At 51.3% G+C, this 68839-nt stretch overlaps 3 protein-coding genes across 4 annotated transcripts; 2 read left to right on the top strand and 1 right to left on the bottom strand.

Moving 5' to 3' along the window:
* The first annotated feature begins 23085 nt into the window (after positions 1 to 23085).
* SCHIP1 (schwannomin interacting protein 1) lies at positions 23086 to 40965 on the top strand. 2 transcript variants are annotated; one of them, XM_058811987.1, is made up of 7 exons: positions 23086 to 23305; positions 33957 to 34075; positions 36126 to 36243; positions 36880 to 37077; positions 37659 to 37782; positions 38024 to 38117; positions 40160 to 40963. In XM_058811987.1, the coding sequence occupies exons 1-7, from the start codon at positions 23276 to 23278 to the stop codon at positions 40209 to 40211; spliced, it is 735 nt and encodes a 244-aa protein (XP_058667970.1). In that variant the 5' UTR covers positions 23086 to 23275; the 3' UTR covers positions 40212 to 40963. The 2 variants fall into 2 exon arrangements, with proteins under 2 accessions (XP_058667970.1, XP_058667969.1); XM_058811986.1 differs by lacking the exon at positions 23086 to 23305 and adding an exon at positions 29599 to 29811 and having other exon boundaries at positions 40160 to 40965.
* Positions 40966 to 50429: 9464 nt separating this feature from the next.
* Positions 50430 to 54206, top strand: IL12A (interleukin 12A). Its single transcript, XM_058811868.1, has 7 exons — positions 50430 to 50639; positions 50742 to 50825; positions 51863 to 51970; positions 52075 to 52116; positions 52242 to 52346; positions 53775 to 53842; positions 54092 to 54206. The coding sequence occupies exons 1-7, from the start codon at positions 50430 to 50432 to the stop codon at positions 54204 to 54206; spliced, it is 732 nt and encodes a 243-aa protein (XP_058667851.1).
* Positions 54207 to 55430: 1224 nt separating this feature from the next.
* CARD8 (caspase recruitment domain family member 8) lies at positions 55431 to 68629 on the bottom strand. Its single transcript, XM_058812468.1, has 15 exons — positions 68592 to 68629; positions 66685 to 66716; positions 65747 to 65812; positions 65212 to 65262; positions 63689 to 63736; positions 63554 to 63597; positions 63393 to 63442; positions 62149 to 62369; positions 60784 to 61034; positions 59554 to 59688; positions 59179 to 59317; positions 58075 to 58128; positions 57908 to 57991; positions 57126 to 57395; positions 55431 to 56332 (listed from the first exon to the last, which is right to left on the bottom strand). The coding sequence occupies exons 1-15, from the start codon at positions 68618 to 68620 to the stop codon at positions 56313 to 56315; spliced, it is 1494 nt and encodes a 497-aa protein (XP_058668451.1). The 5' UTR covers positions 68621 to 68629; the 3' UTR covers positions 55431 to 56312.
* Positions 68630 to 68839: the final 210 nt, after the last annotated feature.

Here is a 68839-nt window from a genome sequence, read left to right as displayed (position 1 = left end):
GGTTACAGCAGTGCCAAAATAGAAAAATTGAATAAATTTAAAGCTTGTGATAATCAGCAAACTGCCTTTGAAATCAACACCAGGAAAAGAATAAAAATCTGATTTTTGTGATGTATTTCTGCCTCAGAATCAGCCCAACAAACCTTGTTTGCATTAAACCTCCTTTGCACTGGATAAAAGAGCTGTGAACCAGATTCTTTCATCTCCAAGGGTTTGTGTTCACACCCTTGAAAATTCCCACAAATCCCAAGTTTTCCATGGTGTTGGAAAAGGGTTTGTGGAAGAGAGAAATGCCATTTGTGTTTGGAATAGCAAGGGCTGGCTCCTTCCTGTGAAGGTCGAGCAGAAATATGTTCCCTGGGTATAATTAGAGGTGGGGAGGGTTTACTATGAGGTTAAAAATGATTGGATCTGTCTGCAGTGGGGAAAAAGAAAAGGGAAACTTGGAAAAATCACGTGTGTGATGTGTTAAACCTTGTGAGAAAACAAATGTGTCTGAGGACAGGGCAGCAGGGAGGGATTTGCCAGGACGGACACCTTAAAGCATGACTTCAATGAGGGCTGAAGCAGCTTTATCCCACTAAAATGGGAAAATTTGGATTGGGAAGTGCCCACCACTCATTTCATGCCATTCCAGATGTCACACTGGGAAATTCAGGGAGAGGGAAGCGCTCTTGTCCTCCACCAAACATCATCAGTGCACCCAGGGTGATGAAGGGAGGAAACTCCCCCAGTGAAGATCCCATAAATCAAACTGTCCCCAGCCTGGGAGCAGCGAGGCAGCTCCTCCTTTGCTCAGCAAGAACTCCCCTGTGGGGCTGGTGGTGACGTGAAACAGCCCCAAATAAAGAATTGCACCAACAAACTGTGTCAAATGCCACCCCCTCCCAGCCCTGTGGTGGAACCTCTTCCCTGTGCAATTCATCTCCAGGATTTTGCTCCTTCCTGCCGTTTGCTGGGATTATTTTTAAACCCGCACTTTGCAGTTGCTGATTTTGTGGAGTCTCAGCCACCAGGCAGCCTGGGAGGGAAGCAGGGATCAGCTGGGAGCAGGGAGGGATTCAGCTGCTCCTGGGGGTCAGGAGGGAAAATTGGGATAATCCAGGCTGAGCACCTGGAGGAGACACCTCAAGGGAAAGGTTAATCCCAAATAAACCCTGTGATATTCCCTGTGTATCCCGGCCCCTTTATCCTCCAAACCCTGCCTGGGGGTTGGAGTAGTCTCCTACAGAAAAGCTGTAGGATTTGAAAGTCTCCTACAAAAAAGAGAGGGATTTCTACCAGGGCAGAGCAGGGGGGAATGGCTTCCCACTGCCACAGGCATTTGGGAAGGAATTCCTCCCTTTGGAAGGGGCTGGGATGGAGCTCCCAGAGCAGCTGTGGCTGCCCCTGGATCCCTGGCAGTGCCCAGGGCCAGGCTGGACAGGGCTGGGAGCACCTGGGACAGGGACAAGATGAGTTTGGAGCTCCTGTCGGTGAGTCTGTCTGTGATTCCCACCCTGCAGGGAGAGGAGGGGATGGGCCCAGGACGCTGAAAGCTCTCAGCCCCAGCCCTGCCCTGTTCCCGGTGTTTGTCCCATCTGATGGGGCTGATAGGGCGGTGTTTGGTACTCCCAGGATTGCCAGGATGCCCCTCCAGGCTCGCTGCTGCTGCCCAGGAGGGGATGAGGAGCCAGACCTGGCACAGGAGACCCCTCCTCACCTCCCCCTGCCCGGCCAGGTCCCCCAGAGGAGCAGCTCAGCAGTGCCAGGAGTTCAGGGCTGCAGATGTTCCCTTCTCCCTCTCATCCTTTTGGGATTCCCAACAATTCAGGCTGTGGGGACCCTCGAAGGGGGACTCCCATGAGCTGTGCCCACTCCCTGGGTATCTGTGCCGTGCCCACCTCGGGCCCTGGCATCACCTCCCACCCTGCACAATCTTTCATTTTAACCCCTCGTGGTGATCTTGGGGTAGAGTTAATTTTCTCCCAGTGCAGGGACAGGCCGGAATTAATTTTGGATTTGTGCTGGAGACAGAGTGGATAACTCAGAGATGTTTTAATTCTCGTGGGTGACCTCAAGGGTATTTCTCACACAAAATCCTGCCCCAAATCAGCTCCTAATGCAATGCAATGTTTCAATATTCCAATTAAGAGTTGCTGCTCTCCCCTGGCCCTGCATACCCAGAGGTTGGGACTGCAGGGACCAGAGGGCAGCTGGCTGCTGCCACATCTCCAGGCCCTGTGTGGAAGTTCCTGATCCATGGGATTGGTGCTCCCCATTTCAGCCACAGTGCCTTAAAAGGTCTCCTTGCTGTGGAGTTGGGAATGGGAACATTTGCGTGTTAAACTTGGCTTCGGTGACCCAGAATGCAGAAACTAGATTAGTTTTTTTTAGCAGAGTTATTTATAGGAGACTCTTAACGAGTTACTTTAAATTACTTTTAAAGAAGGAAAGCAAGGGAGAGGGTGGCAGCAGGGGTTGGTGGCGGGTCCCTGTGGTCCCTGGGGGCGTGGGAGGCAGGGAGGATGTCACTCTTTGTCACTGCTGTGACTCCCTGCAGTCACCCACACCCCCACACAGAGACAAGGCCACCTCCTCCCAAACCCAGCCACAAAATCATGGAATGGTTTGGGTTGGAACAGACCTTAAATCCCACCCAGTGCCACCCCAGCCACAGCAGGGACACCTCCCACTGTCCCAGGTGCTCCAGCCCCAGTGTCCAGCCTGGCCTTGGGCACTGCCAGGGATGGAGGGGCAGCCACAGCTGCTCTGGGAATCCCATCCCAGCCAGGAATTCCCAATTCCCAATGTCCCACCCATGGCTGCCCTCTGGCACTGGGAGCCATTCCCTGTGTGCTGTCCCTCCATCCCTGTCCCCAGTCCCTCTGCAGCTCTCCTGGAGCCCCTGCAGGCCCTGCCAGGGCTCTGAGCTCTCCTGGAGCTGCTCCTGTCCAGGTGAGCCCCCCCGGGTGTCCCAGCCTGGCTCCAGAGGGGCTCCAGCCCTGCAGCAGCTCCCTGCTCCCCTCTGGCCTCTCTCCAGCGGCTCCACACCCTCCTGCTGGAGTCCCCAGATGTTGGTGCTGTTCTGCAGGTGGGGTCTCACCTGAGCGGGGCAGAACCCCCCATCCTGTGCTGCCGACACTGGGATCAGCTTGGCACAGAGGGGGTTCGGGGCTGTCAGTGCCTGTGCCCGGGTCAGGCTGAGCTTTTCTTCCACCCCCATCCCCAAACCCCTTCCCTCCGGGCTGCTCTGATCCATTCTCTTACCAGCCTGGATTTATGCTTGGGATTGTCCCGACCCAACAACCGCGGGAACAAAGAGTAACATTTAAATATAAATCTCTTTTGTGTAACAAAACCCCAGTTACAATAGCTACTACCACAACATTAGCTAATATCCTGGTTATAATTTAAAAAAAAGAAAGCCAAACCGAGAACAATTGATCAGAACGCCAAGAGCAGGGGGTTTCTGCCCGTCGGAGCGGCGTTTCCCCGCCGCCAGCCGGCGTTTCCCGCAGCTCCCGAGCGGCGGAGCCGGAGCCCGGCCCCGCTCCGCCCCCGCCCGCTCCGCCCGGGGCCGCCCCGCGCCGGCGGCGGCTCCGGAGCGCGGGGGCGGCCCCGGGCCGGCGTTTCCCGTGCCCGGCGGGCAGCAGCGCTCCGGGCATCCCTGACGCGGCCGCGCTCCGCTTCTCTCCGGCAGGATTCCCGGGAGGATGGCATGGATTTAGGCAGCGACGCCGGCAGCAGCCGCTCCAGCTCGGAATCCAACTCCAGCAAAGCCACGCCGTGCTCGGAGGGCAAGTCCTCGCCGTCCCCCAGCAGCCTGGACCTGGCGGCGCTGGAGGACTCGGAGGAGGAAGAGGAGGAGGACGGGGGCTCGCCGCCGTCCCCGCCGCGCTGCCCGGCCGCCCATGGGCGCCGCTGCGGCCCCGCGGCCGCCGCTGCCCGGCGCTGCTGCCCCCGCCCGCGGCCCCCGCCCCGCTCGGACCCCGCGCAGCGGCGGCGCGGAGCGGCCGCGGGGCCCGGCGGGCGGCGGAGCGCGGGGCCGCGGCCCCCCCGGCACCCGCAGTGCCCCCGGGACCCGCAGCCCCCGGCCATGGACTGGGCAGCCCTGGAGCGGCACCTGGCCGGGCTGCAGTGCCGGGAGCAGGAGCGCAAGGCGCGGGCCGGCCCCGCCTCGGTGAGTGCGGAGCGCTCGGGGCGCGGATGGACGGTGGGGAGGGAATGTTGGGGATCCCGCCTGGAGGGATGCGCCGCGGCCGGGGGATCCTGCCGGAGGATGTGGAGCTGCTGGAGAGAGGCCGGAGGAGGCCATGGAGATGCTCCAGGGCTGGAGCCCCTCTGCTCTGGAGCCAGGCTGGCAGAGCTGGGGGTGCTCACCTGGAGAGCTCAGAGCCCCTGGCAGGGCCTGAAGGGGCTCCAGGAGAGCTGAAGAGGGACTGGGGACAAGGGATGGAGGGACAGGACACAGGGAATGGCTTTAAGCTGCAGGATGGTGGATTTAGATTGGATTTGGGGAAGGAATTATTCCCTGTGAGGGTGGGCAGGCCCTGGCACAGGTTCCCAGAGCAGCTGGGGCTGCCCCGTGATCCCTGGAAGTGCCCAAGGCCAGGTTGGACAGGGCTTGGAGTAACCTGGGACAGTGGAAAGTGTTCATGTCCATAGCAGGGAATGGGATGAGCTTTAAAGTCCCTTCCATCCCAAACCATTCCATGATTCTCCAACTTCCCCGGAGCATCCTTGGGCACTGGTGGGTCTGGTTCCCTGCAGCTCCAGGCGTGTGGCAGGGGCTGGTGTCCCTGGCAGGAGCCTGGTGCCACCACCAGGCTGTCTCAGAGCCGGGTTCCTTGGAGAGGCCAAGGAATATCAGCTGTTCCCAGCTGGGAGCGGTGCCAGGCTGGCGCTGGGTGCTCTCCTTTCCTGAGGGAAGGACCTTCCCAAGGCCCTGCTGCCAGCCACGATGAACCCCCGGGGCTGTTTCACAGAAACCCTGGTAAATCAGGGCCTGATCCCATCATTCAGGGTGATTTGGGAATTGCACAGAACTTCTGAGCTGCAGTGATGTGAGAGGAAGGAGCATCGCAGGCACCGGTGACACGGCAGGGCTGAGGCTCTTCCATAATGGATGAATTCCAAAGGAATCCACGGAACCTCCCTGGAAGCTCTGCAGTAGCTGTGGAAGCTGGAGGAGCTGTGTGCCTCCCCAGCCAGCCTGCCCCGTGGCCTTGCCTCTGGCACACATGAATTTTTTCCATGATTTTTTTGTTGTTTAAAAGGCGTTCCATGCCCTAACTTCCTGTGAAGTCACCTCGCTCGGGGAGGTGGGGATTTCCCCCTGAATCCTTGAATTACAACTAATTGGTGACAGATCTGGGTGGGTGCTGGGCAGGATGAGTAAGCTGAGGGATGAGTGGGACTGCTGCCATGCAGGGATGCTTTTTTCCAAAGCCTGAACACCGGAGCCTCAGTGCCTTGAGGAACTGACAGGTAACAGCTTTAATTGCAGTCATTTGTGCAGCAACTCAGCCTGGAAAAAAAACACCAGAAAGAAAAAAACCCGCCTCATTTTTGTGGTTTAGGAGCTGATTTCTCCAGCATTATCTGGTCAGCTCTGCTGGCACTGCTGGAAACTCTTTGCCTCCAGGCATGAGCTTAACCAGGTGAGCTGTCACCTAAGGAATTCTGCCCCTGTCAGGGTTTTCCTCCTCCATCCTCCCGTTCCCTCCTGCAGGCATGAGGCCCTGGAAGGAATTCAGGCCGCCTCACGCCCTGACTTGTCCTGTGCAGATCTGGGAGCTTTGCTGTGCACATCCAGGGCTGGAACAGGCTGGATGGACACCCAGAGGAGCCCAGAGCATCTCCCAGGGCTGGGACTGAGCCCCAGGTCTCTTCCCCGCCAGGAGCTGGAGTTTGCCACCCTGCAGATGTGACTTTCCCTGTGTTTGTGGCCCTGCAGAGACTTTGCTCAGCTCCCCAGCTGTCCTGGAGGCACCTTTGCTCCAGGATTCCCCTTCCCTCGGCTCCCAGGGCTGAGCAGGAGGAGGAGGAGGAGTTCCAGCTCTGCTCCTTCCCACTGGGATCAAAGGGAAGGGCTGGCCGGGAAGGGCTCTTTGATGTCCCCACGGCACCTCCTGTCCCTCCCTGGCCGTGCCTGTGCGCACCCGGCGTGTCCCACGAGCCGCATGTCCCCGGAGCCTCGCAGGCTGAGCCAGACCAAAGCGCAAATCCCTCTTTTATTTTTGTTTTCCCTGCCCTTGACATTTCCCCGCGGTTCAGTGTTTATGACAAAGCCTCGCCTTGCCCTGCTGGAAGCCGCAGTGTTTGTAAACAGGGGAATGGTGGAGAGGAGGCAGCCAGGGAGCAGGAGCAGGGAAATGCGGGATTGCTCTGAGTGCCGGCCGGAAACCCCCGGAAAGGGGATTCCAGTGGGACGGGGGATTGGGGTGCCTGTGGAAGCAGCTTGGACTACAAGTGCCTTTTAGGCCGGCTGCTCCCAGGAATCCAGAGAGATGTTTGATTGGGATGATTTTATTAAGATGATTTATTAAGATGATTAAAATTGAGGTTTTTCTGCTATCAGGACCTGGTTTTCTTGGGTGAAGGCAGGGCAGGGTCACCTGGGGGGACAGGAGTGACCCAGCAGGGGCAGGGGATGCTCCCTGGGGCTCTGCTGGGCCCTTGCAAGGCCACATTGACAGAGAAAAAAAAAATCCAAAATAAATAAATAAATAAATAAATATTTCATTAAATCTATATTTTATTAAATATATTTCATTAAATTTAGAATATAAATATTTATAAATTTATTTATTAAATACACCAATTTAACAATTCCAAAATAAATATATAAATAAAGCCTATAGAAATAGAAAACTATATTAATATATAGTTAAATATATTAGATATAATAACTTCAAAAATTAATTATATAAACGAAATTTTTTATATATTTATTCAATATATAAATATAATAAGTTCCAAAATTCAATATATAAATAAAACCAATATAAATATATAACTATACAAATATATATAAATAATAAAACTAAAATTATAAATGTGTAGTTTAAATAGAAGTATATAATACTATATAGTAGAAAACTGAAAGTTTCAAGTTTTAAAATATAGTAATATATATAGAAAGATAAAAATTTTAAGACAGAAACTAGCCTTTCTTAACCCCTTTCTTAAAGGGGCAGAAGAAACTGCCCCTTTCTTCACCTTCTTCTTCATAAGTTTAATTAATATTATGTAATAAAATAAAAAATCCACATTCCAAAACACTATTAAGTCAAAGATAAAAATAATTTAAACATAATTTCTTAATTAACCAATTTATCCTTAGAAAACCTTATAAAAACAAATACATCACCATTTCTTGTGTTGTTAAAATAGAATACTGTGAAACTCAGAACTAATAAAGCTGTAACATAAATAAAAACTAACAAACATCTGAGTCCAAACAAAAAATGCCATCTCACAATGCCAGCCTGACCGTGCTGAGGGACACGGACCAGGCTGGGCTGGCAGGAGAAGGAAATTCCCACCCTAAGGAAGCCCCCAATGGATCTGGGAGTTCCCCAGGCAGCAGGGTCTGGGCCGGGGTGCTGCAGCCGCACTCAGGGGAAGGATGAAGGGATGAGGGACCTTGGGTCCCTCCCTGGCTGCAGAGATGTGCCCTGGGGGCTGGAAAGGCCGCGGAGGGAATATCAGTGACAGCCATGCCATGGGCAGGGCTGTGCTTCAGCTTCCAGCTGGGGCGAGAGGCCAGGCTGTGGGCCACCTAAACAGCTCCCAGAAAACCTTACACCAGGCCTGCTCCCTCGGGCTGAGGCGCCTGAAAGCTCCTGCCAGGGATTTGGGAAGGGTTTGGCAGCTCCTGCTTGGCACGGCAGCCCCTCTGCTGAGAGGAGCAGAGGCCCAGGGGGTGGGATGGCCATGCATGGCTCCATCCTGGATATCCCAACAGCAAAGGACAGGCTGTTCTCGGGGGGCTGCTCCTTGTGGGCCAGGTGGGCAGGTGCTGTCCAGAAATGGAGAATATTCCTGTCCTTCTCCCCAAAAAAGGATTAAATGGCTGGTCTTGGAGCTGGATTGAGTGCATGATGTCCCTCCAACCCTGAGTGACTCTAGAGTTTTCTGGACTCCACCTAAGAGGAGAAACCCCTTTCCTGAAGGCCCTTGGAGCTCAGAAGGTTCACTATGGAGATGCTTGGCTCACCCAGCTGCAGGAAGCCACCCCCTCCCATTTTTTTCCATTTTTCCTCCTTTCCTGCACTCCTGGCTGCATCCAAAGTGGTACCAAGCGTGCCCTGGGATGATTTATGGCCCTGAGGAGCCGTGGAGGTGCCGGGGAAGCGGCGAGGCTCCGCTCGCTGTGTCTCTAATGGCTCGAATCAAATCCAAATCAGCCTTAATGGCTTTAATATTCCTCCCATTGCCTCTGCCAGGATAATTGCAATCAATAGGAGGGATTGGCTGGGAAGAATATCTGCAAATTCTGCAGTCAATTAGAGAAACAGTACCAGGAGGGGAGGTGGCTCAGACAGACCCGGCCGTGACAGGCTGGGCAGGGAGGGAGGGATGGAATTGCCCAAGGAATTGTGCTGCCCACAGGGCTTAGTGCAGGCAGTGCTGCTAAAAGCTCATCCCTGCAGCTTCCAGGACTTGTGCAGGAGCTTTCTGGATGGGGAAGGATGTGCTGGATTTTATATTTTCACCCCTGGAACATTCCAGCCTGTGCTGAGATTGATGGTGGTTATCCTGTGGTGGGGAATCCAAGGAATCCCACATCTGTCCAGACACTTGGACTCCTGCATCTCCAGTGCTTCAGGAAGTCACATTTGTGTCCTTCCATGGGCTGCTGGTCCTCCAGGCTGTGCTGAGCCTCTGCAGGTGGCCATGGTGCTCCTGCTTCAGTGCCCAGCTGCCCACAGAGCGACCCTGAAGGCAGCAGGGAGAACCCAGAGCCCTGAGCTCACCCTGGGGAGGGTGGAAAAGCCTCAGGTCTGCGTTTGAAAGCAGCTGGGAACCTCCTGGAAGTGTTCAAAACCTGTGGAAGTGGCACTTGAGGACATAGTTTAACAGTGAAGACGATGGTGGTGGATTCATTTTGGATTTGATGGTCTCAGAGGGCTTTTCCAATCTTAATGGTTCTGTGGAAGGACTTCGGGGTTAACCCAGGATATTCCAGAAGCTGCAGGATGGGATTTAGTATGGACCATGTGAATACCTCCTTCTTACCCGTGTCCCTCTGAAAATGTGAAACTAATTCAAAGCATGGACTAAAATCTTGAAATAATTTCATAATTGGCCATGGGCAGAAATCTGATTTTCATGGATCAGAGCAGCCAGAATGGAAGGAGAAATGTATGGACCAGCTTGGCACGAGGGAGGAGAGAAATGGAGCCAACAGGTGCTTGTTCAAGCCACATGGAAGGATTGGTGGAGCAGGATTTTCGGGAATGGGGCTGGGAGCCAGCCCAGACCTTTGGTGTAAAGCCCTGATCCACCTTGGAGCGCTGGCCCAGACACTCAGGGAGCAAATGCTGGCCTGGAGGTTCTCACTTAAAATGAGCCCTCACTGCTTGACTGAAGTGTGAGTTTTCCCTCCCCAGGGACGTGATGATGTCTGGGATGGGAGCAGGGATTAATGCCTGGAAGGAATTTCTCCAGCCAGGAGCTGTCAGTGTGGGAATTTCTGCCTGCAGGAAATTGCATTTCTGTCATTGCTCAGCCAGACCTTCCCTGTCCCCCTGGCTGCTCCTGTCCCTGCTGGATCTGACACCAAACTCCTCCTCAGGAGGCACCTGGGAAAGGGAACTCCATCATCAGGGAGCTTCTCCAGGGTAATTAATTTGCTGTGAGGCTTTCACGTGGAAAACAAACCCTCTGAGTGTGGACAGAGCTGTAATTGTGAGTTGTTCCAGTGCCCTGGGGTGGGATGAGCTGCAGGAATGCTCCATCCCTGCTGCTGGTGGCTCAGGAGAGCCCTGGACTTTGGCACTTGGCACCCAGCTCAAAGGTTGGCTGGGAGATCCCAAGGGAGCAGTGCCATTCCCTGGGGAAACATCCTGAGGTATTTTCCAGGTGGGAATTCCATAGATTGGAGGAATGAGCCTTTGCTGCTTCCCAAGTTGGGCCAGGCAAAACTCCCAGGATTAAAAATCCTGAGGAAAAACTCGATTACCTTCAGTGCTGCTGAGCCTTTCCTCAAAGGAGGAGCCAAGCACAGGAGGGAACAGCCTGTGGATCCTGCCTGGATGGATGATTCTCCTTTATCCCAGTGCTGCCATAATGTGAATTCCTCCAGGTGATGGAGCCCAGTCGGTTGGTGAGTGAATGTTTCCTGTGGGATGTGGAAAAGCTGGAAAAGTTGGATTTTTCTGGCACTAATTGTGGTGCAGGCAGCAGTAAATCTCCCTTTAATGTGATGCTAAGGGATCATTGTTGTGGCTACTGGCTCTGTAAAACCAGTAAAATTTATTGTAAATGAGTATTTTTGGTGTTTGGGAATCACAAGTAGGGAATCCAAAAGATTTCCAAGGAGAGGAGTGAGCATTTAAGCCAAGCAAAATTTGGAATATCTCAGAACAGTGTTTTTTTTTTTTTTTTAAATAGAGAGATTCTGGAGCCTGGCACCCCTCCCCTAATCCTTCCAATTCCCACTTGAACCCAAGTGTCTCAGGTTGGAATAGCAGCAGGCAGCAGGAATTTTGATTTCCCAGGATAATAATTATGTAGTTAGGCAAATATTCCTTGCTTATTAAGTGGGATAAATGCGAGGCAGGGGGGGTTGATTCTCACAACTGCCCTGTGCTGTGCAAAAGCTGTTATTTTCCCTGTGGATGGAGAGGATGGATGTGGGATGGGGTGTCAGGAACACCTGGAATTGGGGAAAATCCAGGTGTATGTGGAGGGAGAAATTGCTGGCAGAGGATATTTAAAAACCAGAGGAAAATGGGTTTATTCAGTGCAACCCCAACCATGCTGAAGATCTGCTGAGGAGCACTGGAAAACCAGGATTGTCCTGACCCCAAAATGCCAGGAACCTCAGGGATGTTCTAATGATTCTAAATAATTTAAATATTGCTTAAGTATTTAAAGATTTGTTTAAATATTCTAAATAATCTTCCAAATGTCCCCCACACCCTCACAGAGTTTGTTTGTGTGAGCAGCAGGATTGCCTCAGCAGTGATAAGAGCTGCAGGAATTGTGATTTATTTCCTTCTTCCTCTCTGCCTGCATTTAAGGTGGTTTGGATTTAACTGGTTGGAAAAGCAGGTGCAGCACTTGATTATTTTATCAAGTTTGTGTAGAAACGGTGAAGAAATTGCTCAAAGCACCATTACTTCTATTCCTAACAGCAAAGAACCAGGAAAATCAATATCAGTGACATAAATTTGTGCCCCCATCTCCCCAGGATGTGCTGCAGCCCAAAGGAGCTTTAAGGGAGATTTGGTGGGGAAAATGGACTTTTTGGAGGAGAAAACCTCTGGAAAGGACATATAAAATCCCAGTGTAATTCACCAAAGTTGGGTGTAATCCCCACTGGGGGGAAATGTGATTTCCCAGCTTCTCCCAATGTCTCACTGTAGGTATTAATTTAATTTTATAAAACGGAAGTGGTTTGAAATAATCCCATCATCTGCTCAGTTCAATGTTTTCCAAGGGTGATCCAGGAATTCCTGTGGGATTTTGGGCACAGCAGCACTGCTGAGGGGGCTGAGGAGAAGGAGAATTTGGTGTGTTCAGGCTCCTCAATAATCTCAAATAATTCCTGTTTTGTGTAGGAATTTCTTCAGTTAGAACTAAAAAGATTTAAAAATCTCTCTTCCAGCTCTGGCTCTGAAATCAATCCTGCTCCAGCAGAGCACCCATGGACTCAGTGGAAAATGATTTTCCCTCTTCCGATTATCCTTTCACACGAGGTGCTCCATAATCCCTCTTTCCCTGGAGGTTTTCCAGCTTTTCCAAGGCCTCGGATCATTTTGGGGCACCTCATCTTTCCCTGGGGAGCCGTTTGCGTCACCAGAGTGGGAGATTTTATTTATAGCCCCCATCTGGGAGTGCAGCTCAGTGATCTATAGATCTCCTTTAATGAGAAAATCACACCCAGGGCCCTTTATTCCTGCTGCTGCTCTGGAAATCCGAGAGGAAATAGGATTTCCAAGGAAAGAGAAGTGCCAGGCTGAGATTTAATCCCCTCTATGGTGAGGCAATGTTAAAAAATAAAAGAGAACTCTATTAGAGTGCTGGATTCTTTATGCACACAAAAGCTGCTGGTGTGTGTGGCCCCTGGGGAATCCAAATGCTTTTAGTGAGTTATTAAAAATTGAATCCAAACTTTTTATTCCGTGTAATTCCTATATTGGATTTATTAAAGAGGGATTTGGGGAAATAGCAGCATTCTGCAGCAGGGTCATCCTCTGCTCTGGCTGCTTGGCCTGGCAGGTGTTTGATCATCAGCTGCTCTTAGGAGCTCAGAAACAAAATAATTGTGGGAATCATTTTTCCATGTGGAATTCTCTGTGTTCTGCATTTGCATGAATGCATAATATCCAAGCTCTTAGCATTTTCCCTGGCTCATCTCAGCTGCTCTTCCCTTTCTTCTGCTGCTTTCTCATCCATTATTTCTGGGTTTAAAAGCAGAAAGGCAACTTTGAGCTGGGCCTTGGGAAGATCCAAGAGGCCTTTTCCTGAGAGGAACATTCCCAGCCTGGCTGCCCTGGGAGTAGCAGGGAGACATCCTGGTGGAAAAACTCCTCCAGAGCCTTCTCCAAGGGTCCATTTCTGGGAAGGGCAGAGTAGGTGAAAATCAGAGCATGCTCCTGAAAACCTTGGATACAGACTTGACCTCCTGTTCTCCTGGAATTCCCTGGAATCCATCCTCAAGTGGCCAAACTGGCTGATATTTCCATATATTAATATTATTTAAATGGCTCAAAATAGGTGCTCAGAGCTCAGCCAGCCCTTCTCCCTGCTCAGAGGCTGCAGCAATTGTGCCTATTCCCAGGAAATACCAGGCTGTCCATAAATCACAGGGATGAGGGCTTCCCACATTTTACACCTGTCCCCATGTGCCAGATTCCATGTAAATAAATATATTTTGCAAGATGAGCTTGGCAGTGCTGCTCCTGGGCTGTTCCCCATCCCATGCCTCTGGCATGGAGCAGAAATATCTGTTATTCCCAGGAAACTGTGCTGCTGTTTTGGGATAGCTCTGTTCTCCATTCCCAACCCCTCCTTCCTCGTTATCCCTGCATTTGATCCTCCGGGAATGCCTGGGATGTACAACTGGAACTGCTGCTGCTCAGGAGAGGGGATGGAGAGCTCCAGGAGGAATTCCAGGGGCTTCCACAGCTGGACAGGGGAATTCTGGGAGACTTTGGAAATTCTGGGAGCTTTTAGGAATGCTGGAGCTTTTTGGGAATTCTGGGAGACTTTGGGAGCTCTGGGAGACTTTGGGAATGCTGGAGGTTTTTGGGAATTCTGGAGGCCTTTGGGAGCTCTGGGGGTCTCTGGGAACTCTGGATGCTTTGGGGAATCCTGGAGGCTTTTGGGAATTCTGAGGGCCTTTGGGAATCCTGAAGGCCTTTGGGAGTTCTGGGTGACTTTGGGAACACTGGAGGCCTTCAGGAATCCTAGAGGCCTTCAGGAGCTCTGGGGCCCTCTGGGAACTCTGGTGCCTTTTGTGAATTCTGGAGGCTTTTGGGAATTCTGGAGCCCTCTGGGAGCTCTGGAGGCTCTTGGGAGCTCTGGGGCCCTTTGGGAATGCTGAGGCCCTCAGGAATCTCGGGGCCTTTGGGATCTCTGTCGCTGGCAGCCGGCGCTGCCCGGCAGGTCCCACACTCTGCTCAGGGCCCTGTGAGTGGCTCCGGTGCCCCCGGGTTTGTGCTGGCCCAAATCAAACCAAAACAAACAGGAGCAGTTCGAGGCCTGGGCCCAACCTCACAGCTTTCCCTGCCCTGATCCCCGAGGGAATCCCAGGGATGAGGGGTCGGCGAGGCAGCAGCTGCAGCTTTAGAAAAGGATTTTGGTTGTTACAGGAATGGACGTGGAGGGGAATCTGTAAGCATGTAGCTGGTGGGGAAATAACAGTTTCCTGAAAAATAAACTTTCCCTGGGGAAAGGCAGCAGGAGCATCCCTGTGCTGCTCTTCCCAGCATGGAGATGAGGATTCCTTGGAGAAGCTGAGCACTCCTGTGCTCCCAACACAGCAGGGAGGTTTAGCTTGACCCTCAGAGCTGAATTCCCAGTCTTCCCTCTGCCATTGCTGCCTCGGGTTTTAGCTTTTATATTTTTCAGATTCTGAAATAAGACTTCATAACCTAAAGCTGGAATGGGACAATGAACTGCAAGGTGCAAATGGAGCAGAGCTGATCCCAGGGACAGACCCCGGCAGCGCTCGTGCATTTTGGGGCCATTTTGGTTCATTTTGGGTGCAGCCCTGGCTGGGCTCTGGTGCTGCCCAAGGTGGATCCATGGAGGAGATGCTTTGGATAAATCCCTGCTTTATTCTGGAACTTTGTCCAGCTCTAGGGCAGCCTGCACAAGGGCAGCACCACCTCCTTTCCTCCCCATGCCTCAGGGATTGGGTGCCCCCATTCCCTTTCTCTGTTTTCTCCTGAAAATCCAATCGTGCCAGTGCTTCCAGACCAGGCTCAGCTCCAGCCCAGCCTGAGCCCCCCCTCCTTCCCAACCCCTCTGCTGTCCTGTGGCTCCATCCCAAGATAAAACTGCAGCTCGCACCTTGGTGCTCATCCCAGTGAATCCTCAGCCTTTCCTGGGAATTCCTGCCACCAGAAACTCCATGGCTCAACTCAAAGGCTCGATCTGATGGTGTCAATGGGAAAAAAAAAAAATCATAAATCCACAAAAAAATCCCAAATCCAACCTCTAACAAACCCTCCTGTGGCTGTCTGTAAAAACTGGCCCGATTCCAGCAGAGACCTTCAAATGAACCAGCCTGGATCTCCATCCTGGGGAAAGATTCCAGAAAAAGCTGCAGGCTGCTAGAGCAAGAAAGGAATGCCTGAGGTAGAACAGGAGGGGGAAAAAAAGGAGATTTAAGAGACTAGAGTTGTTTTCTTGCTCTTATATGGTGCTGCTGTGCCACCAGCAGCTCCCTCGCTCCATGACTAATGAGGCTCAGCTGGGATCCACCCTTGCTTATCCTGTTATTTTTAGCTTTTTCCAGCCTCCTGCTCGCTGTGCCTGCCCTGTCTTATTTGAATTACTGCGTCTGCACTCTCAGTGGTTGTCCAGAGCAGGCAGGAATGGGATTTCTCATCCCTGAGGGAATTGTTTTAGGAGCTGGCAGTGACACCCAGTGAGGAGGAATCACCTTTGTGAGCCAGGCAGCTCCAGACAAGAGGATTCATTTTTTCCCTTTCTCCCAGTGACCCTGGCGTTGGCAGACAAACTCCAAAAATCATCTTTACATCCACTTCTCAAAGGCTGGAATTGGAAAATTATCCTGAAGCAAGAGCAGCTCAGACAGCAGGGATTCCATGGAAATGCCACTGGGGTGGAGCAGGTACAGAAATCCCACATCCTCTCCTTAGCAACCATTAAGTTCCTGGTCTGGGGCCAAAAGCCATTTCTGGATGGAATCTGAAACCTCGGAATTGTGGCAAAATCCTGGAATTGCAGGCAGAGGGAACAGAGCTGATTTAAATCCAGGGGATTCATTAATTCGTTAATTAATCCTGGGTGTCCAGTGTGCTGCACCTGCATTTATCCAGCCACAAAGCCCAGGCTGGGTTTGCTCCATCCTTCCCCAAATCCCTGATCCCAGCAGGGTGTGTACCTCTCAGATTTGGGGACACTTCAGTGCATATTTTAAGGAGGCCCCTCCAAAAGAGTGGATTTCTGCCAAAAACTTTGGAGTTATGGGCATCAGCCTTCGGAGCTGAGGGAAAAATCCCCTTCTATTTTTGTCCTGACCATGACTCAGAGGAAGATTTGTCCCTGCAAAGTCACTCCTTTTTTGAGGAGGCATTTAAAGGCCGCTGCTGTCACCTGTTTGGCTCAGGATATTCCTATTTTTGGTGTTGGGCTCTGTTTAAAAAGACGTTTTTTCATTGCACACCCACTTTGTAGCGTGCTGTGTTTATTTTTTCATCCTGCAAATCCCAGTCCTGGGCTTTTGCCACCCCTTTTGCAATTAAAATTACAAATTAAAGCCATAAAGAAATGAGGCCTCTCAGCTGTTCCCACCAGGGAGCACAAAGGGAATAGAGAAGGATGGATGGGCTGGAAGTGATAGCAGTGGGATAATCCCATCCCCATTCCCAGATTTTGCCCTCTGGCTCAGTGCTTTATTTCTAATTAATGACCTGATTTTTGTTGTTGGCTGAGTGCAGGTGCAGCACACTGGACACTCCACACGCAGGAGTCATTAATTAATGAATCCCCTGGATTTAAATCGGCTTGGGCTTCCCTCAGCCTGCAGTTCCAGGGATTTTGCCACATTTCAAATGGCTTTGTATTCCATCCAGAAACATCCCCCAGAGCAGTGACTGAAGTGTTGAACAGGGGACATGGGATTTCTGTTTGTGCTCCCAATCCAGCAAGGTTTCCAAATAATTCCTGCTCTCCCACCCTGTCCCTCATCCTCAGGGGAAATCCCTTGTTGGGCCATTTTTCCCCTCTTGGAAAAACCCATTAATTCCTCTCCCTGCTGCTGTTTTAATGGGGCTGGAGGGGGCAATTTTGTAATTTTCAAATCTCTTTTCAAATATTGCAAACTTATATTGGAAAAATGAAAATGAACAAAATAAATGGGAGAAGAGGGATAGGGAAATTTGGCTGGACAAGCCTGGATGTGCTGCCCATGGATTTGAGCAGGGCTGATAAAAACTCCTAAATTTGTTATCAGAGATCAGATGCGGGTGTTACTTATGGGTCACTTTAATGATTTTGGTTCATTCTGGATCCATACCGCTGAAACTTTGGGAATGTTTTCCAGATGGGTTTGGGAGGGGATGGGTGCTGCCAGCATCCATCAGCCCAGCCCAGGCTGGAGCAGAAAATGGGATGTGGGCAGAGTTGGTTCCCTGGAGCTCCGTGCTGGGGGTGCATGACCCGGCTGGCAGTGCCAGGCTGCTCCTGGCAGAGGCTCAGGGAGGAGCTGGGCACAGCAGCTGCAGGCAGGGACACCCTGTGCTCCTCCAGCACTGGCAATTCTGTGGGGACACTGAGCTCTCCCTGCTCTGGGTAGGTGAGGTTTGCTTGGGGTTCAGCTCAGATCCCACCCAGCCCCATCCCTGTGTTTGCCCAGAGTGCCAGGTCTGGGTGTGCCAGCCCGAACTGGGCAAAATCGTTTGGAGCTGATGGGGTTTGCAACAAATCCTCTCCCAAACTGTGCTGCAGAGTGAGGAACTTGTGAATTTATTGATGCTCAGATAAAAGCTGATTTTTCCTGCTGGTGCTCTCCATAGATCCTGCTCACTGGGAATGCTGCATTTCCACGAGAACTGTTGATTCCTGACAATAGAAATAAATCAAACTGCAAGGAGGCAGCTGGAGCTTTTCTGTGCTGTCTCCCCACACTCCTGAAGTGCTGGAGATAAACTGATGGAGACAGGGAATGGTTTGGGTGGGATGGAATTTAAAGGTTATCCAGTCCCAATCCTTGCCATAGGGACAGCTGCAGCTATCCCAGGGTGTCCAGCCTGGCCTTGGTGTCAAGCCCTGCCCAGCCTGGCCTTGGACACTCCCAGGAATGATGAATCCTTGGGAAAATCCATCCCAGGGCCTCACAGGGAAGAATTTCTTCCCAGAATCCCATTTAACCTCTGGCACTGGGAGCCATTCCCTGTGTGCTGTCCCTCCATCCCTGTCCCCAGTCCCTCTGCAGCTCTCCTGGAGCCCCTGCAGGCCCTGCCAGGGCTCTGAGCTCTCCCTGGATCCTTCCCTTCTCTATTCCCAGCAGTGAATCCTTGGTGGGCTCAGACCTCATCATCAGAGCTCCATGAAATTCCCTTTTAAGCAGTTCTGATCCAGCTTTAGAAATTGTCCCGCTGAAAATGAAGCCTGTGTGGTGCCATTGAGCCTTCCTGGATGGCTTCCATGGAAAAATCTGCTTGTTTTCCATGTGTTTGGTGGATTTATATCACTGGAGAGTTATAAATACTTGGGTGGCTTAAATGAATCCCTGCAATTCCCTGTGAAGTGTTTGAATCAGGATGGGGAATTGCTATATCCTGCTGCTCAGGCTTTTAGGGAAGGGAAAATCCTGGTTGGGTTCTGTGTTTTTATCCCAAACCCATCTCTGGTGCTTCAGGTGGGGTTGTAAAGGTGCTGCTTGTAAAGGATCCAGAAAATTCCAGGGAAGTAAAGAAGGCTTGGGAAAGGGAAGGACATTGGGTCCTTAACCTGCAGGAGGTTGATTCCCACCTGGAGCAGAGTAACCCCCCAAAATGAGGGACAAGCCCTGGGCATCATCTTCCTCCAGTGCAAAAGGAATAGTGCAGAGCATTATCCATGGGTGTAATCCAAACAAATACTCCCCTTTCCAACAGATGTCGAGTATTAACTGATTAAAAATAATCGCTTTTTTCTTTATTTTTCTTGCTGGATTTAAACCCAGGGAAAGCTTAACTGGGCTTAAAGAGGAGCTAAATCCCTCACTCCCAGGAAATCATTGGCAAATAGAGCTGAAATCCCGGGATGCTGGGTGTAATTCCTGCTTCCATCCAAGCTGGCTGTGCTTGGGAAGCCTTTGGGAGCCAGCAGGAGCATCCAGAAGTGCTGGGGCCGGGCTGGGCTGGGTCCCTGCCTCTCCCTCTGAGGGATGCTTTCCCTCAGGATCATCATCCCAGAGCGTTCCACGGAGCTGCTGCAGGGCTGGAGTCCCTCTGGAGCTCTGGGAATGTTCCCCTGGAGAAGGGAAAGCTCCAGGAGAGCTCAGAGCCCTGGCAGGGCCTGCAGGGGCTCCAGGAGAGCTGCAGAGGGACTGGGGACAGGGATGGAGGGACAGCACCCAGGGAATGGCTCCACTGCCAGGGTTAGATGGGATAGCGGGAAGGAATTCTTCCCTGTGAGGCCCTGAAATGGATTTTCCCAAGGATGCCCCTGGATCCCTGGCAGTGCCCAAGGCCAGGCTGGAAGGGCTTGGAGCAGTCTGGGATAGGGGAAGGTTTCCCTGCCCATGGCAGGGGTGGGGCTGGATGAGCTTTAAATTCCTTCCAAACCATTCTCCAATCCTGCAATTCTCTGAAAACTGAGAATTAAACATTCCCAGCTCTTGAACTCCTCCCTGATTTTCACCTGCTGCACACTCTGGCAGCATATTTATTTTGGGATTTGAAAAAAAAAAATTAAAAATCACTTATTGAGCCTGGCTTTTGTATCAGCGGGGTGGGTTGGCCGACACCAGCCTGGAAAATAAACCTTCCCAGCTGATAAGGCCCCTCTGGGAATGCCTGTGGGCAGGAAAACATTCCTGGGGTGCCCAGCAGGAATTCCATGGCTGGGCTGCCTTGATGCTGCTTCTTCCCCTTCCCATTCCGAAGGTTTGTGGCTGGGGGGGATCAGAGCATGACACGAGTGTGTAAAAATAAATGTGGGGAATGCCAGAAACGCCGGGAAAAGCGCTGGATGTGACTTTGCTGTGAGTAATGGCCCGGCTCCTTCCCTCCCTCCCTCCTTCCCACGGCGCCCAGCACCGGGAATGGGAGGGATCGGTTCCCCGGCCGCCCTCATCCTTTGAAGGAGCGCATTCCCAGCGGGAATGGGGATGGGAGAGCCGAGAACCTCCCCGTGCTCCTCCCTGCGCCTGTTAATGATTGCCTTGGAGCTGGGGCAGACAGGGAAAGCAGAAAGCCTGGGAATTCCCTGGGACAAGGCTTGGGATGTGCCAGGGGGCTCCCATCAGCTTAAGAACAGAAAGAAAAAAATCCTAAAAATACAAGCACAGAAGCAGAAATTCTCTTTTCCCCCAGAACTGGGGATACCAGGTGTTTCCTCCTTCTGTAGAGGAAAATAATTTCTATTTTTCTAACATTTTTCTATAATTTCTGTATTTCTAATATTTCCTCTATAATTCCCTCCTTCTGTAGAGGAATAATTAAGGCAATTCCATTGTCTCAACACCAGAATTTGATGTCAGGTGAAGCTGAGGTTTCTTTTCAGAATCTGAGTGTCTGGTGAAGCTGAGGTTTCTTTTCAGAATCTGAGTGTCTGGTGAAGCTGAGGTTTCTTTTCAGAATTTGAGTGTCAGGTGAAGCTGAGGTTTCTTTTCAGAATTTGAGTGTCTGCTAAAGCTGAGGTTTCTTTTCAGAATCTGAGTGTCTGGTGAAGCTGAGGTTTCTTTCCCTGTGTGTCCCTGGACAGGGATGTGCTGCCAGTGCCATGGGATTGAATTCCCCCCTGTGGGCATGCAGGGATCAGGCCTGGCTCATTCCTGGTGCCCACCTCACCTCCAGGGCACGCCCTGCCCCAGCAGCACCTTCCCAATCCCCCTGGAGGGGTTTGGAGGGCAGGATTTCCCATGTCAGACCCTCTGGAGATGTTCTCCAGGGATTCCTGAGCCACACATTCCTAATCCAAAACTGGTTTGGGGAAAGCTTTGGGAAAACTCGTCTGGATCATCTCACAAGTGGTATCAGACACCTTAAACTGGGGTTCCTCGTTGAGAAATGCAAATTAGGGAGGGCAGGCAGCCCTGGGTTTCTTTCCCAGTGCAAAGGGGGGGGTGGGGGTCCCAGGAGCTGCCCACTGTGGAAGCAGCAGCAGCAGCAGCAGCCCGTGCTCATCCTCATCCCAGAGCTGACCCAGCTGGAAAGCTGCCAGGAGCCTTTCCCTCACATTAATCCCTCTCAGCTTTAATCATTACCTGCCTGCCCACCTCCCTCCTGCCTGCCTGCCCGGGACTGCAAACAGGGCTGGAGCAGAGGAGCAAATCCACATGTCAGGGGTAATTCCTGGCCTTTCCCACCCCCTACCTGGCCTTTCCCACCTCTGGAGCAAATCCAAAGGTCGAGGATAATCCCTGGTCTTTTCCACTCCCTACCTGGCCTTTTCCATCTCTGGAGCAAATCCAGAGGTTAGGGGTGATTCCTGGCCTTTCCCACCTCCTTCCTGGCCTTTCCCACCTCCTTCCTGGCCTTTTCCATCTCTGGAGGAAATCCAAAGGTTGAGGATAATCCCTGGCATTCCCACATCCTCCTGGCCTTTTCCACCTCTGGAGCAAATCTACAAGTCAGGAATAATTCCTGGCCTTTTCCACCTCCTTCCTTCCACCTTTTCCACCTGTGGAGCAAGTCCAGAGGTCGAGGACAATTCCTGGCCTTTTCCACCTCTGGAGCAAATCCAGAGGTTGAGGATAATTCCTGGCATTCCCACCTCTGTGTCCTGGGAGCAGGTCCCGCCTGGGAACAGGTGCCTCTGCTGCAGCAGGTGAACCTGGCTCTCTCTGGGATTATTTTTCCAAAAGGAGAAACTTTTGTTTCCTAAGGGATTCACTCCAGCCCTGGAATGGGGAGGTTGGCACCAAGCTTGGGGTCACCACTGGACCTTCCCCGTTCCCAGCAGTGAATCCTTGGTGGGCTCAGACCTCACCTCCTCGAAATTCCCTTTAAAGCGCTTCTGATCCAGCTTTGGGAATTGTCCCACTGAAAATGAAGCTGTGTGGTACCATTGAGGGGGGGGATTGGGAGTTTTCCTTGTGATGCAGAGAATAAATGGAATTTGAATTTATGTAATGCTTGGAGCCGCTTTTAGCTTGCCACAGATCCTTCTCCAAACAAAGCCAAGGTTATGCAGCAAATTGCAGAGTGGGGATGGTTTATTTGGATGAATTTTTATTTTGATGTCTGCATGAATGGGATTCTCTGCAGATCCAGGAAAAACCAAGGATGACTTCATGCTCTCTTAAAAATTCATGCAGAATATATTAATTTTTTCTTTTTAAATGAAGTGTCTTTAATTTTTTTTTAAGCTCTACTGCTGCAGGGGAGAGAGAGCACCAGGGAGGAGGGTCTGGGGGTTCTCTCCATGCGTGCCCCAGCTGCACAGGACTCCAGGGACTCTCCATCCATCCTCCCACAGCTGCTCCAGCCTGTCTGTGCTGGTGGGAAGCTGGGAGAGCTGGGGCAGGGTGATGATCCCACAAAGGCTTTTATTTTTTCTAGAGGCACATCTGGTGTGGGGGAATCAATTCTGAGCTGCCCTGAGCAAGTGTTCCTGGATTTAGTCATGTGAATCCCTGAACAGCTGGGCCTAGAGCAGGAGAAATCCTGTTTGGAAAGGAGGGAAGGAGGGCAGGATGGAATTTCTGCTGTTCCCTGCCTGGCTGGGAGTGCCTGGGGCATGGTGTGAGCCCAGCCTGTGACCCCACCATCGCTCTCTGGGTGTTCTAGTGCCCCTTGCATGAGCTGTGTCCAGACAAAAAAGGATCGAAAATTACATTTGGGGTGTCCTCACACTCCAGCCACAGCCAGGGCCAGACTCTTTAAATGAGGCTGTTGGGGTTGGGAAAGATCCCCAAGATCACTCAGTGCTCACTGAGCCACATTCCCGAGTGGGTCAGGTTCATTCCCAGCCACTCGTTTTCTGAACCTTTCCAGGGATGTGACTCCCTGGGCAGCTCCTTCCCGTGCTTGACCCACTCTTCAGTGCAGGAATGTTCCCGATGCCCAGCCTGGCCCTTTCCCCGCTTTCCCTGCCCCAATCCCGGCCGGGGCCAGGTGGGCGCTGGGGCCGAGCTCGGCTCCCTCCCTGCCGGCTGCAGGAGGTAAAAATAACCGGAATGTAGGGCACAGCCTCTCGCAGAACTCCCGGGCGGCATTTCCGCGGCAGCAGGCACAGGGAAGGTGTCTGCAGCTGCTGCTTCAGGCCCGGCTGCTTTGGGGTGCCCCGGGGCCGCGCTCCATCCCGGCCGGGCCGGTCCCGGGGGGCTCGGAGGGCTCGGGGGGCTCGGAGCTGCGGCTGCCGCGGCACCGCCGGGCCCGGGGGAGCCCCCCCCGTGTCCAGGGGGGCTTTGAGGACTTTTCCCCCTCGTGGAGAGGAGCAGCGGCCGCGCAGCCCCGCCCGGAGCCCGGCGCGGAGCGGGCGGAGGCGGCCCCGGCCCGGCCCCCCCGCGCTCCCGGGGCCGCCGTGCGCAGGCGGAGCAGCGCGGCCGCATCCATCTTCCCGGGCTGCCTCCTCCTGCTGCTGCTGCTGCTGCTGCTGCCGCCTGCTCCCCATCCTCCTCCTCCTCCCCAGCCTCCTCCTCCTCCTCCCCCGCCGGGGCCGCGGTGGCTGCGGGCGCTGCCGGCGGGGCGGCGGCGGCGGATGATGCACCGAGATGGTTCACCAGGAAAACTGCTCCTACCAGGTGAGGGGCGAGCGCGGCCTGGCCCCCAGCCCCGGGCAGCCCCGGGCAGCTCCGGCCATCCCCGGCTGGAGCCAACCCCGCTCGGTGCCGCCCCCGGGGCTGCGGCAGCGCGGGGCCGCCGCTTGGGGTTCGCACCGAGAACCGCGGGGTTCGCTCTGAACATCCCGGGGTTCGCACCCAGCATCCCGGGGTTCGCATCGAGCACCTTGGGGTTTGCATTGAGCATCTCGGGGTCCGCATTGAGCATCTCGGGGTTCGCTCCGAGCATCCTGGGGTTCGCACCGAGCATTTCAGGGTTCGCTCTGAGCATCGCGGGGTGCGCACTGAGCATCCTGGGGTTCGCACCCAGCACCCCCGGGTTCGCATTGAGCATCTCGGGATTCGCACCGAGCACCCCGGGGCTCGGCACGCAGAGCAGCCCCGGGGCTTTTGTGCTCTCCGTGTGATGTTGGGGGGCTCAGCGGGGCCGGGGATGCCCGCATCCCCCTGCCCGCAACCCAGTGCCTCCCTGCCGGGATAAAACCGCTCCTGGGAGGAGAGAGCCGCGGGATGGCAGTCCCGGAGCTGCCGCAGCGCAGGGATGTCTTTTTTAGAGCATTTCCTGCGCTTCCCACGTTGCTGCGAGCGCAGGATGGTGATTCACAGGCTGCGGGCTGCTCCTGGTTCCGCAGGAACCGGCGATGGCGATGATCGTGAGCAGGCAGCCCCCAGCCCCGGGGTCCCCGTGTTTGGGGGTTATTTCAGTGGGGAACCTCTGAGCTGGGCTGGGCTTGGGGCTCCGTTTCCCTCTGGAGAGAGGAGGCTGAGAGGATGGGTGCTGTGGGTGCACCTGCACGGGAGGCAGCTCTCTGGGAGCTCGATGGCTCAGTTAGGGGCTCGATGACACATTTAGGGGCTCGATGGTTGAATTAGGGGCTCGATGGCTCATTTAGGGGCTTGATGGCTCAGTTAGGGGCTCGATGGCTGAATTAGGGGCTCGATGGCACCGGCGGATTATCAAATGCACCAACACCTGTCCCTCCGGCACGGCGGTGCTGAGGAATGCCGTTGCCTCCGTGCAGTGTTTTGGAAAACCCCCATTCCCAAACATCCCCAGAGCCGGACCCTCAGCAAGCAGGGCCTTGCCCGGGCCAGCGCCCCTTCCTTGTTTTTCCTCCATTCCCGTGTTTCATTCCAACTTCAGGCCGTGTTTTCCAACAAAATATCTCAGATGCAAAATATCTCACCAAGGGAAAAGATAACGAAACAGAGAGGCGCTGAAATGATTTTTCACGGAATATTTTCAGTCTAGCAATTCTGGAAGTGAATTTCTATTTTTAACTTCTTTGGAAAAAATTATCCTGGGGTATTTTTCGTGGGTTTTTTTTCCCCAGCCTTTTGATTTCCCTGCACTCCGAGCCTGTTGCTCTGGACAGCCGGGATAAATGGTGCCATTGTTTGGGAGCAGCGGATGTTTTCCCAGCATACTCAGGAACGCACGGGTTAAAGGTTGGGCATTGTTTCCCGGCTGGGAGGGCTCCGGGGGGTGGGATGATGATGATGATGATGAAGATGGTGGTGATGATGATGCCGAGCTGCGGCACGGGCCTGGCCAAAATCCCTGGGTGTTACTGCGCCAGCGCTGCCGCCTTTCCCTGCTCCCATCCCCTGCTTGTTATGGATTGGTTCCTCTCCTCCAAACCCATAAATATTAGAGGGAAACCAGCCAGAAACCACCCTAATCCTAAGGAAAAAGAATCCCGGGAAACATCTTTTCAATGGAAGCGTGTTTCCAAACCTTCCCGGGGTGCTGCAGGGATTAAAAGCAACCCCAGCCCCCTCCCAGCCCCATTAACCCAAGGCCGAGCTTTAATCCTTTTGTGGACGGCAATCCCGGGCTTTGGGATCACAGCGGTGATGGGATTGCTTTGGGATCACAGCAGCGATGGGATTTCGTGGCTGCCCTGGGAGGGGGTGGCAGTGTTTGCTCTGCTCTGCTCCTTCCCCACACCCCTTTTCTTGGAGCTGTTAAAGAAACCAAAAATAAATCAAAGACAGGAACAAGTCAGCGCTTGGGAAAACTTGAAAATGGGTTTGTTTTGGAGAATTCCAGCAGAAAATCTCTGCCGTGCCCAGGTCATGGCTGGGCCACCAAATCCGTGGCAGGGAGGGAGCTGGGATGGGCAGGGGCTGAGGAAGAGGAGGATGTTCCTGAAATCCCTGATCCCCCAGAGCTGAGCTGTCAGTGCAGGTGGCCCCGGGCTCTCCTGGGGTTTGGATGTGGCTGTCAGGTGAATTCCTGGGATTTAGGGTGGCCCTTCCATGGCCTGGAGGCCCCAGCATCTGCCACCTTTTCCATGGATGCATCCTGGAATCAGGCTGGGGGCTGCCACTCTCTGTGCCATGGGTTTCTCTCTTAATTATGCTTCTTTTCTTATTTATTCCAGTTTATTTCCCTGTATCAAACATTTTATTTAGGGCTCCATAATTCCTCCTGCAGTCTGACTAGGAAAACCCTGGCTGAGTGATGTTTTGTGAGCTCCTGAGCCCACATGGAATAAAAATCCAGCGTGCAAATCCAGGCTTCAGCCCAGAAATAAAGGTTTTATTCTGCTGGGTGGCTCAGCTGGGCTTTACTGGCCCTCAGCCTCAGACAGGCCTTCAGTTTGCTGTGTAAATCTGTATTTTCAGCAGGGCCTGACAGCTCCAGGGAGCAGTGCTGGGCTCCTCAGCCTCCTCCTGCTTTAATCCACGTTTGTTACCGTTGCTGTACAAGTGGGTGATGTGTCTGAATCACGGATTGTTGAATTTCTGGTGAAAAGCAGAGAATGGAGGGGCACCCAGTGCTGTGCCTGAGGCTGGAGGCTCCCAGTTGCCCCTGGGAACAGGATTTGGCTCTGTGTTCTGGCACCAGGCAGGGCTGAGCTATCTGCTGGCACCGGGGCTCCAGAGATGGTTCCAGGCTCCACACGTGCGGGGAAAATTAAAAAGAGACCTGAGGAGAAAAGAGATTTTAGTGGCCTAGAGATCACCCCTGAGGTGGGGCAGTGGTGGGGCCTGGTGGGTTTTTCAGGGATGTGGGATGTGCCCAGGTGTTGGGATTGGCTTTATCTGGCTGGTTTTGAGAGGGATCTGTTGGCAAACTCTGTGCCAGGGAGGTGCTGGTGCCGCTTTGGATCAGGCTGGAAGCGCAGGGATGAACCAGGCAGGGCTGGATGCCCCCCACCCCTCCCAGGATCCCAGAGAACCCCGGAATTAACCCATAAAATTCACAAAATACTTGGAGGCTTCATGAGTTTTCTTTGGTTTGGTCTCAGGAGGGGTTTGGAGGCTGCAGAAATCAGGTGATAACATATTTTTCTTTAAAGTGAATGCAAATTCTGGTGGCAAAATGTAACTCCAAGGGACAGGCCTTGGGAAAACCTCAAATTCCATGAGAATCCAGTGTGGAGAAGCTGGAGAGCTGCTGGCCTGGCCCCATTCCATGGAGAGTGCTCCAGGCTGGCACAGCTGAGGAGGCTCTGTGGCACTGCCCCACGTCCCACAGCAGTGACAATGAAACAGAGCCTTTGTCAGGGAGCTCTGGGGCCTTGTTCAGACAGAGATCCCACAAATGGCTCTGCAAAGAGCTGGAAAAGCACGTGGGGTGTGCTGAAGCTCAGGGAAGCATCACCTCAGGGAGGGCTTGGGTCAGCTCATCCCTAAACTTTACAAATTCCCTGTGATGGGAAGGGACTGGTGGGAGAGGTTTAGTCCAACACTTGCAATAAAATCGAGGTTTTGTGGCATGGAATCACAGAATGACAGAATAATTTGGGTTGGAAGGGGCCTTAAAACCCATCCTGATGGGCAGGGACACCTCCCACTGTCCCAGGCTGCTCCAAGCCCCATCCAACCTGGCCTTGGGCACTTCCAGGGATCCAGGGGGCAGCCACAGCTGCTCTGGGAATTCATTCCAGTGCCTCCCCACCCTCCCAGGGGGGAATTCCTTCCCAATATCCCACCCATGCCTGCCCTCTGCCAGTTTAAAACCATTTCTCCTTGTCCTGTCCCATCCTCTTGTAAAGAATCTCTCCCTGATAGTTCTGGCACTTGACATTCCAAGATCCTGGAGCTGACCTCAGGATCATGAGTGCCCCATGCCCATGAATTTGGCACCTTGGAGAGCTTTCCTTGAACTCTGCTGGGAGTTCAGGGGTTCCTCTCCTCCCTTGGGATCCAGCAGTGTTTGGGAGCTGATCCCAGCAGGAATGGGGAATTCCTCTCCCTCTGGAGCCCACCCAGCCCCGAGGGGGATTTCACTGGCTCCAGCAATGCTTTCATGCTCAGGAAAGGGGAATTCTGCTGCCTTTTTGTCCTGGAGCCACGGGGCGTGTTCCGAGCACCCCACACTCGCTGTGCCCCTCCTGGCCTCACCCAAGGATGATTTTCACCCTTCCATGCCCATCCTGGCTTTCCTGGCAGTGCTGGCTCCGTGTGCTCCCATCCCAGGGACCCCCAGAGTCTGACCTGCTCCAGGTTTAGCTGCTCTGAGCTTCCCCTTACTGCTGGAAAAAGGAAATCAGGCTCTTCGCCTCCAGAGAGGGAGTGGGATCCCCATTCCTGGGGCACATGGAGCCTTTTTTGGGATGTTCCAACAGAGGGACAATGGTGGCCGTGGGTTCAGCCCATGGGGAAGGGGCTGAACACCAAAGGGTTTGGTCCTTGTGCTGAGAGAATCCCAAAACTCATTTCCCTTTTGATATCCCAGTTTGAATCGGCCTTTCCCAGCCCATCCTGAGGGAGCAGGTCCTGGCACTGAGGAGGGCCCAGATGTGCTCCCAGATGTGCTCCCAGCTGTGCTGCTCAGCCAGGTTTGGGGCTTCTCCCGAGCCCTGGAGCAGCTCCTGGTGCAGGGTTTGGGCTCAGCTCTGTGGGATCAGCCCAGGGAATGAGCAGGGCAGAGGGGAGGGAAAGCTGGGACGGGGGATAAAATACCCCAAACCCGCGGCTGGCGAGGCTGGAGTCTATTCATTCCTATTTCTATTTTTAGGGCTGTGTCACTTCCTGCCCTTCTGTGGCTTTGGGGTCACTTTGCAGGGGTGGGGAGGGGACACGGGGACATCCCCGATGGTGGGGACAGGGCACTGCAGGACGGGATTGTCACACACACCAGGAGGGGACTGTCACACACCAGGACAAATCCCAGCCCCAGCCCCTGCTCCCCAGCCTTCCCCTGGGGCTGTGCGTGATTTCTTTGTTTATTTGGGGTTTATCGTTCCTCAGCTGGGAGAGGAAGTGGATTTAGCAACAGCAGGAAAGGACACAATGAGTCAGCGGCAGAGGGAAACTGAAAATAAGGAAATGTCCGCAGAACGACTTTGTTTCATTTGGGAATTACACTTGCAAAGCACCATCCAGGGACTAGAATGGAATTAAACATTTATTATTGCTGGTTTTGCCCTGAAAATTTGGAGTAGATCCATGCTGGGATGCATCACTTGGATGTTGTTAGAGCTGAGAATTTACCTGGAATTTGCATTTGAGCTGGAATGATGTCAGCATGGCCTGGATATCTCATTAAACATCATAGGGCAATTAAAATTATTTATCAATAGTTGTGTTGCATCAAAAATCAGAACTTTTCTTGCTGCTGTGCCAGGTTTTGGGGAGAAATTGTGGGGCATAATTCCATCTTCCTAAGGATTCCTTTTGGGAATTCCTGCCCTGAGCGTGAGCTCTGCTCTCCAGAGCTGATCCAGACAAACCCTTCTGGCTGGGATGGGATCTCAGCAGGATTTGTGGGGCAGGGGGTCGGTGGTGCCCTTGGGAAGGATAGGAGAATGGAAGCTCCAGGTCTGTGGGCTCTGAGTCCCCCCAGGAGCCAATGGAATGGAATTTTGGGGATCCCCAGGCTCTCCACACCCACAGGATGGGGAGCAGAGTTAGGCTGGGTGCCTCTAATGCATAATTCCAATAAATGTAGGAATTTTTCCACCTGGAAGAGCCAATTTAGCCAGGGGAACAGCTCCGTGGGGTCCTTGCTGGTGGGTTTCACATGGAGTAACAATTCCAGCTGGTGGTTCCCGTTTGTGGGACGTGAATCCCTGTGGTGGATCCTGGGAATTCCCTGGGATAACTTCCCTGGGGAGAAGCCCCAGGAAGGAAGGAAGGAGGGAGGAAGCCCCTCGCTCCCGGCCCGGCAGCACGGCCAGCCCGGGGTTTGACATCAGACACCGGCATTTTTCCTGCCCTTGTGCAGCCGCTGGAGCTCGGGGTTATTTTTATCCGGCGCTGGCAGTGGCTGGAGGAGGACGCGGATTGCCAGCTCCTCTCCCGGGGCTCGCTGCCTTTATTTGGGAGCAGCCAGGTGCTGGGGGAGCGGAGCGGCGCGGGAAGAGCGCCCCGCGGGAGCGAGCCCCGTTCCCGGTGCGATGCGCGGCCGGGAGCGGCGCCGGGGCAGCGCCGGGAGCCGGGAGCGGGGCGATGCAATGGGTGACGTCATCAGGAAAGCATCCCCGCCGCCCGCCGGGGGCAGCTACAAAAAGGTAAAGGGACAAAAAGGGACAGAAAGGGACAGAAAGGAGCCTTTGTGTGCCGCCGTGCTGCGGGAATGCTGCCCGGGCCCGCCCAGCCCGGTGGGATTCGGGGGCTGGAGCAGGGAGAATCCCCGGGTTGTAAAGTGCTGGCACGGGCAAACATTCCTCCTTCCTTCTTTCCTTATCTCCTGGTGATAAAATAGCAGGGGAAGCTTCCAAAAGCATCCTCCTGCCTGGAAACCCCCGGGGGTTTAAGGCACATTGTCAAGTGTCACTTTGTTCTGACTTGGGTAAAAAGTTTTGACTTGGGTTTGCATTCACCCCGGGAAGGGAGAAGGAGATAAACCCACATTTTCTGTGATCTGTGTTGTTTGTAAATCCCAGAATAGCCCCCGTGCAGGGCAGAGATAAAGTGAGACGCTGCCTGTGGCTCTGGGGCTTTAAATATAGGCCTGGGCTGGGCTGGGAATGACAGAGCCTGGCAAAAATAGCCCTGGTGGCCTGGCCGAGTGTCCCAGTGCTCCTGTTGATGTCCCAGTGTCCCTGCTGGTGTCCCAGTGCTCCTGCTGGTGTCCCAGTGTCCCTGCTGGTGTCCCAGTGCTCCTGTTGGTGTCCCAGTGTCCCTGCTGGTGTCCCAGTGTCCCTGCTGGTGTCCCAGTGCTCCTGCTGGTGTCCCAGTGTCCCTGCTGGTGTCCCAGTGCTCCTGTTGGTGTCCCAGTGTCCCTGCTGGTGTCCCAGTGTCCCTGCTGGTGTCCCAGTGCTCCTGTTGGTGTCCCAGTGTCCCTGCTGGTGTCCCAGTGTCCCTGCTGGTGTCCCAGTGCTCCTGCTGGTGTCCCAGTGTCCCTGCTGGTGTCCCAGTGCTCCTGTTGGTGTCCCAGTGTCCCTGCTGGTGTCCCAGTGTCCCTGCTGGTGTCCCAGTGCTCCTGTTGGTGTCCCAGTGTCCCTGTTGCTGTCCCAGTGTCCCTGCTGGTGTCCCAATGTCCCTGCTGGTGTCCCAGTGTCCCTGCTGGTGTCCCAGTGCTCCTGCTGAGATCCCAGTGCTCCTGCTGGGTGTCCCTCCATCCCTTGTCCCCCGTCCCTCTGCAGCTCTCCTGGAGCCCCTTCAGGCCCTGGCAGGAGCTCTGAGCTCTCCCTGGATCCTTCTCCTCTCCAGGACACAGGGAATGGCTCCCAGTGCCAGAGGGCAGCGATGGGTGGGACATTGGGAATTGGGGATTCCTGGCTGGGATGGGATCCCAGAGCAGCTGTGGCTGCCCCTGCATCCCTGGCAGTGCCCAAGGCCAGGCTGGACCCTGGGGCTGGAGCACCTGGGACAGTGGGATGTGTCCCTGCCCCTCCCCTGGATGGGATGAGCTCTGAGGTCCCTTCCATCCCAAAGCAGGATTATTCCAGGGCTGTGTGACACGCGTCCCTGTTCCCTGGAGCTGTGTTCCCCTCCCAGGCACTGCTGCCCTTCTGACAGGGAAGGTCAAGGGGAAGAAGGAAAATCCACCCCACATTGTTTTGTTCTCCCCTTAAAAATCAAAAGCAGCTTTTTGTTTAAAATCATTGTGAGAACTGGACTGTGCTCAGCTCTGCACAGAGCAGAAACACTTTTATTTTTTGGGTCAGTGCCAAAATACACATTTAAATACCACAGGGTTGTTTCCCTTGGAGTTAGCTTTGCATTTTGAGGATTTGACCCATTATTCCTTCTATACCAAGGCAGAATATTTCACAGTCAAAACCCACCTTGCTGTTTCCCTTCTCCATTTATAATTTTTCATACCCAGCTCTGGATTTTGAGTGCAGCTGTCAGGTAATTTATCCAAAGCCTAAAGTCCATTTCCCTCAGGTATATTTTATTTCTTACTAACTGCTCCCCATTTTATAATAACAAATAGGACTCTGGATTTCTTTATGGTCGTTAGCCTGGGCCTGCCTTGGAAAATGGGATATTTCCAGCTCAGTCCTGGGAGCAGAGTTACAGAGAATCCTCATTAATGACCTGCTGGAGAAAACAAATTGCACGATGATTAAATGTACAGATGTCAGCCTGGGAGCAGTGGGGAACAGCAGCATTAAAACAGATCTGGAGAGACAGATCCACCAGCAAGGAGGAGAAATGTCCAGTCCTGGCTGGTTTTAGTGGGAAAGGAGCAGCTTTGGTGCCCACGGAGGAGGTGGGGATGCTCTGGGAGGGAGAGGTCCCAGCTGGAGAGGAGGTGGGGATGGGCTGTGGGCTGCATTTCAGCTGCAGCACAAGGAAAGTCAGATTTAGATGGGAAGATGTGGGAGAGGATCCTCTGAGCTGGGAAAGGGGAAATTTCCAGGACTTGATGGGATATTGGTGCAGTGGCACAGCCAAGGGCACCCTGAGATGGGCAGCACGAGGAGCTGGCACCAACCTCCCTCCTTCTGCTTTCAGTTCATTAAAAATGATTTTCACTCATTTCTCCTCTTTTATTTCCCCCTGTTCTGCCCTCCCCAGCAGGGCTGGCTGTTTTTATCCTAAATCTGTCTCCATGTGATTGAGGTATTGATTATTGAAGCCTAAAAACACAATGGTCTGGGTAAAACTTCAGGAACCTGGAGCTCAGCCCAAAAACTTGGTACTGCTTGGTGTCGTGGGGTTTGTTTTTGTTATTTTAAGGATTTGAAATAAAAGGAGCTAGGTTATAAATGAATTATTTTGGTAAGGGATTGACAATTTAATGGGCAGGGTAATAATGTGTATAATCAGCGCTGGAGCTGGAATTAAATAATTTGTTATTTTAGGTGAATAATTTGCATTTTGTCACACTTCCTTGTACAAAAAAGTGCTTTATTTTTCCTGAGGTGGGATATGGGAAGCACCATTCCACGAATTAACCCCATGGAGGCAGCCCAGCCTTGCCTGCCCTATTTCTTTTTGTTGTGTTTTCTGGATTGGGTATTGAGTGTTATTTTATAATTAAATGTTTGAGGCTTTCCAAGTGTTCCTTCCATCAATAACTTCCTGAATTTGTTGTCAGTGTTGGCACGTGACCCATTAGTGACAGACACTGGGGGAGGTTTTGAATCTGGAGCTGAGATTTGCATTTATTGCACATTGATTGCACAGTTATTGATCAGGGATTCATTGCAAATCATTTTGTTGATTGCTATTTTAAAACTCCTGTACTTATATTTATATTTATGTTTATGGCTGTGCTTGTGTTTGTGGCTACATTTATATTTATAATTATACTTGTGTTTTGTTTATATTTGTAAATAGAAATACTGATAATTTGATGACAATGGTTCAAAATCCATCCCTGAGCGCGCTGGCAGGAGAGGGATTTTGGTGGGGTTGGAAGTTGTTCAGGGAAGTGGAAGATGCTGATGGAGGTGGCTGTGTGTGGATTTAGGTACAGATATTGGGAATATACTGGGATATATCTATCAGCGAGTTTGGGGTGCAATCAGACGCCCTTTAAGGTCCTTTCCAACCCCAACCCAGAGCAGGCTGGTTCCATGAGATGGGGATTCCCATTGGGATGTGCTCTGTGGCTGACCCAGGCGTGGGAGGCTTGGGAGATGCTGGATGTGCTGAGCTTGGTGGTGGGGCTGGTGGGACAAGTCCCCTTCCTGTGCCCTGGCCCGGCCAGAGCTCATCCATCCCTCCCTGTCCCTCCCCATCCTTCATCCTTCCATGTGTCCTTCCCAGAGCTTCATCCTTCCATGTGTCCTTCCCAGAGCTTCATCCTTCCATGTGTCCTTTCCAGGAACTTCATCCTCTTCCTGTCCCTTCCCAGATCTTCATCCCTCCCTGTCCCTTCCCAGAGATTCATCCTTCCATGTGTCCTTCCCAGAGCTTCATCCTTCCATATGTCCTTCCCAGAGCTTCATCCTTCCATGTGTCCTTCCCAGAGCTTCATCCTTCCATGTGTCCTTTCCAGAAGCTTCATCCTTCCATGTGTTCTTCCCAGAGCTTCATCCTTCCATGTGTCCTTTCCAGAAGCTTCATCCTTCCATGTGTCCTTCCCAGAGCTTCATCCTTCCATGTGTCCTTTCCAGGAGCTTCATCCTCTTCCTGTCCCTTCCCAGATCTTCATCCCTCCCTGTCCCTTCCCAGAGCTTCATCCCCTGCTGTCCCTCCCCAGCTCCTGATCCCCGTGTCCCTCCCCTCAGCCTGACCCTGTCCCTCCCTGCAGGCCCAGAAGAATGAGCGTGAGTCCATCAGGCAGAAGTTGGCCCTGGGCAGTTTCTTCGACGATGGCCCCGGGCTCTACACGAGCTGCAGCAAGAGCGGCAAGCCCAGCCTGTCCTCCCGGTAAGCCAGAGCCCAAATCCCCAGGGAAGGGGGAGATCTCTGCAGTGGGACACCCCAGGATCACCCCTCACACTGGGATTTAACCATTTAACCAAATTCCTGAATTTTCTGTGCTTGGAACATCCAGATGCGACACCTGTGTGTTATGTGAACACTTGTAAATGAGGGGGGAAATTCTCATTTAACATGGAGTAGAAAGGTATTTGGATGTTGAGGGGATAAAGGGAATGAGGTGAAGCTTTCTGAGTTAGGTTTCCTTCAGGTTTTCATGTAGGATTTGGAACAGGGTGCCTGGAGAAGCTGTGGCTGTCCCTGGATCCCTGGCAGTGCCCAAGGCCAGGCTGGACATGGGGTTTGGAGCACCCTGGGACAGTGGAAGGTGTCCCTGCCATGGCAGAGATGGCACTGGATGAGTTTTAAGGTTCCTTCCAACCCAAACCATTTGGGAATTCCAACCTCCATTATTCTGGAATTGTGATTAATGATTGGAAAAGCAATTAATGCTCAGGAACCACTAGAGGATGGACAAAATAAGCTTTAATGTGGCTTCCTGCCTCCCCTCCACATCCACAAGCTCTGCTCTGGACATGGCTTCATCCCTGGCGCTGCACATGGATTTCTCCCTTGGATTTTTAAGGTTTTTGCATGGAATACAATGCAGAAAGTCCTTTTTGTGTTCATCTGGGTGGAACCCAGGGCACTGGGGAAGGATCAAACACCTCCCATGCTGGGATTGAAGCTCTACCTGTTGCCATGGGATGGGAGAAGAAAGGAGGCTTAGGGAGGCAGGAACCCAGGAGGAACCCTGCTGTTCCAGGGGAGAGGTGCAGTTGTGGAGTTAAATTGAGCTGCGGATCATTTGAAAGGGAAAACAGCTTTGCTGTCTGTAGTTACAGCTGAACCAGGAGCTGCTGTCTGGTAATTAGAGCAGGGCTCTAATTAACGCAGCTCATCAGGGTTTGGCAGCTGTGCCCCCAGAAATTGCCAGCTGTGCCTGAAGGATTTGGTGGTTGTTAATATTTATAACCCAGGAAAAGTATTCCCTGTTCCAGGGCCTGCAGGAACATTTGCGGGATGTTATTCCCATGTTTTTGTATGGAATTGCGGAGCTGGAACATGGAATGCTGAAGGACCTTAAAGCTCATCCAGCTCCCTGTCCATGGGCAGGGACACTCACCATCCCAACCCCTGTCCAACCTGGCCTGGAACAATTCCAGGGATCCAGGGGCAGCCACAGCTTCCTTTCCAGGATCTCACCACCTTCACTTGCTCATTAATAAACAATTATTAATCCTGTTTATTTTGTGGTAATGGTAACTAATAAACCCCACAGAAATAAATGGAAAATGGGAATTTGCTGTTCCTAAGGAGCAATACAAGCTCCCTGCACACTGGGAATGAGGAATAACAGGATTTGGGGGTTCTCCATCTCCAGCACGTGGGGATGGATTGGGATCTCTCACCTGGGCTTTTCCCTTTTCTCAGCCTGCAGGATTCCCTGATCCTGCATCCAGAGAAAATAATTCCTGGGGAGGGGAATGTGGGTGGGGTTAATCAATCCCAACCCAGCAGTGGAGCAGGGGGCTCTGGAAAACACCAGAACAAACTCTTGTATTACAGGAGTGTCTTGGAAAAAAACTGTGAATAAATAATTTCCACCACTGCCAAATTATTTTATTATATATACTATTATATATGCTATTTCTATCTTTGTACATTTCTCTGTACTTTTTCATTCTTTATTTGTAAATCATCTTTGTGGCTTTTTATGGTAACACATTCCATATCTTTTATTGCATTTTATAGATTTTATTTAATGTAATCAGAGCTGAATAATCAAAAATAATAATGACATTCTGAAACAATGACCATAAAAAATGACCGGGAGTCCCTGCAGTGTGGGGGTAATTCTGCAGTTTATCAGTAGATGGTGGCAGAGGCCCTGTGACACTGAGCAGCTCCCAGTGCCACACTGAGCTGTCACCTGCTGAGCTGGTGGCACTCCCAGCCCCAGGGGACAGCGGTGTCACCTGTCCCTGTGCTCGCCCAGGTTACAGAGTGGGATGAACCTGCAGATCTGCTTTGTCAACGACAGCGGCAGCGACAAGGACAGCGACGGCGATGACAGCAAGACAGAGACCAGCCTGGACACGCCCTTGTCACCCATGGTGGGTCTGGCACCTCAGCCTGCAGCAGGACAGCCACAGGCGTCCCTGGGGAGGCTGATCCTGTTAAAAGAGCAACCCCAAACCCCAGAGCAGCATCTCTGGCCCTCAGTAAACGTGAGATGCTGAGGGACAGATAAGAAACCTTCTGTGCTGCTGTAAACTTGATGTCTTTTTCCTTTCCTTTCCTTTCCTTTCCTTTCCTTTCCTTTCCTTTCCTTTCCTTTCCTTTCCTTTCCTTTCCTTTCCTTTCCTTTCCTTTCCTTTCCTTTCCTTTCCTTTCCTTTCCTTTCCTTTCCTTTCCTTTCCTTTCCTTTCCTTTCCTTTCCTTTCCTTTCCTTTCCTTTCCTTTCTTTCCTTTCCTTTCCTTTCCTTTCCTTCATGGATCCAGCATTCCTTTTTGGATACAACACCACAGCCCCAGTTGTTTCCCTCCACTTTAACCTTTCAACACTTTCTGATCTGCTGGGCTTCTCCCTCCCTGTAAAGCCAAGGAGGCCTAGCTGGGAATCACTCTGATTTTTAAAGATAATCCTGTGGATTAAGATAAGAAATAAATCCATGCTTTTGACAGTTTCTGTAGGGGAAAAAAAGCACAAAAATAGGTCAAACTTTGCTGTGGCTTGTTTGCTTCCCCAGAGCAAGCAGAGCTCGTCCTACTCGGACAGAGACACGACGGAGGAGGAGTCGGAGTCCCTGGATGACATGGATTTCCTCAGCAGGCAGAAGAAGCTCCAGGCTGAAGCCAAGATGGCCTTGGCTATGGCCAAGCCCATGGCCAAGATGCAGGTGGAGGTGGAGAAGCAGAACAGGAAGAAGTCGCCGGTAGCAGATCTCGTAAGTGGGGCCAGGAATGAGCCCAGCCAGGACATCCACTGCTCTGGTGGCTCTGGCTCACAGGGTGGTAGAAGTGGACAGGAGGGGTGGAGAAGGGGTTGGAAGGAGAAATGGGAGCAGGGAAAGAGATGCTGGAGGTTGGTGATGCCTTGAGGCTGCTCATGCTCTGAACTGGAGTCTTCATCCCGTCTTGGAGCACTCCTGCCCCGGCCTAGGGCTGTCACCACCACCCTCACCCCCAATTCCATCAGATATTCCTGCTCCCCTGGGAGCCAATTTCATCAAATATTCCTGCTCCTGCTCTACTGGGAGCCAATTCCCTCAGATATTCCTGCTCCTGCTCCCCTGGAAGCCAATTCCATCCGATATTCCTGCTGCCCTGGGAGCCTTAGGCCCAGTTCTGTGCTGGTGGCTGGACTCCAGTTGCTGGAGTCGTTGCTGCCTGTTTGTGAGGGAGGGATGCAAAACTGAGGGGACAGACTGCTCAGAACTAGAAATAATGGGAAGAAAACAGTAAAATATTGGAAGGAAATGGTAAAATATTGGAAGGAAGCAGTAAAATATTGAATGTTTCTTTCCAGCTGCCACACATGCCTCATATAAGTGAATGCCTGATGAAGAGAAGTTTAAAACCCACTGACCTAAGGGACATGACCATCGGGCAGCTACAGGTGATAGTCAACGACCTGCACTCACAGATAGAAAGTAAGTGGTAATTGTTCAATTATTCTGGGGTCTGCCTGCTTTAATTAAGAACAGTTCTCTGAGATAAATATAAACTACTCCTCATGGAAAGGGCTGTCTGGCCTGGCCCAGCTGCCCAGGGCCGGGCTGGAATCCCCATCCCTCAGGAATTTCAGGCCCTGTGGATGTGGCAGTTTTGGGGACACAATCCCCAGCTGGGATCCCAGGACACCCCAAACTCAGCTCCTTTCCCCCGGCTCAGGCTTGAACGAGGAGCTGGTGCAGCTGCTGCTGATCCGGGACGAGCTGCACACGGAGCAGGACGCCATGCTGGTGGACATCGAGGACCTCACCAGGTGAGGCAGGGACTGCTCTCCCTCACTGTTCACAGCTCAGCAGGTGAGGCAGGGACTGCTCTCCCTCACAGCTTTCCCTCACCAGGTGAGGCAGGGACTGCTCTCCCCTCACAGCTTTCCCTCAGCAGGTGAGGCAGGGACTGCTCTCCCCTCACAGCTTTCCCTCAGCAGGTGAGGCAGGGACTGCTCTCCCCTCACAGCTTTCCCTCAGCAGGTGAGGCAGGGACTGCTCTCCCCTCACAGCTTTCCCTCAGCAGGTGAGGCAGGGACTGCTCTCCCTCACAGCTTTCCCTCAGCAGGTGAGGCAGGGACTGCTCTCCCTCACAGCTTTCCCTCAGCAGGTGAGGCAGGGACTGCTCTCCCTCACAGCTTTCCCTCACCAGGTGAGGCAGGGACTGCTCTCCCTCACAGCTTTCCCTCACCAGGTGAGGCAGGGACTGCTCTCCCCTCACTGTTCACAGCTCAGCAGGTGAGGCAGGGACTGCTCTCCCTCACAGCTTTCCCTCACCAGGTGAGGCAGGGACTGCTCTCCCCTCACTGTTCACAGCTCAGCAGGTGAGGCAGGGACTGCTCTCCCTCACTGTTCACAGCTCAGCAGGTGAGGCAGGGACTGCTCTCCCTCACAGCTTTCCCTCATCAGGTGAGGCAGGGACTGCTCTCCCTCACAGCTTTCCCTCAGCAGGTGAGGCAGGGACTGCTCTCCCTCACAGTTCACAGCTCACCAGCAGCAGCGTCTGGGGCTTTTCTTCCCAGAATTTTGGGATTAAAGCTTTTGCCATCCAGGATTTTGGGATTAAAGATTTTGCTACCCAGGATTTTGGGAAGGAATTTTCCCCTGGTAGGGTGGGGAGGTCCTGGGATGGATTTTCCAGGCTGCCCCTTGGATCCCTGGAAGTGCCCAAGGCCAGCTTGGACAGGGATCTGTCTTAGTCATCAGGAGGGCTGGACAAGGGGGAAAACTTTGGAATCACTTAAATATTAATATTTAATAATGATATATTTTATAGAATATATCGTTTATATAACTATAAATTAATGTAGATATTATAAATAGTTATAAAATAATAATATATCAAATAATATATAAAACTATATAAAGTTATATATAAATGTATAATGATATAATACATTTAAATAATATAATATATTATAAATAATGTATATATATTATATATAACAATATATAATTATTTAATATGTTCTATTATCTATTATGTATAATATGGTTTTATTATATATAATAATATTGTATATAAAATATATTATGTAATATAAAGATAATAAATTTTCTAGCTATGTAATAATTAAAAATAATAATAATTATTATAATTGATAAGACAAAAAGCCTTGCAGGATATGGGCAGGTTCCCTTAAGGGCTCCATCTCCTGGCAGCAAGGCTCAGGAAGCATTTTTGTTTGGGATAATTAGGGATTTGGTTTAGGAGTATAAAATGCTCCCAAATATTCTGAATATTTCATTCAGAAATGCAAAGATTGGGGATGAAAGGAGCTGGAAAAGAAGAGGCCCTGGGTAGTGTCAGCACACCAGAACTGTGATTCCAAACTGAAGCATCAGAGCTGGGAAAATAATGAAGATCAGGTGGGGAGGGTGAAATTTGGGACGGGAGCTGGAGCTGAGTCAGTGCCCCCACATGCCCTGGGTTCCCCTCTTTTCTTCTGAAGGTGCTTGGCTTCCTCTCTGCAGCTCCTGGCAGTTTCAGAAATGGCAGTTTTGGGAATGCAGGTGCTATCTGGGGGGCTTTGAGGTTTTCCCCTCTGTTATTTGGGGGTGAAGGTGTTTGCCATCCCTGTGGGAAGGGCAGGAAAAATCCCAGGAGCCCCAAACCAAACCCCCAAGGGGCTCCCCTGGCCCTTCACCCACCCTCCTGCCAGGAGGAGATCCAGAAAAACTCGGTGTTTTTCTGTGGGAAAACACAATTCCCAGCTTGGTGCTGGAGCAGGGGGTTGGCTTTTCCAGCAGGGGGTTGGCTTTTCCAGCTTTTCCTTGGCAAACAGGAATAACATCCCCCTCCTGCCCCCAGGCACGCCGAGAGCCAGCAGAAGCACCTGGCAGAGAAGATGCCAGCCAAGTGAATCCCTCCTCCTGCCTCTGTCCTGTCCAGGGAATGAGTTCCAGTGTTGCTCATTGACCATGTCCCAAGCTTTCTGTCTGGTGATTGGCCTCTGCTTCTTAATTTATTTTAATTTTTTTACTCGTGCCACTAAATATCAGGCATTTTAATAATAATAATAATGTTATTATTATTACAGAAACAAAGAGAATTGTACAGTACTTATAACATTATAAATCATGGGCGAGAAGAGAGGGTAGTTTAACTTTATTTTTTGGTCGTTTAGAGATTTTTTTGGGTTGGATGATATTTTACCATTGACTACTTTTTTATTCCTCACTGTAGTTTTGAAATAAAGAACCTGTTCTTGACGGTGCTATACAAGTCAACAAGAAATCCATGCCTGCCTCGTAGTGACGTCGTAGCTTTCAGTAATCTGTACATTTTACTCAGTTCTCAGCATTTTGGGGAATGTTGACTACCTGACATTCGTTTTAGGTGTGCTATTAACACAGTGGGGTGCAGAGAGTTGGAAGTTTTCTGTATAAAGCTGTAAAATAAAAATTACCACCGTTGTTTCCTATGACACGTCTGTTTGTTGCCAAGGGGTGGATTTGCTGGTGGATCCTCCAACTAAATGTGTAAAAAAACCTCTTTTTTGCCTTGCTGATCACATGGAACTGAGAGAAGAGAGGGGTTTTGTAGTTTTATTTATTTATAAGTTCCTAATTCTGTTTCACATGGATGCTTCTGTTACACTGAGCCCCGAATTTGTGATAGTTGGAAGCAGCAGACACACCCCAGGTGGGTTTTTTATATTTTATTGTCTGGGCTGAACATTTAAATGAAATTCTAGAAATAAAAAGAATAATCTATGTTAAAAAATGGGCAGGAAATTAAACTGATTAAATGTGGAATTCCTCACTCTGCCTGTAGGAGAGGCTGACTGTAGGGGAGGGGACACTGGGACACAATAAATTTGTCTCCATCCCTCTTTTATTGGATTTAAAGCTGGAAGAACCCAGGCAGCCCCTCCTAAGTCCCAGCCTGGTGCTCCCAGCAGCTTTTTACCTTTTAATTCTCATTTCCTCAGGGGCAAATCCATCCCAGCCAAGGCTCTGCCTGATGACTTATTCAGGCTGTTTGCAAAAGGCCTCAGCTGCATTAAAATTTCATCCCCTGCCAGGAATGGCTTTTATTAAGCGCTTTTTCCTTTCTTTAAATGACTTTTTCCCCCCCCCCTTTTTTTTTTTTTTTGCAGAAAGGGCAGGGTTGGAAGAAGCCCTCAGAGGGGTTTGGGGGCTGGGATGGGGATTGGTTTAATTTAGGGAGCAGGGATGGATTAATTTAATAAGAATTTAGCAATTGGATGGATCATGAGCCCTCACCTGCAGCCCAGGATAAAAAAGTCAACCCTTTTCTTCCTTATTTTTAAATCCATGCAGAAAATATGGAGAAATATTGGGGTGCTGGTTTCCCTGCAGCTCTTGGGTGGCTGCCTGCACATGGGGAGAGCTGCTGGGTTTAAATGTTCCCTCTAAAGGTTAAATTTTCCCTCCAAACCCCCAAATTTGCAGTGTCTGACCCCAAAAGCTCTCCATGGATGCTCTGCCTCTCTGGGTCTCAGGGAGGAGCTGCCTCCTGCTGCATCCAAAGCATGAAAAACCCCAAATACACAAAGTTTGCTCCTAGTTTTAAGGTAAAAAATACAAAAAAAAAAATGCAAACAAGCCCCAGGGTGTTCCTGGGGAATCCCAGAGGTGCCCTAGCACCCTCCAGCTCTGGAGCACTGGGATGAGAGCCTGGAAAAGCTGGAATTCCATCCCTGCCAAGTGCCTTGGACTGGCTGGAGACAATTTGTTATCCCGCTCACCCACTGCTGGTTTCCCCTCCTGTCCTGGGGGAATTGGGTTTTTCCAGGAGAAAATCCTGCTCTGGCTCCGAGGGGTGCTGTGGTTGATGGATTAAAGGATATTTCTGAAACACAAGGATCTGGTGTGTGCTTTCTGAGCAAGGTTTTGGTTCTGTGTTTTGCTCCTGGCTCTTGGTCCCACTTGGAGCCTCCTGCACCCTCCTGGGTGGGTTTTTAATTCCCAAAAATCATAAACCCTCTCCCACAGGACGCCAGGCTGGGAATTGTTCTCCAGCTGGTCTCAAACCACAACATCCCTGAATATTTTTAAGTCTCATCCTGAACCCTGAAATGCTGCATTAAATAAAGAAGAGCCCCCAAATCCTCCTCCTGCCTGAGGCAAGGTCCTGCTGACAGGAATTCCTCCAGCCCTGGGAGCTGGGGGGAGCTCTATGAGCCAGCTGCTTCCTGGCAGGGAAGCCCTGTGGTTGGGGTCCCCCTTTTGGGGATTTCCTGCCCTTTTTGAGGCTCCTCCTCTGCAGCAGCTCCGGGGTGTGCTGAGCAGCATCTCCCCGGTCACAGAGGCAGCACCATGGGCTGGGAGCATGGAAAAGGAGCATGGAAAAGAGGGGAAGCTGTGAAGCTGTGGCTGTTCCGTCCCTGGGAGTGCCCAAGGCCAGGGTGGACAGGGCTTGGCACAGAGGAAGGTGTCCCTGCCATGGGCAGGATGGAATGAGATGGTTTTTAATGTCCCTCCCAACCCAAACCGTTCCATAATCTCATCAAACCACACACACAGCCTTTTACATTTCTTTTCCACCCTCAATGAGAAGCACTAATGAGCCTGTGACAACGAAGGCAGGCTCACGTGGGGCACCTTGGGGTGAGGGGACGCTCCCCCCGTGTGCCCCCTGTCCCCAGACCCATTCCAGGCCATCCCTGTGCCCCACACCCTGCCCACGGGGTGCACAGCTCCCCGATGTTCCCTCCAGGCTGGGGGGCTCCCTGTGCTGGAGCTGACATCCCTCCTGCTTCCCCGCACATCCCACGCCTCTCCCCAGCCGGTTTCTCTTCCCTCTTCCCATAAACCAAAGGAAAGCCTCAAGTGCAGGGCTCTCTTCCTCCTCTGCGGCGCCAGGGGTGAGCAGGGACATCTGTGTGCCCACAGCACGGGGAACTTTCCAATCCAAATGGGATCAAACCGGCTAAAATCTGCTTTTCCAGTCCCTTGGAGGGATCAGCCCTTCCCTCTTCCCCTTCCCAGTGGGAAAATATCATTTAAAGTCTCTTGGCTGTGGAGGAGGAAAAAGAAAGGATGGATGGAAAAGGATTTATCCCCATTTTTGGTGGTGCCACAGGTTCTGACCCATCCCAGCCCATCCTGCTCCGGGGATTTTAGAGTTTGATGGCAGGCTGGGATTGCTGATGGAGAAATTGGAGGGTTGGGAGCAAAGCCCAGGCACAGCCTGCCAAGGGAAGCATTTTTGGGGAAGAAGCTCACCTGAAATGGAGAGTGAAGCATCCTCATCTGTCTGAAAAATGGGAATTGCAGTTTAACATGGATCTCTGGGGCTGTTCCAGGCAGCTCAGCTCAGCTCAGCTCAGCTCAGCTCTGCTCTCCTCTGCTCCAGGCAGGGCTGTGGGAGAAGGAATTTTCCCAGGTGTTCTCCCAGGTGGAGCTGGGGAATCCCACAGCACCCAGCCTGGCAAGGCTGGAATTCCATCCCTGCCAAGTGCCTTGGACTGGCTGAAGAGAATTTGTTATCCCACTCACCCACCAATGGTGTTCCCCTCCTGTCCTGGGGGAATTGGGTTTTTCCAGGAGAAAATCCTGCTCTGGGTCTCCCTGTTCCACCATGGACAAAGGGCTGACACCCAGACACCAATTTGGGAAAGTCCCATGGGTGCTGAGGGAATTCTGCTGGAATAACCCAACAACCCCTCCTGGCTCAGGGAGTGAGGCAGAGCCAGGACAGAGCTGGAACAGGGCTCTGCACTCCCAAACCACGCAGAGATGGATTTCTGGGAGTGGGGAATTCTCAGCATCCAGAATCCCCATTGCTGGAATTCTGGATGCTGAGAATTTCAGACTTTCTGCGCTGACTCCCAAGAGGGCACTGCATTGACATGAGGCTGTGGAGAAGGATCCCAAAATGGAATGACAACACTGGAATTACAAGTGTGTACTTAATTAAAAGTGTGTAATATCACAAAGTAGAAAACTCCAACTTTAAAGTTTTAGAATATAATAATCTATATAAAACAAAATAAAAGTTTTAAACCAGAAACCAGTCCTTCTTTACCTTCTTCTCCCTCCTTCTTCATAAATTTGAGTAGTATTTTGTAAGTAAACAGAAAAGTCCACATTGAGGAATTTAAGTGATTAGTTATTAAGTTAAAAATAAAAATAATTTAAGTATAATTTCCTAATTAGGTACTTTAAGCTTACAAAACCTTACAGCAAAAGATTGTTAACCATTTTGTACCTTGTTGGTGAAGAAGTACAGAACTCACTACCTATAAGACTGTAACATAAATAAAAATAATAAACACCTAAGTCTAAACACAATCATCTCAAGTACCTTCAATCCCAATCTTGGGAAAAAATCTTAAAAGATAGAAAATTCTAAAGATAGAAAATTTTTTTGATTTTGAGAGTTGGGGGTTGGGAGATGCCACTGGGGCTGGGCAAACAATTCTGGGCTGCTCCAGCAGCTCAGCCCACTGGGAATGGTTTGGGGTTCCACAAAGCCCCAGGGCTGGTAAAACAGGATTTCCCCTCCAGGTCGGGGGTTATTTATGTTGAATGTTTAATTTTGATTTATTTCTGGTTTATTTCCCCAGCTCCAGCAGGGGAAATGCCCTGAGCTCTGCAGCTCCCGGTGCCCAGCTCACGGGATTTGAGTGAAACCCTTTCATTTTCTGCAGCATTTGCATAAAATGCAGGGTTTCTTTTTGCCACAGAAGCCACACGGCAGGAGGGATCTCCTGGGCTTTGCCAAGGGCAGCAGCTGGTGCTGGCAGGAGAGGGAGCCCTGGCTGTCCCCATATCCTGGGATGGGGAAAGCAGGGGATTCCTGTGCCCTCTGTGGGAGCCTCGGCACCCAGAGCAGAGCTGGGTGCCCTCCCCAGCTCCAGGAACCATCCCAAAATCAGCAACCATCCCCAAGCCAAGAATCATCCCAAAATCATGGACTGGTTTGGTTGGAAGTGAAATCTCACCCCACTCCCATGGCAGGGACACCTTCCCCTGCCCCAGGTGCTCCAGCCCCAGGGTCCAGCCCGGCCTTGGGCACTGCCAGGGATGCAGGGGCAGCCACAGCTGCTCTGGAATTCCACCCCAGCCCCTCCTCACCCTCCCAGGGAAGGATTTCCTCCACATTCCCAGCTATCCCTGCCCTCTGGCAGTGGGAATCCATCCCCCCTCTGGCTTTCCTGCAGTTTCCCATTCCTTGTTTCAGTGGGAAGGACTAAAGGTCCCTTCCCCACCTTCCCCACCTTCCCCACAGAACCCTGGCAGCTCTAACCTGCTCTAGGTCAGCTCCTCCTTTCCCTAATTACAATAATTCCCTTTTTCCCCTCACCAAGGCACAGCAAACCCACAACATTTGGCCCTGGGTGTGAATTCCTGCCAGGAGAGTGCCCAGCCTGCAGGAGCAGCAGTGAAACCCTGGGCACACACAGCATTCCTGCCCAGCCCATGGCCCTGGGACAGGAACCCAGGCATTCTGTGCCCCCAGAGCTCCCAGGTGTCCCCAAGCTCTGCAGGCTCTGAGCTCTGCATCTCCTGGCCTTCCTCAGCTGCTGGCCTGGCACAGCTTCCTCAGGAATGGAGAATTCCATCACTAATGGCACTTGGGAAATTATGGTGCATCAAAGAAATGCTGAAATAAATCTCCCTGATCAGCTCCTGCTCACCCAAGATCAGATTTCTTTCTTCTCTCCACCTGCAAAGCCAGAGTGAGGTGAAAGGGCAAATCCAGCCCCAGCAAGGACAAAATTCCTGCTTTTCCCCATCCCTGCTTTCCTGCTGCCTGCCCAGCACAGCACCACTGCCAGGAGGTGACAGGGGGGATCAGGAGCAGAAAAAGCACCCGGAGCTGAGAAACCCTGTCAAGGGTGAAAACTGAAAGTGAGAGAGAAAGAGCTCCCCGAAAGTGGCACGAAACCACGGGCACAGCTGGCATCAGCTCACCCACAGCCCTGGGGACAAGCCCAGGGAGGATGAGCTCACAGCATCCCCGAATTTCCAGGGCATGCAGCTCTCCCTGCAGCTCCTGGAGCTTTTTATTCCTCTTAATTCTGTGGATGTTTAAAACAAACCCCACAGGGCTGATGGACCCACAGGGAGCCATAAAATTCTGGAATGGGTTGGGCTGGGAAGGGACCTTAAATCCCAGTTCCATGGGCAGGGAATGGGAATAATCCCGAATCTGTGGGCTGGGCTGTGATGTTCCTCAGTGTTTATTTCACAGAATCACTAAATCATGGAAAGGTTCGGGTTGTTGGGGTAGGAAGGGAACTCAAAGATCATCCAGTTCCACCTTCCCCTATCCCAGGGTGCTCCAAGCCCATCCAGCCTGGCCTTGGACACTTCCAGGGACAGGGAATCCTAAATTTCTCTGGGAATTCCCAATTTCTCTGGGCTGGGGCCTCCCCACCCCCCCAGGGCAGAATTTCTCCCTGATCTCTGCTCCTCCCAACTCCTGAGGGCTTTTTAGGGAATCCCAGCCCTGCTCCAGGGGTTCCCAGTGGCTTCACCCCTTTCCCAGGATAATCCCTTCCCCTGGAGAGGGGATTGGAGCTTTGGAGCCTGCAAAGAGCAACCTCTGAATTTGGGGATTCCAAGCTGGGTGCTCCCAGGAATCCAGGAGCCAGGAGCCAGCAGGGATCATGGGGAAATCTCAGGAATTCTGGTGACAACTGGAAAACAAAAATGAGCCGAGAGATGCAGGTGACTGAGCCAGGATTTTAGAGCCTCCAGCACCCCAAGAAAGCTCCAGAAACACCACTTAATCACCCCCTGATGAAATACCAATGAAAGCAGAGGTTGGGGATTAGGAATTTCAGGGAATTCCACTAGGAATCAGAACCAGCAGCCACAAAAACACCAGGAAAGTTTTTCCTGACCCTTTTTTCTCCTATTTTATGGAGCCGTCAGTTCCCAACCCAAATCAGAAACAGCTCCTGTCACTGAGGCTCCTCTGGTGATAAATCTGACCTTGGAGCTTCCCAAAAAATGATGCAAAGGCAAATAAATGATTCAATATCCCACAAGTTGTGTGAGTGGCAAACAGGATCAGGTCACTTTTATTTATTGCACCCAGAAATGCCAATCCATGCAATGCTTTCCTATTTTTTAACAGAGCAGCAATCTCTGTCTACAGCTGCTCATCAGCCTGGGTGGGACTGAATCACCCTGCAGCTTCAATTTCTGTTTCTCTGTAATTATTGCTTTATTAGACCTGTAAAATTGTTGCCATTTCCAATGCCAGGCTGCCCTACAAAGAACCAAACCCTGCTCACTGAGGATGCCACGAGCAACTCCATGACCTGCTCAAAGGGTTTGGAGCCTGTTCATGAGCAAAATCCATCTAGTTTTAAATTCCAGGAGAAACAACCATCAGGAAACATCCCCAAACCTCATTTCCCTCAAAGCAAGGGTGATGCCCACGGTTCTTACCTGGAAACCTTTGGTCCCTTGGCCAAAACGAAGCCAAAAATTCAATTTCTGTTCATTGGAGGGGAGAGCAGGCAGGGGGGGCACAAAGGCAGGACATTTCCAGGAACCTCCCGCTTTTTCAGAAGAGCGAGGCTGGAGCTGATCCCATTTCTCATCTCTCAACTCTCCAGGCCTCAAAACCAAACTGAGCCCGGGGCTGGGGCTTTGGGGCTTTTCTCACCGGGTTTCCTTCTGATCTGTGCTTTCCCTTTCTGTCTCAAGCTGCGCTTTTGGGTATTGATCTGGGGGAGGGCAGAGCCCCCAGCAGGGATTCCCCAAATTTAGACTGCGTTAGATCAAATCTAAATTTATAGAGACACAGAACGAGCCTTACTTTGCTCTGGAGGATAATTCCAACAAAAGTGATTTCTGGTTGAAATACAGGGAATGGAATTATATTTTCTTGTGGAAAAATCAAACAGCTGCTAACAATTTATAACTTAACAGTTATAAATTATATATATATATATGTGATATTTATTAGTTATATTGCCTATATATCTGTATTAACTATAATATCTGTATTATCTATATTATAATATCTATAATATTTATATATAAAATATAAATATTATATATAACTATAATACATACGATGTAATATAATAAATACAATAAATATATATTATATTTATTGTGTTTATTATATTTACTTTATTTATTCATTTATTATATTTACTATATTTATTATATTGGAGAGGTCCTGGCACAGCGTGCCCAGAGCAGCTGGATCCCTGGAATTGTCCAAGACCAGGCTGGACATTGTGGCTTGGAGCAGCCTGGGATAGTGGGAGATGGAACTGGATGAGCTTTAATGCCCCTTTCAACCTAAAAAATGCCATGATTTTATGATTCCATGAAAGAAACACAAAGGAACATCACAGATCTTTAATTATTCCCATTCCATTTCAGCACTGCGTCCCATTCCTCTGGGACTGCACTTGCTCAAGGAGTAATTCTCTTATTTAAATAGATTATAATGTATAAAACATATCTTTTTCCTCTAATGTGATTAATATAAGTATTAATTATCAATATTTTTCATTCAGGCTAAGCCAGGTCAAGCAGAGGGTGCTTTGAGGTGAAGGAGGAGAAGATGCATTTCCTCTTCCATTGGGAAAAAAATTTCCACTCAGCAGAATTAAAATTCCAGATTTTGGGTTGGAAGGGACCTTAAATCCCCTCCCGTCCCATTCTGCCATGGCAGGGACACCTCCCACTGTGCCAGGGTGCTCCAAACCCATCTGGGACACTGCCAGGGATCTAATGTAGGATATCACGAGGAAATATCCCAATTTACCCAAAAACCCACCCCAAACCCAGCCCAGCTCTGACCCTGCTGGGAAACCTCGTGGAGCAGGGCCTGAGAAACCTGGAAAGCCAAAGTGGAGCCTTTCAGGAACGGCCCTGCTGCACATCCCAAAGTTCTCTTTCGCTTTTGGCTCTCGGAAGCCGCGGCTCCTACACGAGCTGGAAACCACAGCCCACGGTGGAGTGACGGGGCAGGGCTGGAAAACACAGAGAGAAATTGGAAATTGAGGCACTGCTGCTATTGGGGCTAAAAGAAGTCTCAGGACACACAGGCTTCTTATAGGAAACAGTGAAAATACAAAGAACCTGAAAATGCAATATAAAACTCTTGATTCATCCTGCTCCCTTCCAGTTTGACAGCAAAAATCCCAGTGACTTCATGGCAGTCCCAATGCACAGAAAAGCTTTCTGCAGCCTTTTGGGGCAGCTGAGAATGGTCACCAAAAATAGGAGACCATATTGAAATATTTGTTGATTATTCCAAATATTTCTGCAAAATCAAACATTCAGGCAGGTTTTCACAAACATTCACTAGTGAGAGTTTGTAATTGAGAATCATGGAATGGTTTAGGCTGGGAAATATCCCAAAGTTCATTCAGTCCAACCATCCCCAGCCCTGCCAAGGCCACCCCTGAGCTCTGTCCCCAAGTGCCACCTCCCCAGGGCTTTAAATCCCTCTGGGGATGGGGACTGCCCTGGGCAGCCCCTTCCAGCCCTTCCCATGAAGGAATATTCCCTGATATCCAACACGAACTCCTCTGGTGAAACCTGAGGCTGTTTCCTCTTGCCATGTCACTTCATCCTTGAGAGGAAAGCAGGATAAAGAATAGAAATGGGAAAGCTGGAGAGAGACGATTCCCAAGGGATGTAGCGTCAGAACAGGGAGGGAATGGCTTCAAACTGAGAGAGGAGGAGGTTTAGGTGGGATTTTGGGAAGGGATTCCTGGCTGGGAGGGAGGGGAGGCCCTGGGATGGAATTCCAGAGCAGCTGTGGCCGCCCCTGGATCCCTGCAGTGCCCAAGGCCAGGCTGGCACAGTGGAATCCCTGCCATGGCAATGAGAGGATCTTTAAGGTCCCTTCCACCCCAAACCATCCCAGGATGTTGTGATTCCATGGAAGTTTATCTCACTGAGCCGAGCCAACCCCACGTTTCTGGAAGCCCTCTGTGCAGAGCCCAGGAAGGGGCTGCAGCTGCGCCCGCCCCAGCGCCGTGCGGGATTCCCGGCCCCGCCGCTCTCGGGATGAGCGCGGCCGGCCCGGGGGGAAATCCCGCGGCTGCGGCGCCTCTATAAGAGCTGTCCCGGCGGGGACGGACGGCAGCGAGATGGAGCGGGGCGGCAGCGGCGAGAACGGAATGGAGAGAACCGGGAGCGGCACCGGGAGCGGCAGCGGGAGCGGCAGCGGGAGCGGCACCGGGAATAACTCCGGGAATGGCAGCGGGAGCGGGCGGGCAGCGCCGCCTGGCGGCCGCGGCCGGGCATTGCTGTGCCTGGCGCTGCTGCTGCTGCTGCCCCCGGCCCGGGCCCTGCCCAGCGCGGAGCGGGCACTGACCGACCCTGACCGGGCACTGACCGACCCTGGCCGGGCACTGACCGACCCTGACCGGGCACTGACCGACCCTGGCCGGGCACTGACCGACCCTGGCCGGGCACTGACCAGCACGGAGCGGGCACTGACCGACCCGGAGCGCTGCCTCAACCGCTCCCGGCAGCTCCTGGAGGCCGCCAACGCCGCCCCGCAGAGGCTGAAGGTGCGCAGGGAGCAGAACGGGGAGGATGTGGCGGGCTGGGATGGGGTAGGGATGGCACCCAAGAGGGCGGGGATGGGGCAGTGGTGACACCCAGGAGAGTGGGGATGAGGTAGGTGTCGTACCCAGGAAGGTGGAAATGGGGTAGGGGTAGCACCCAGGAGGGTGGGGATGGGTAGGGATGGTACCCAGGAGGGCAGAGATCGAGCAGTGGTGACAACCAGGAGGGCAGGGATGGGGAGAGATGGCACCAAACCAGGCAGGGATCGAGCAGTGGTGGTACCCAGAGAGGTGGTGAAGGCACCCAAAGGCCAATGAGGAGCCAGTGATGATACCCAGAAAGATGGGGATGGCACCAAGACAGGCAGGGATGCGTAACTGCGGTGCCCAGGAGGGCAGGAATGGTCCTCAGGCACCAGCTGGACAAACAGGGGCTGCTGAGAACCCAGAAGGGCAGGGATGGGGCAGTGGTGACACCCAGGAGGGCAGGGATGGGACATTGGTGACACCCAGGAGAGCGGGGATGGGACATTGGTGACACCCAGGAGAGCGGGGATGGGACATTGGTGACACCCAGGAGGGCAGGGATGGGACAGTGGTGACACCCAGGAGAGTGGGGATGGGACAGTGGTGACACCCAGGAGAGTGGGGATGGGACATTGGTGACACCCAGGAGAGTGGGGATGGGGCAGTGGTGACACCCAGGAGAGCGGGGATGGGACAGTGGTGACACCAAACCTGGAAATGCCAGAGCAGTTTTGGTCCCCAGGATGGCAGGGATGATCCCAGGAGGGCAGGGATGTCCCCAAGGTCTCAGTTTTGGTCCCCAGGATGTCAGAGATGGTCCCCAAAAGCATTTCCTGTATTTCATATTTAACCGCGGTCCCCACCAAGCCTCATTCCTGGGGTTCATCTGAGCACAGATACATGAAATTGTGTCTGTGTATCAAATTGTGTCTATTTGCAGATAAATGTATAAAAATACAGAAATTGCCTCGTGAAGCTTACAGGGATCCTTTTTAATTCCCTTTTCACCCCAGGAATCCAACACCCTGGGGTTTGAATGCACCCTCGAGGAGGTGGATCTGCACGACATCACTGAGAACCAGACCAACACCCTCAGAGCCTGCACAGCTGCGGATCCAGGGGTAAAACACAGAGAAATTACTGATGACATTTAAATTTCACCTCATGGTTTCATGGAATTACCATCCACACTCCCACTAAATCTTAATTCTTGTTCCATTTGCAGCCTGGAAATTGCCCAGTCCTGGAAAAATCAACTTTTGATGAGGTAAATAGAAATTTCGAAAAAAAAATCTCCTTCTTTTCCTCATTGTATGTTAAAAGGAGCAGCAGATTCCCACATTTCCAGACAATTCCATTTATTTTCCCGACAATTCTATTTGTTTTTCCCAGGGAAAATGCCTGCAGGGCATCTCTGAGGACGTGAGAGCCTACAGGGCCCAGCTGAGGAGCCTCCCTGACCCCCAGCTGCTGGCAGCCCTCGATGGGATGATGGAGGTGAGGATTCCTGCCCCCCACAGACCCCAAAATTCAGCAATTAGGGAAGGAAAACCTCCATTTCTCCTCCAAATATTGGAATCCAACAGACCTGGTGCACCAAGGTGGATTAAAAGTTGATTAATCCAATTTTAGCCTCAGTCTATAAATGCAATCATGAAATGTTTGAAATTTTACCCTATTAGTGATAAAATTCAATATTTCAAATTTTAGCCTCAGTCTATTAATGCAATCGTGAAATATTTCAAAATTTAGCCTTATTAATGATCAATTCGACATTTCCAATTTGACCCTCACTCTATTCAGGGTAAAATAAATATTTCAAAATATACCCTATTAATGACAAATTAAATATTTCCATTTTTCCCTCATTTTATTGATGATAAATTAAATATCCCAAATTTTCCCTCATTCTAATCACGATCAATTAAATATCCCAATTTTTTCTCTCACTCTATTAATGATAAATTAAATATTCCAAATTCTTCCCTCACTCTATTAAAGATAATTTAAACATCTCAATTTTTTCCTCACTCTATTTATGACAAACTAAATATCCCAAATTTTTCCCTTTTGATAATTTAGACATCCCAAATTTTTCTCTCAGTCTACTTATGACAAATTAAATATCCCAAATTCTTCCCTCACTCTATTCACCATAAATTTAATATCCCAATTTTTCCCTATTAATAATAATTTTAACATCCCAAATTTTTCCCTTTTAATGATAATTTAAACATCCCAAATTTTTTTCTCAATCTATTTATGACAAATCGAATATTCCAAATTTTTCCCTCACTCTATTCACCATAAATTAAATATCCCAAAGTTTTCCCTTTAAATGATAATTTAAACATCCCAAATTTTTCTCTCACTCTACTTATGACAAAATAAACATCCCAAATTTTTCCCTTTTAATGATAATTTAAACATCCCAAATTCTTCCCTCACTTTACTCACGATTAATTAAATATCCCAAATTTTTCCCATTTAATGATAATTTAAACGTCCCAAATTTTTCTCTCAGTCTACTTATGACAAATTAAATATCCGAAATTCTTCCTTCACTCTATTCACGATAATTTAAATATCCCAAATTTTTCTCTTAGTCTATTTATGAGAAATTAAATATCCCAAATTATTCCCTCACTTTATTCACGATAAATTAAATATCCCAATTTTTCCCTATTAATGATAAATAAACCATCCTAAATTTTCCCTCACTCTATTTATGACAAATATCCCAAATTCTTCCCTCACTCTATTCACCATAAATTAAATATCCCAAACTTTTCCCTTTCAATGACACATTAACCATCCCAAATATTTCCCCTTGGCCCATCCTTACGTCCCACTCTTGCCACTCATCCCTGAAGGGGTGAAAATCCCGGGAATTTTTGGGTTTAAGGCGTTTTCCAACCCCTGCAGGCCCTGGGCAGCAGCACCGGGAAGGTTCTGGAGGCACCATTGGCATCGGGACCATCGGGATTGGGATCAATGGGATCATCGGGATCATCGGGATCATCGGGACCATTGGGATCAATGGGATCATTGGGATCATCGGGATCATCGGGATCAATGGGATCAATGGGATCATCAGGATCATCGGGACCATTGGGGCCATCAGGACCATGGGGATCAATGGGACCATCAGGATCATCGGGATCATTGGGGCCATCGGGATCAATGGGATCACCGGGACCATGGGGACCATCGGGATCAATGGGATCACCGGGACCGTGGGGATCACTGGGATCGGCGCCGTTCGCGGCGCGGCTGCGGCTCTGCGCGACGCTCCAGGCCCTGCGCGTCCGCAGCGTCACCATCTCCAGGGTGCTGAGCTTCCTCAGCTCCCCCTGACCCCGGCGCATCCCGGGGGAACACAAACACACACCCAGCACCCACGGGATTCCCACAGGATCCTTTTAATCTTTGTTAAATTCCCGGGTTTGGGATTTAAGCTACACCTGAGCACCCAAACGTTCCCGACTCTGATTTATCCGTATTTATTCTGCTGATGGCTCAGGAACTGAGAGCTGCTCATGATAAATCCTTCTCTTGGGGATCCCTTCCAACTCAGGATATCCCATGCCATGGTTTATTTGGGGTGACATTCCATTCTGCTCCCTGATTTTTATGACAATATTCCTTGATTTGTGATTCCATTCTATTTCATGATTTAGGATGGTATTCCTTCATTTATGATGAGATTCCATTCTATTCCATTTTATGATGACATTCCTTGATTTATTTGAGATCCCATTCTATTTCATTATTTATTTATGGTGATATTCCTTGATTTGAGATTCCACTCTATTTCATTATTTATTTATGATGATATTCCTGGATTTATTTATGATATTCCATTCTATTCCCTGGTTTATTTATGATGATATTCCTTGATTTATTTATGATGATATTCCTTGATTTATTTGTGATTGTAATCCCTGATTTATTTATGATGACATTCCTTCATTTACGATGATATTCCATTCTATTCCTTGATTTATTTATGATGATATTCCCTGATTTATTTATGATTCTACTCTCTGATTTATTTAGGATGATATTCCTGGATTTATTTATGATATTCCATTCTATCCCGATTTATTTATGATGATATTTCATTCTATCCCATTATTTATTTATGATATTCTCTATTTATTCTATTTATTGCCTAATAAAATCAAGATTTCCTTCAAAACCAGGGTGATTTTTCTGTCCCTTGGGATCCACCATGAATCCTCTGCAATACTTTGTCTATTGCTGCCATGGGAAGGCACCTCCCTGTAATTGGTTTCAAAATCCAAGTTTCCCTCTTGGAAACACCTGGGATGGGGAAGGTGTCCCTGCCCCTGGCAGGGGTTGGAATGGGATGGGAGATTTTGGGATTTCCATCCCCAAAAAACCCCTTGGATGCCCTTGGTGGCACCTCCAGCTTTTCCAGAGGCTGAGGAACAACTTCCATCCTCCTCCTCTTCCCAGGAAATCAACAACTTCCCAACACTTCATCCAACTAAAACAAAAATGAGAATTCAGATGGAAATAATGGAAATCTTTCCTGTTTAATCCTTATTTTTCAAAAGTATGTTTTCCTTTCCCAAACATACACAGAGGAAGATGATCCCAAGTCTCCCACAGCCTTAAAAACAAGACAGTCCTGCATCTGGTCACTCCTCTCTTCTGCAAATTCCATTTTTCCCAATTTTCTTCCTATCCTGCAGCACAGGGATTTCAGCTCCTCACATTTTTAAGAACCTAAATTCTATCCAAGTTCAAATAAATCAAGTAAAAAAAAAATTAAAAAGAATTATAAAAAGTTTCTCATACAAAAAAGGAATTACAAAACGTAAAAAAACGGTGACAAGCTATACAGAAAAGAGGGGAGAAGAAATTCCACGGGGAAATTCCGAGCTGCCTGGAGTTCACAGTGGTGTTCCCATCTTTGGGAATCTCAGGAAGCAGAACCACAGCTTGACAAGGACTGGATGCACAGGATCTGTACAGTAATTCCACATATACAGTGATTACGCCAAGGAATTTGGTACAAGTTCCGGATTATTCTTCCCTGATCCATGAGAAATCCAACGCACCTCACGATTCTGGCAGGTCAGTGGCTTTGGAAGGGGGTGAGAGGTTCCAGGGGAATTCTTCTCCCTGTTTTTCCCTGAAGGAAATAAAAATCTTTTCCAGGTGATGAAAAAGATCAAGTGGCTTCTCCCAGTGTTTGTGTCCTCCTGGAGCGGCTTTGCCCGGGGGGAAGCCCAGAATTCTGGGATCCAGCTCTCCTGAAAGCCTTGGAAGTGGCTCCTGCCCACACCAAACTCCATTCACGTTTCTCTGGAGGATCCTGCCTGGATTTCCCACCAGGAACATTCCTGAGGATTCCAGGGGAGCAGAATGGTTGGATTGGGAAGCTCCCACCTCCTCCTCCTCCTCTTCCTCCTCCTCCTCCTTCCAGCTGGCTCAGCTCTGAGCCAGGAAACCTGAGGGAAAGGAAAAACACACCTGGATTGTGGGATCTCTGGAAGCTCCTCTCAAACTGAGGGAAACCGGAGTTAAAAATCTTTCATTTAAAAAATAAATGTATAAAAAACTCCCTGCCCTGAGGCAGCACAAGGCTGTGGCACAGAGTCTGAGAGGGAGAGCTCTCCACATTTTCCAGCCAGGTTCTTTCCAGGGAGAATTAATCATGGAACCACCAAGTTCTCCATCAGGGAAGGTGTTAATTAACCATTAATTAACCATTCCTGAAGTAAAGACCCAAACAGCTCCTCTTAGGACTTCCAGGAAATCCCAAGAACGGCTCTGGACACCCAGGTCATGCTGGGAGTGCTCTCCACACTCAGGGCAAAAATATTCATTTTGTACCCATCCCAGAGGGACAAAAACTCCACAAGAAATAAAGTTACTGCTGGGAGTGGAAGGGAGACAATTCTGACCTCCAGAACAAACGGTGCAGTGGTGATTTGGTAAATTCCCTGATGGAATTCCCTGATGGAATTCCCAACGCCAGCTGAGTCAGGATGGGTTCATTCCCTGGGAGCCGATACCTTGCAGTGCCTGCAGGATCTCGTAGGTGGCTTTTTCCCCCAGGTAAATTCTCTCAGGTAAATCCCCTGATGGAATTCCCAACCCAGCTGGGTCAGGATGGGTTCAGGCTGATACCTTGCAGTGCCTGCAGGATCTCGTAGGTTTTTCCCCCAGGTAAATTCCCCCAGGTAAATTCCCTGATGGAATTCCCAACCCAGCTGGGTCAGGATGGGTTCAGGCTGATACCTTGCAGTGCCTGCAGGATCTCGTAGGTGGCTTTTTCCCCCAGGCTCCTCTGCAGAGCCTCTGCAGTGCCCTGGCCCTGCTCCCTGTCTCTCCACTTCCTCAGCAGCAGCAGCTTCTGCATGGTCACGTCGTCCTCTGAGGCGCGGATGTCATCGATGTCCTTCATCTCCATCTGCAGGCACTCGATGGCCATCTCCCTCCAGTGCCGGTCCAGCAGCTTGGCAATCACCAGCAGCTGCTTGTCTGTCAAGCTTTTTGCTCCCATTTCATCTGAAAAGCACTGGATTTACCCCAGAATCCACCCTGAGGCTCCCCTGGCCCAGCCTGAGGCCGTTCCCTCTGCTCCTGTCCCTGTTCCCTGGGCTAAGATCCCAAATCCCCCCACTGTCCCCTCCTGTCAGGAGCTGTGCAGAGCCACAGGGGCCCCCCTGATCCCCCTTTTCTCCAGGCTGAGCCCCTTCACAGCTCCCTCAGGATTCTCCAGCCCCTTCCCAGCCCCATTCCCTGCCCTGGACATGCTCCAGCCCCTCCAGGTCCTTGTGAGGAACCCAAAAGTGCCCCAGGGCTGGGGGAGCCCCAGCACAGGGGACAATCACTGCCCCAGGACCTCCTTGGCCAGGCCTGGCTCATGTCCAGCCACTGCCACCATCACCCCCAGACACCTTTCCAGCTGCTCTTCCCCAGCCCTGGGCCATTCCACAGGGAACAACCTCTGAAAACCGAGCTCAGCTCCAGTCCCAGGACACCAAATCCCAGCCAGGCCCTTTCCCAGCCTTTCCCACCTGCAGTGCCACCAGTTTTCTGCTTTTTGCTGTGGAGCCCCTCTTCCTCCAGGATGCTGAGGGCTGGCTTCCTCCTCTTCACACCTGGGGAGGGAGCAGAGGGGCTGTCACTGCTGTCCCTGCTGTCCCTGAGCCCAGGGCTCCCACCCTGCAGGGTCATCACTCACTGCCTGTGCTCCTCTTCTGCTCGTTCTTGTTCTGGTCGTAGTGGATCCAATCCCCTGGGGAGGGCAGAGCAGGAAATGTCACTGAGCAATTCCCAGGGCTGGGCCCCAGCACCAAGAATTCCCAGGGATGAAGTTGGAACCCACAAAAGGTAAATTCCAACCCCTCAGGCTTGACAGAAGGAGATTTTTCCCCTTTTATTCCACGTGCTGCAGCAGGCCCAAACAGGCAAGAGAGATTGCAAGTTATAATGCAATAATATGCAATTTTTTATTATATTATGCAATCCTATGGATGATTTATGGAATTATATGCAGGAGGGATGGAACTGAATGGTCTTTAATTCCAAATGAAACCATTCCATGAGCAGAGGGATGGAGCAGCTCTGCTGGCAGAGCTGGGATTGTTGGACAGGAGAAGCTTTGGGGTGACCTTGTGAGTCACATACACATAATCACATAAGGGATTATATGCAGTGCTTTTATTAAGAGCTCTGGGAATCGGGGTGTCACAAATCTGATTCCGACCATACATCCGAGATGATCACGTTTTTATAATCTATCATTATATAACTTTCATGTTAGTTATTAAACTTACATTGTTCTATTACATACAAAACATATCCCCCTTAAATTTCCAATATAGTTTCTCATGATTCTTCTTATGGTTATATAACAATTATATTTAATTACTAAACAATCATCACATCTAACAATTATATCATTTATCATCCTGCTTACGCAGGTGCAGTTGATCTGAGAAAACACAAAGCCCAACATTTTCAGAGTTCTATCTTTAACATTTTCAGGGTTCTACTATCAACCTCACTGGGGATGAGATGGAGGGAGACAATTTCCAAGGGATGGAGGGACAGGACACAGGGAGTGGCTCCCACTGCCAGAGGGCAGGGATGGGTGGGAGATGGGGAATTGGGAATTGCTCCCTGTGAGGGTGGGCAGCCCTGGCACAGCTGTGGCTGCCCCTGGATCCCTGGCAGTGACACCGGGACTGGGAGCACCTGGGACCGTGGAAGTGTCCCTGGGGTGGCACTGGGTGGGCTCTGAGGTTCTCCCAGCCCTGACCATTCCCCATTCCCAAGGACTCACTCTCTCTCAGCCTGGCTTTCCACACGGTCTCATCCGAGTCCTGCTCCACCAGGGACAGGGTGAAGTCATCAGGCTTCTCCAAATACACCTCAAAGTAACTCTTCAGCTTCAGCAGTGACCCGTCAACAAACTCAATCTCCTGCACAACAGAAATAGAAGATAAACGTAAATATTTACCTAAAATAAACAAAAGAGAAGGCAACTGGCTGTTGGGAGAGATCTGAACCAAACTCATTTCCCCAGAGTTTTGCTGTTGACTTTAGCATCAGGATTTCATCACAAAATTTTAGGGGTCCATGAGGGAAATGGCTCCTCTTTGTGGCCCATTTCCAGGGAAGCTGCAGTGCAGAAGTGAGGGCTGTGCAAGGGACTCACCTCAGGAGTTATTTCAGCCTCTGGCTCACAGATCAGTCTGTACTTCTTTCCTTCCTGCAGTAATTTTTGGCATACAGGGGGCTTTTCAATTTGAACAAATTTCCTTTTCGAGTGTTTCACAGCCTTTGAGATATCCTAGAATTTAAAAACACCATTTCAAGCTTAATATTTCAATGTTACTCATTTCAGTAAAGGAATTAATATCTAAAAGCTGTGCTCAGGAGGCTCCTTGGGCCGTTCTCTGGCCCCAGCTTTACAGAACAGCCTTGTAAAGCTGGGGCCAGAGAAGTTTGAAGCAAGCAGGAAGCTTGCTCCACAAATTTCGCAGAAAGCTGTGGAATAACTACAATGCTCAAAAAGCATCACTAAACCCCTGCAGCTGTTCTGCCACAGGGGTGAAATGAGGTAAGAGAGTTTGCAAGCTGAGTAAAAGGAAGGTTTTTGTCCCTGTCCTCACTGTAATAGGGTGAATTAAAGTCCTGCTCCTGCCAGAGCTCCTGAATGATCCCACAAACCCAATTTCCTAATTAATAATGTAACCCACTGCAGGGCAACGCAAATTTTCAAACTGGCAAATTTTCTGAAGCTGGCAAATTTTCTGAAGCTGGAATTTTATCCAGAGTTACTCCCATGGCCTCTCTTGTCTCTGCTCTCAGAGCTCATTTCTGACGTGACCCTTGCCAGCTGGAGAGTTGGTGGCACATGGATGAATCCATTGTCAGCTGCTTTCCCAAATCCCCAAATTTTCACTGGGGAGTCCAGCACTGCCCCAGGCAGCCTGTTCCAATGCTTGGCCACCCTTTTCCTGAAGGAATTTCCCCTAATATCCAATCCAAACCTCCTCTGGCACAACTTGAGGCTGTTTCCTCTTGTCACCTGGGAGAAGTGACTCGGATAAAGAATGGAAATGGAAAAGCTCAGAGAGAGACAATTTACAAGGGATGCAGTGACAGAGAAAAGGGGGAATGGCTTCAAATTCAAAGCCTGCAGGTTTAGATGGGATATTGGGACGGAACTGTCCCTGGGAGGGTGGGGAGGGGCTGGGACTGAATTAGCAAGGAAGCCGTGGCTACCCCTGGCAGGGCCAGGCTGGACATTGGGGCTGGAGCAGCCTGGGACAGTGGACAGTGTCCCTGCCCATCCAGGGGTGGGATGAGATGGAATTCAAGCTAGAACCAGGACTCCTCACCCACCCACCCAGCCCAGGGGCAGCTCCCATCGGGGCCGTACCTTGATGAAGGAGTCGTTGTTGGTGGCCAGGTAGACCCAGAAGGACAGCGAGGGGTGCTCGTCGATGGCCTTGTAGAGGATGACGGCTCCGTGGTACTGCAGGGGCTCCTGGCTGTGGATCAGGGGCCCCACGGGGGACAGCGAGCTCACCACCCACTTGACGTGCGACGCCGAGAACTCGGCCGAGGGCTCGATGGCCGCGCCACCGCCCTTGATGTGCAGCACCTTGAATGCCACGCCAGAGCCCTGACCTGTGGGGACAGCCAGGGTCAGCTGGGGACAGCCCTGGGGTCAGCTGGGGACAGTGTGGGATCAGTGGGGACAGCCTGGGATCAGTGGGGACAGCCAGGGTCAGCTGGGGACAGCCTGGGATCAGCTGGGGACAGATGGGATCAGCTGGGGACAGCCAGGGTCAGCTGGGGACAGCCCTGGGGTCAGCTGGGGACAGCCAGGGTCAGCTGGGGACAGCCAGGGTCAGCTGGGGACAGTGTGGGATCAGCTGGGGACAGTGCAGGATCAGCTGGGGACAGCCTGGGATCAGTGGGGACAGCCAGGGTCAGCTGGGGACAGATGGGATCAGCTGGGGACAGCCAGGGTCAGCTGGGGACAGCCTGGGATCAGTGGGGACAGCCAGGGATCAGCTGGGGACAGCCAGGGATCAGCTGGGGACAGTGTGGGATCAGCTGGGGACAGCCTGGGGTCAGCCAGCTGATAACACAATAATAGAATTATTATTCTAATAATTCCTGCCTTCCCCAGCAGCCCCCTGCCCTCCCAGAGCAGCCCCCTGTGGGAATCCATAAAATCAGAGGGGTTTGGGAAAGCTGCAAAAGGCCCCAGAGAGAGCAGAACTGTGACTGGAGCTAAGCAGCAGCCATGACGTTGGTCAGCAGAAAAGTTATGTAAAATGTAGAAAAGCAAGGACAAATAGAACAATGGCCTGTGTATTAACACTTGTCTGAATAACTCTCTAAGCTGCAGAAAGTTTATCTAGAGAGATATTAGGAAGGTTAAATCTTAATAATGGAGCTTTGTGCATTGTGTTTTAAGGCTCACAAGCAGATATTGTATTTGAAATAAGCAAGCATTGTTTAACCAAAGCTACATGTGCTTACAGTGGTTGGATGGAACTACTGTCAATGTGCTTTTGCTTTGGTCAAAAAGCTTATAAAGTAAGTCGTAACGTTAAGTTTTTTGGCCTGCTGCCTGGAATGTGAGCTGCTGGCATCTTCCCATTGTCACAGCCCTGGAATGAGACCGATGCTGGAAAAGGAAACAGCTCGAGGTGCTTTCAGCAGCAGCCCCATCTCGCTCGTGTCTGTAAACAGCCCCCAGCCAGCACCATCCCCTCTGCGCCCCGCTCACCGCCGAGGCACAGGCAGTGCGGGAACTGGATGGAGAGCAGCGCGCCGGGCGCCGAGCAGCGCACGTCGAACAGGGGCCCGCCCACGATCCACGGCGGCGTCACCAGCCGGGCAAACTTGCTCCAGGACAGCAGGCAGTACGAGATCCGCGCCCTGCCCGTCACCTCGAAGATCAGCCCCGTGCTGCTGCACTGGTAGGAGCCCTCGGCGTCCAGCTGCACCCTGCAGAGACAGCAGAGCTCAGCCTGGAGCTGCCCCAGGGCCTCCCTCGCGCCCTGCCCCTGCCCACAGCGAGCTCCAGGCTGCTTTGGGGCTGCCAAAAACGGCTCAGGGCTCACCCAGCCTATGCAAAAGGAGAGTTTTGCATAAAACTTCCTGTGCCAGGAGCTGCTCTCATGCAAAGGGCGCAGGCATCTTTTATGAAAAATCCTTTCCTTAAGAATTTTTCTTCTTGATAAGCTGAGAGGCCTCAGGAACAAAATGTGAACAATGGTTATCTGCTGCTGTGGAATGCAACAGGTGCAGCTGGGATTGGCCTCATGTGGATGTTTCTGATTAATGGCCAATCACAGACAGCTGGCTTGAACTCTCTGTCCGAGCCACAAACCTTTGTTATTCATTCCTTTCTATTCTATTCTATTCTATTCTATTCTATTCTATTCTATTCTATTCTATTCTATTCTAGACTTCTGAGATGAAACCTTTTCTTCTATTCTTTTAGTACAGTTTTAATGTAATATATATCATAAAATAATAAATCAGCCTTCTGAAACATGGAGTCAGATCCTCATCTCTTCCCTCATCCTCAGACCCCTGAGAGCACCGTCACACACAGTGACATGTCCAGTGTTCCCTGTGGATAACACCCACGTCCTGCAGGGACATCCCACAGGGACACACGGAGGGGGGACAGCGCTGCACCCCAGGAAAACACAGGGCTAAAGGGGAGGGTGAACAGGGCAAGATGCCTCCTGTGCAGCCAGGCTGAAATAAGCACATGAAAATGGGCCTGTGCTCATTACTGCAGCAGGACAAGGCAGCATCCTGAAAAACCCTCCCAGGAGTTCTCTTGGACCGGGATCTGGAGGCAGCACAGGCTCTAAATTGTGATTTTTAAGGATTTATACCTCCAGTATAGATCCAAATGCATTTGTGCAGCAAATGAACTGTTTGCCCACCCAAAGACTGAAGCACCTTGGTGAGAACAATGTAAACTCAAACCCATTACACTAAAAAAATTCATACATGAATTGTCCTCCAGCAAGTCTCCTGGGGGTCACTTGCTCTTTCTGGTCCTGGAAATAGATTTTAAAAAAAATCTTTAAAAAGGTGAGGAGGGAGCAGAATTACAGTTTGCAAATGATCTCATGCAAAGTAAGTGGGTGTTTCTTTCCCCACAAACCTACATTTTCATTCCTGCAGTGCTCACAGGGTGGCAAGCAGCTCCCTCCTAGTGGGAAAAGAGAAAGATGAGCTCATGAAAAGCCAAGTAATTAAACAGCCAGGAATAAAAGAAAAGCCCTCAGGAGATCTGTTCCTACCTGACTCACTGCAGTAAGGTGGGGATTCCTTCTCCTCCTGTTCTTCATCTAGGAAAAAGGAGTTTGGAGTAAATATCTCCATGTCCAGGGGGTTTCTGCTCCCACATTCACCCAGGACTGCCCCACAACTCCATTTGCCTAAATCCACCTTAGGAGAACATTCCTGAGTCCTGGCAGGCTTTGCACAGCCTGGGGGTGAGGATGAACATCAGGATACAAATTTGCCAAAAGCTCCTAAACTGCCCAAACTCCTGGGATTTTCACAGGGATTAAAAAAAGATTTACCCTGGGACGAGCCCTGTGGTGCCAAGGACAAAGTTCAGCCCCCAGCACGGAAACTGGGAACAGCTTTCCCAAAAAAACACCACATTGTCTGCAGGGTGTTTGTCCCCAGAATGATCTGAAAGTGCCTGGATTCTCCTGGCTGGACCCAGCAGGATGGAATTCCAGCAGAGCTGAGACCTCAGGCCAAAGGCTGCGTCCTGAGGGCTGATCTGGGAGCAGGGGAGTGGCAGAGCTGCAGGATCAGCTGCTTCCCCATCCCAGGCCAAAGGGATGCTGGAGCTGTCCCAGCTACCCTGGAACCCCAATCTCCCCTGGGATAAGGGCTGGGAGAGGCAGGAAGGCAGCAGCCAGCCCTGGCTGTGTGCCCCAGCCCCAGCAGGGCTGGAACAGCCCCAGGAACACTCCCAGCTCTGGGAGCTCCTCATTCCCAGCCCTCATTTCCTAGGGATGCTCTCCAGCAGCTCCTTTTCCCAAAGAGATGGAGCTGCAGGCTGGACCAGCCTGGAATCCTTCCTGCCTTCCTGCTGCTGGGCAGGGGGAAACAGGCACAACAAACCACCCTGACCCACAGCCCTCCTCCACCCCACCCCTCTGCATCTGCCCAGCAAAACCATTGGGATTGTTAAATTATCAGTGTTACATAAACCCAGCACAACTGCTGGCAGCAGATCCATGGAAGCACAAACCCACCGACAGCAAACACTTCCTTTCATTATTTTCCTGTCCATCCTGTTTGGCCAGTTCTGTTGCCAACTTTTGAGGAAATTTATGGCCTCTTGGTGTTTGGAAAACTGCTGTGGTGTAAAAATATCCGTGGGTATTGTGTCTGGGGTGCTGTGTCTGTGTGGTGAAAGCAGCACGAGCTGCTGCCCTTTGATCAGTGATAGGAAACCACTGCATCCCAAATAAATTAATGGGAAAGCAATCAGAGCTAACGTTCCCTAATAACTGTAAGGTTATACCCAGGAGAAGCAGCTGGTTTAGACTGAACATCAGTTTTTAAAAAGCAAACAGAAAAATAAATCACAATGTTCTGCTCACCTGACTCCTCTTCCAAGCTGCTGCCCTTTGATCATTGACAGAAAATCATTGGCTCCCAAAAAAATTAATGGGAAAGCAATCAGAGCTAGCATTCCCTAATAACTGTGAGGTTATACCCAGGAGAAGCAGCTGGTTTACACTGAACATCAGTCGTAAAAAAGGGATTACAGGTAAATAAATCACAATGTCCTGCTCACCTGACTCCTCTTCTGAGCTGCTGCTGGAGCTGTCTTCAGAACTGGCTTCTCCTTAAAAACAGGGACAGGTGGAATGTGAGTCCAGGATCCACCCAGACGTTTGGATCCATCAGGCCAGGCAGCAGGTTAGAGCATGGAACAGAAAAGAAAGAGCTACAGAGGCAGGAAAAACATCAGAGCATCAAATCCCAAATCCCACACCAGGGGAGATTTGGAGTCACCCAGGCCCTTCTGAAGGCTGCTCAGAATATTGAATTCTCCTGTTTTACACAACCTGGGATAATTCTGGAGCTCCACCCACGGCACATCCCAGTTCAATTGTGGTTTCCCAAGGCAGGTGGGAGCAGCCTTGGTGGGAGCTGCGTGTCCCACCAGTTGTGACTCGTGTGGAGGCACCAATTAATTACTCCTACAAACGTCATTTGGGGAGAAACCAGCACTGGGAAGGCAGGGATGTGTTTGGGGATGTGGCTGGGGGGAAATGTGGGGTGCAGGAGTGAGGAAATCCCAAATCCCTGAGCCATGGTGGGCTCACCCTCGGGCTGCTCCTCGGCCGATCCCGATGATCCCGACGATCCCTCCATGCCATTGGGAGTCACCTCTGCAAGGGAAAGGCAGGGAGGAAGAGTTGGAGAGGAATTTAACTCTTCTCTTGTCAATTCTGCACTCAGAGAAAGGGAATAAATAACAAAAGAACAGGCATTTTAAAACCCAGCATAAAAACCAAAGGAATCCACAAAGGGCTTACATCAAGGTTTTAAAGCCAGTTAGAGAATTCCAATTCCCAAGGATGGGCATTACCCAAATTCCCTGTACCTTTTCAACTGGTTATAAAGCCCATTATAGAATTCCCATTCCCAAGGATGGGCATTTCCCAAGATCAGTGTACTTTTCAATTGTTTTTTAAAACCCATTATAGAATTCCCATTCCCATACCAAAGGATGGGCATTTCCCAAAATCCTTGTACATTTTCAACTGGTTTTTAAAGCCAATTTTAGAATCCCATTCTCATTCCAAAAGATGGGCACTTCCCAAGATCCCTGTACCTTTCCAACTGGTTTTTAAAGCCAGTTTCAGAATTCCCATTCTTGAGGATGAGCATTTCCCAAGATTAGTGTACTTTTCAATTGTTTTTTAAAGCCCATTATAGAATTCCCATTCCCATACCAAAGGATAAGCATTTCCCAGAATCAGTGTACTTTTCAACTGGATTTAAAGCCAGTTTCCAAATTCCCATTCCAAAGGATGGGCACTTCCTAAAATCCCTGTACCTTTTAAACTGGTTTTTAAAGGCAGTTTCAGAATTCCCATTCCCAATTTTCCCAAGATGCCTGTACCTTTTCAACTGCATTTAAAGCCAGTTTCCAAACTCCCATTCCAAAAGATGGGCACTTCCCAAGATCCCTGTACCTTTCCAGCTGGATTTAAAGCCAGTTTCAGAATTCCCACCCCCCTTCCCAAGGCCCCTGTACCTTTTTCATCGGAGGAGAGGGACTCAGCCCCGCTGGAAGACAAAAGCAGGCACACGTGAGAGCTCTGCCAGCCCTCCCCACGCTGCCACAGGGGCAGCATTGCCAGCTCCCTCCCCTGGCACCGCTCCCAGCCCCGGGAATGCAGGGGGATAGATTGGGGCTGGGCATTCCCCATTCCCCTCCTGCAGCACCAGCCCTGCCCTGGCTCCCTGCTGGCACCGTGGGCACACCTGGACACAATTCCCACTGGCACCAGCTCCTGCTCCCAGCCCTTTCTGCCAAGCACCAGGAGCCCGTGCCAGTGCCCGTTGGATTTGGGAGCAATCCAAGCAATCCCCAGGCAGGCAGGAGACCCAGACAGATAAACTCTGTTCTGCAGCACAGCCATCTGTGGCAAACCCACACCAGCCTCCATCCACCCTGCAAAGGGGAAACCTGCTCTGTGAATCATCCAGGAATTAAAATCCTGCTGGGAAACCTTTTCCAGGAGCTCCACGACATCTGCCAGGCAGAGCCAGCCAGGAAAAGCTGCCCCGAGGAAGGGAATGGCCCTGGGTGCAGCCACCATAAAGCAGCAGGTGACATCCAGCTCACTGCACTGGTGGCACCAGGAAATCTCTCAGAGCCTCTGCCCTGCTCAGGTGGAGAAGCATCCAGCAGGTTTTTTTTGAGCTGTGAAGGTCACAGTGCAATCCCAGAGATGCTGGGGATGGTGAAGCTGAAATGTGGGAGCTGCTGAGCTCTGGGGGCTGATTTTGGCCACCCTGGGAGCTCCTGGAGTGCACCTGGAACGAGTGGGCATCACCACACTGGGCCACTCAGCCACAGAATTGAAAAAGGAGTAAATAGATGGGAATGGCAGAGCAGGAAAATCAATGAGTGAGGATTCCTGAGGAGTCCTGGCAATGCACAGCAAAGGGGCTGCAAAACTTTCCGGGTCAAGGGCAGGAAGAAGTGGGAAAGCTTTTCCCCTACAAGAAATTACACAACAGTTTGCTCTTCCAAACTGCATCTTGGAGGAAAAAAAAAAAAAAAAAAAAAAAAAAAAAAAGAGTAAATTTATTTATCTGGAGGATTTGGAAGCTGCCCAGGGCCGGCAGCCGCGCCAGGCAGTGTTTGTGCAACCCTTCAACCCTTCCACCAAGTGCTGGCTTGCTAAGATCGGCATCGCTTCCCTCCAGCCCCTCCAGCTGCATGCATTTCCCTCCTCCCGCGCTGGCAAACGGCGCAGAACGGGGAGGGGAGGAGGGAGAAAACACAGAAACAACAACGCAGCGAGCGGGCCGGCGGGCACGGCGCTAACAAATAAATAACTGTAACCACGGGCTGGGAACGGGCACGGCGGCTGCCGGCGCGATAAACGCTCGGGCAAATAAACACAAGAGCCGCGCTCGGGGCTGCGGCAGCACCGGAGCACCGGGGGGAGCCGGGGAGAGCCCGGGGGCAGCCGGGGCGGAGCGGGAGCCGCGCTTTGTCTGCGGCGGCGGCGGCGGCGGCGGGGGAGCGGCCCCGGCTCGGAGCGAGCCCCGCTGCAGGTGCACGGCCGGGATGAGCACCCGCGCCCACCGGGACGGGCCGGGCACGGCAGGGACCCTCCGGTGCCCCGGGAACGGCGGTCGGGAGGGGATGGAGGATGCGGGGATGCAGGTGGGTGGGGGATGGGAGGATGCGGGGGCGGGGCTAGGGGACATCGGGACGGACAGGGGGACGTGGGGAGGGTGTAGAGGGTGCAGGGGGACATTGGGGGGCTGCAGGGGGTGCAGGGGGACAGCGGGAGGCGACAATAGCGGGCAGGGCGGCGGGGAGGGCGCGCAGCCGCGGGGCGGGAGGAGGGTCCGGGGGGCTCTCGGGGGGTCCGGGGGGCGCAGCGAGCCCGGTTCGGTCCGGCCCGGCCCGGCCCCGCTCACCTGTCGGGCTCCGGAGCCGGGCCGGACATCGCAGCGGCGGCACCGAGCGGGAATCGGCCGCGTCCTGCCGCGTGGGGGGCGGGGCCAGCGGGACACGCCCGCGACACGCCCCGGACACGCCCCCCGCGGACACGCCCCCTACGCTTCCCCATCGGCGTCGGCGCTCGGTGTCGGTCGCGCCCCCCTCCGTGTAGGTATACGGACACAGCCGGTGTAATTCATTCATAAATTCATTGATGTAACTCATA

Source organism: Ammospiza caudacuta, chromosome 11 (assembly GCF_027887145.1).
Source record: "Ammospiza caudacuta isolate bAmmCau1 chromosome 11, bAmmCau1.pri, whole genome shotgun sequence".
In the NCBI taxonomy this organism is placed as follows: domain Eukaryota; kingdom Metazoa; phylum Chordata; class Aves; order Passeriformes; family Passerellidae; genus Ammospiza; species Ammospiza caudacuta.
The sequence above is the reverse complement of the archived record's forward strand: the minus strand, read 5'-3'. Positions and strand labels throughout refer to the sequence as shown.

What these genes read in the sequence shown, in the direction of transcription:
- SCHIP1 (XM_058811986.1), top strand. Translation starts at nt 29,698, where the DNA reads ATGCGCGGCCGGGAGCGGCGCCGGGGCAGCGCCGGGAGCCGGGAGCGG. An exon ending in ACACGCCCTTGTCACCCATG is followed by an intron (nt 36,244 to 36,879) that starts GTGGGTCTGGCA and finishes TTGCTTCCCCAG; the next exon opens with AGCAAGCAGAGCTCGTCCTA. An exon ending in GACATCGAGGACCTCACCAG is followed by an intron (nt 38,118 to 40,159) that starts GTGAGGCAGGGA and finishes TCCTGCCCCCAG; the next exon opens with GCACGCCGAGAGCCAGCAGA.
- IL12A (XM_058811868.1), top strand. Translation starts at nt 50,430, where the DNA reads ATGGAGAGAACCGGGAGCGGCACCGGGAGCGGCAGCGGGAGCGGCAGC. An exon ending in CACTGACCGACCCTGACCGG is followed by an intron (nt 50,640 to 50,741) that starts GCACTGACCGAC and finishes ACCAGCACGGAG; the next exon opens with CGGGCACTGACCGACCCGGA. An exon ending in GGACCATCGGGATTGGGATC is followed by an intron (nt 53,843 to 54,091) that starts AATGGGATCATC and finishes GGGACCGTGGGG; the next exon opens with ATCACTGGGATCGGCGCCGT.
- CARD8 (XM_058812468.1), bottom strand. Translation starts at nt 68,620, where the DNA reads ATGTCCGGCCCGGCTCCGGAGCCCGACAG. An exon ending in CAGCTCAGAAGAGGAGTCAG is followed by an intron (nt 63,737 to 65,211) that starts GTGAGCAGGACA and finishes CCTTTTTCCTAG; the next exon opens with ATGAAGAACAGGAGGAGAAG. An exon ending in CTTGCTGGAGGACAATTCAT is followed by an intron (nt 62,370 to 63,392) that starts GTATGAATTTTT and finishes CTGTCTCTGCAG; the next exon opens with GGTGCAGCTGGACGCCGAGG.